Below are 72,089 nucleotides of genomic sequence, written 5' to 3' on the forward strand. Positions count from 1 at the left end.
AAAAATTTAAAGATAAAATATTTTTAAGCCAACGATAATTAAACGAGGTATTTTTCTTCCAACGAAAAAAGACGAGGTATTAAACGTCTAAATAAAAAATATATGAGGTATTTTTTGGCTTTTTTCCCCTTTTTGCTATAAAACCTGTAAAACCTTCTTGAAAACTAAAAATACTTGATAATAGACCTTTTATAACTGAAATATCATCAAAATCTTCCTAAATGCATACCAAAAACTATAGCTAATATGGGTAAAATAATAATGTTATCAACTCCCTCAGACTTAGACTTTGCTTATCCGCAAGCAAATAATCAAAATAAAGTCATGGAAAAGAGGTTTTGAAAATAATGGGAATTCACTTATATTTGGGGATATTGTCTTTGCACTTTTCTTCGCCTTGACATTAGGAACTTACATTTGTAATCCACCATGAGAATCATCAACGCTCCTTGATCCCACAATTCTTTGGAGTTTCCAGAATCTCCATTGTCATCTCTTTACATAAATTAAGCAATAATAAAAGGTGAAATCTTACCAAGGGAAAATCGATCAAAGACTTGTCGACTCTCTTCAAGCCAAGACTTTCTTCGTATGATTTCTTTCCTCTCCCTTTTCTCACTTCCAAAGAATCTATTTCTCCCTAATTTTCTAGGGTATCATTTTTTTTTATAGACCCCTTGCTCTTTTTTTTTCTATTGTTGGATAGGCTTCAATGAAATCCAAAGTATGCACGGGTTTATGCGACATCCCTTGACTCACTTCTTTGCTACCTATATCCTTATTCTTTTCTTCTCTCTTTTTTTCTGAGTTTTGTAGGGAAGAGAGAGGGGAACATACTTTTGAAGAAGTGCAATGTCTTGTGTGGCTTGAATGTAGAGATCTAGTCCAATGTATACAAAATCCCAGAGCTTGATAATTAAGTCCTATTTCGGTCCTTTAAAGTTAGAGACAACGTTAGATCATCTGAATATCCATCGAATAGGGAATTTGGGGATTGTTGAGTTGGCTCACAGTCTTTCCAAACTTCGGTTCTGTTGTCAAGCATAATCAAGAGTCATAAGAGTGTTAATCCAAATCAAATAAACCGTTAGAATAAGATCATAATCCCCTACTAGTTTTGACTCAATAAAAAAAAATGTGACTCGATAAAAACGTCAAAAATATTGATGTAAAAAGTGGAAAATGTCTCAAGTTAACAATATAGAAAGCATTAGTATAGGATGGAACATCCTTCCCCCAGACTTAAATCACACCGTCCTCGGTGGAAAAAAAAAGTTGAGGATTAAAAATCATAAGGAAAAGTGTAGGGTTTAAGAACAATGTCACCTTGATGGAATGATGTTTGTCGACTCTAGACGTTTATGGTTGCCCAAAAAATTGTCTAGAGTTTGACTGTGGAATGAAATTGTGGTGACTAACCGTTTGTAACTTCCTTTGGTTGCTGGACATCGAGTGTGAACTAGGCTAAGCTCATTGAATTGTTTGTTTTTATATATCTCTAAATGCACCCTCCTTGAAAACAAAACCTAAAACCATCAATAATGATGATAAAATAAAAATAATAAAAACATACCTAAGTGAAAGAATGGTGATGGTTGATGGTGAGGATGAAGTTGTCTCGCGGTACACGGATGAACGGTCACGGACATAGCACATGGTACGGTGGGGCGTGGTACGCGGTACATAGGATATGGTACATGGTACATAGGACACAGGGCATGGTACATGGTACGTCAAACATGGCATTGGCTACAGCTGGTGGGGACTCTCGGCATCGATCACTCAAGGATGGTGATGATCCGTCACTTTCGGCATGCTTCGGTCACATTGGAGGTGGCCGGTCAATAGGTGGTACTTGCCATTAGGCATAGTGTGTTGCCAATCCATTGACCTTCTTCTTCTCTTTTGTTTTTTTTTTTTGCTTTTCTATTTTCTATTTTTTATGTTTTTTTACAAAAACCTGAAACTAAAATGTAAAAATATTAAAAATAAAAGAAAACAAATCTTAAAAACAAAAGCTTACTAGACATGGGTTGCCTCCCAAGAAGCGTGCTTGTTTAACATCGTTGACTCGACGTTTGGTGCTCTTATTAGGCTTGGGGGCGTCGGTTAGGCTGATTGATGCACTCTCTTCCTTGCCAATTTCTGCTAGATAAGGCTTTAGATGCTGTCCGTTTACGGTAAACGGTTCACCTTTGTCGTTGAGAAGAACGACGGCTCCATATGGTTTAACTTCCTTAATTTTAAATGGTCGTGTCTACCGAGAATGTAACTTTCCTGGAAAAAGCTTAAGTCGAGAATTGAAAAGTAAAACCTGGTCATTTGGGGCTAATGATTTGGGTATGATCTTCTTATCGTGGTATGCTTTAGTTCTCTCCTTGTAAATCCTAGCATTCTCATAGGGGTTGTGGCGAAACTCGTCTAACTCGTTTAATTGAATCAAACGTCTCTCGGCTGCGCTTTTTTTGTCATAGTTCAACTCCTTTACTGCTTATGCTGCCTTGTACTCCAGTTCAACAGGTAGTTGGCAAGCTTTTCCATAGACAATATGAAAAGGTGTGGTACCTAACGGGGTCTTGAAAGCGGTTCTATAAGCCCATAGCGCATCATCCAATTTGGTGGACCAATCTTTCCTTGATTTTGATGTAGTCTTTTGTAACATAGACTTGATTTCTCTGTTCGATATTTTGACTTGGCCACTGGTTTGTAGATGATAAGGAGATGCTACTTTGTGGAGGACTGCATTTTTTCTGAAAAGGTTAGAAATGTTTCGGATGATGAAATGTTTACCTCCGTCACTTATCATCACTCTTGGTACTCCAAATCTTGGAAATATAATGGTTTTGAACATCTTGACCACCACACTTGAATCATTTGTAGCACTCGCTATTGCTTCCACCCATTTAGAAACATAATCAACAGCAACAATGATGTATTCATAGCCGTTAGATGTAGGGAAAGGTCCCATGAAATCAATTCCCCATACATCGAAGACTTCGACTTCAAGTATGAAATTATGGGGCATCTCATTCCTCTTACTTATATTGCCCATTCTCTGGCAAGCGTCACATCTTTTAATGAAAATTTGGGCGTGTTGAAACATGGTTGGCCACCAAAAACCTGCTTGCAAAATTTTAGAAATATTTTTAAAGGTTGCGAAATGACCTGCATAATAGGAGCCGTGGCATCCGAGTATAACTCCTTCGACTTCTTCCTCAGAGATGCATCGTCGAAATAAACCATCAGAACACTTCTTGTAAAGATAGGGTTCGTCCCAGTAGTATCTCTTTACTTCTCGCAAAAACTTCTTTTTTCTATAACCATAGAATTGTTGTGGCTCAACATTGGCTGCTAAGTAATTGGCATAGTGTCTATACCAAGGTGTATCATAAGTTTTCGAACGTAGTGCTTGCGGTGGTGCTGGTTTGTTAGTCATGGGGACAGCTTCAATGATGTAGACATTTTTTCGGGTAAACTATCATCTAGAGGCATCGGCTCCTCCACTCTCATTCGCGAAAGGTGGTCGGCGACCTCATTTTCTGATCCTTTTCTATCCCTAACTTCAATATCAAACTCTTGTAGTAAGAGGATCCACCTTATGAGACGCGGCTTGGCGTCTTTTTTAGACATTAGATATTTAATAGCTGCATGGTCCGTGTGAACAATTACATTCAAACCTACAAGGTATGATCGAAACTTTTCGAACGCAAACACAATAGCTAAAAGCTCCTTTCGTAGTTGTGTAGTTGCATTGTGCTTCATCCAAGGTTTGGCTTGCGTAATAAATAACATTTAGTTTTTTATCTTTTCTTTGTCCAAGTATGGCTCCAACTGCATAATCACTGGCATCACATATGATTTCAAAGGGTAACTTCCAATCTGGTGGTTGCACAACCGTGGCTGAAACTAGCGCGTCTTTAATCTTGTGGAATGCAGCAAGGCAGTCTTTATGAAACTGAAAATCCACATCTTTGCAAAGTAGGCGTGTAAGTGGTCTTGCGGTTTTGGAGATATCTTGAATAAAACATCTATAAAACCTGGCATGTCCAAGGAAACTTCTTATTCCTTTAACATTCTTCGGCGGTTGTAGATTCATCATGACTTCAATCTTTTCTTTATCAACTTCAATTCCCTTCTCAGACACTCTATGACCGAGAATTTTCCCTATCATACATAAAGTGGCATTTCTCCCAATTAAGAACTAGATGTTTTTCCTCACTGATGTTCATATATTTTACATTGTTTTCCCTTAGCATATTCACATCTTTTGCATCTTTTGCTATTTATTTTGGCCATTATTGTATAGCTTTAGAGTAGAGTTGCATTGTATTTGCATATTTTCTTGCATAAACAGGTGATTTGGAGCCTAAGGAGCATGTAAGCAATGCTGAAGAGGACTGAAGCTATCAAGAGGAGAAAACAAGGGAGCTAGAGCTGAAGAATCAAGGTCCGGAAGTCCACTCGACCGCCCTTCTATTTTGTCTTTTAGCATTTTTAGGGCTTCCACTCATTTTTCTATATAAAGCCTTGTACCCTGCAGCCACCAAGGAGAGACCTTTTAGAGTACAAAATCCTAGACCTAGTATTTACCCTTTTGGGAATTATTCATTTTTGCTTTTTATTGCTTAGATATCTTAGCCACTTTTGCATATTTTTAAGAAATCTTTGATACTTGCTTGTTCCATAACTCTAAAAGTATTAAGAATTCGAGTTTGATTCCTTCTTCAATATTGTAGATCTCTATCTTATCTTTCTAAGCATGCAAGTTTCATTGATTTTTGGGTTTATGACTTTGTTCATTATGTTTTGTGATTGTGAGTAGTGGCTTAGGATCTTAAGGATGGGTTAGGCTGGATAATGGTTGTGGTTGTTTAGATTGGTCAAGCTTGTTTGTTATAGATCTCTTCTAGGCTAGATGTGCTTTATACTATCCTTATATCTGAGAGGGTAAGGTTAGATCTTAAGTTTCTTAGCATCACACCAATGTCTAAGTTGTTAGATAAGGCTAGATCTAGAGATTATCATGAAGCATGCTAAGAGATTAGACGTTTTGTTTGATTTTTGACCATAATGATCTGTTGTTTAATGCCTGCTTTTATATGATCTTTGCTAGTGAGAGCTAGACTGGGAGTATCTTAGCTTGATTGTTATTGCCAAGAGATTGGATTAACTTGTACTAGGAGATCATTGTCTAGAGATAGCTCATGTTTGATTGAGGTTTGTTGACCAGTTTAGATAATCATAGCTTGAGTCCAGCCCATGAATCCATCCTTAGGACCTTCTTTATCTATTGATTTTTCTGTTTGAATCATGTTTAATCGCTTGTTGTTTGCTTTACTTTCGTTATGCTCTTTTTTGTTTAACGCTCTGTTTCTGTTATGGGATTTCAACCCACCCGACCTAGTACTCGATCGAACATCCGATCAAGTGCTTGCTTGAGCTCCTTCCAGTAGTTGTTGTTTATGTTCTGCATCTGTCCTGTTTCATTTCATGTTGCATTATAGTTTCATTCCTGTTGTATTCATTTAGTTTCTATTGATCCTGTTTTATCACTGTCTTGCATTACTGTAGTTTCTGTTTCTGTTTCATTACATTACTGCTTTGATCATTCTGTTCTCTTTGCATTTAGTATCTAGTCTTAGTAGCTTTTACTTTCTGCATTTTATATTCATCATTAGGTTGTTAGTGACAAACATCCTCCATAATTAGCTTAACTTAGACAAGTATTCACATCCTGATTGCTTGCATCACACTCATTTAGGATTGACATCTCTTATACTACAACAACATAAAGGTAATTGAAACTCCCTGCATTCCACCTGTTCAGCATCACATATCATCATCTCATTCATCATTCACCACCACATAAACCAAGTTTCAATCTGGCGCCGTTGCCCATTTGAGTGTTTGTTTGTGACATTTAGGATTTATACAAGTCTAAGATTAAGTTCCTTTCTTCCCTTGTTCACCACTAATCTCGATTCTTCATCTGCTTGTCTGTGTTGAGTTTCAGGTACCAACTCGACCACTACTCGACCCTGTGATGATCGATTACCTGATCGAGCCACGACCCGGATACAATTAGACGTCTCGTCTAAGTGAGTTCGACCTTCACTCGAGCCTGTGCTCGACCGAGTGTCTGTCCGAGTCAGTGATCGAGTCCGTTGATGCAAACAAGGTCCAAGGGTAATCAGAATCTTCAGAGGCTTCTTGACCACATCGACAGGCTACCAAGAGATTTGAGACAGCAGAGAACAAGAATCTTACAAGAGCAAGAGAATCAGTTGCTAATGGAGCAACAAAATAATGAAGTTCAAAGGCCAAGGCACATTGGTGCTGGAGATGCACCAAACACACATAACATAAGAGCTGGTATTGTGCCTCATGTAGTTGCCAACAACAACTATAAGATCAAGAGTGGATTGATCTCTATGATTGAAGCAAATAAGTTCCATGGTTTGCCAATGGAAGATCCCCTAGACCACCTTGATGAGTTTGACAGAATTTGTGGACTCACCAAGATCAATGGTGTTAGTGAAGATGGCTTCAAGCTTAGGCTGTTTCCTTTCTCACTTGGAGACAAAGCTCATCTATGGGAGAAGACACTTCCAACTGGAGCTATCACCACATGGGATGCTTGCAAGAAAGCCTTTCTAGCCAAGTTCTTCTCCAATGCAAGAACTGCAAGGTTGAGAAATGAAATTTCTGGTTTTGCATAAAGGAATAATGAAAGCTTTTGTGAGGCATGGGAGAGATTCAAAGGCTTCCAAACTAAGTGTCCTCACCTTGGATTCAGCAATGAGTCTTTGCTCAACACTTTATATAGAGGAGTTCTACCTAAGATAAGGATGCTTCTTGATACAGCCTCCAATGGTAACTTCCTCAACAAAAATGTGGAAGAAGGCTGGGAGTTGGTAGAGAATCTAGCTCAATCAGATGGAAATTATAATGAAGACTATGACGGAACAGTAAGGTTCACCTCCAATGATCAAGAGGAGATGTACAAGAAAGATTTGAAGATGGTAAATGAGAAGCTAGACAGGATTCTACTCAGCCAACAAAAGACCATTCATTTCATTGGTGAAGAAGAGGTTCCAGTTCAAGATGGAGACAGGGAGTTTGCTGAGTTGTGCTACATGCAGAACCAAGGAGGATTCAAAGGTTACAACCAAGGAGGATTCAAGAACAACAATCTCTCCTATAGAAGCAACAATGTAGCCAATCCTCAAGATCAAGTTTACCCACCTCAACAGCCTCAACAACAAAACAACTATGCACCCAAGCAGCAACATCAAGGGTTCCAGCCTCAATTGTGTCCCCCTCCAGGGTTTCAGACCTCCCAAGGCCAAGAACCAGACCTAAGAGCTATGATGCAACAAATGTTGATTGGGCAAGCCAATGGAAAGACTGAGGAGGCAAAATAGTTTGCTGAGTTGAACCAAAAGCTAACATCCCAGTATAAAGATCTCAACATGAAGTTTGAAGGTCTCAACTCTAGAGTGAAGTATATGGAGAGAAACCTTGCTTCTACTTCAGCTCCAAAGCCTAATCAACTCCCTGGAAAAGCAATTCAAAACCCAAGGGAGTTCACTGCTAAGGCCATTCATGTATATGAGGAAGCTGTCACTGAGGACAGTGAAGTTCAAGCTGGGGGGATTCATCATTTATTGAAGCCCAGAGTGAAGAATGTGCACAGCAAACTGAATCCGGCAATGCACTCGACCAGGTGCTCGAGCCAGTGCTCGACCAAGTGTCTGATCGAGTGGTTGATCGAGTTGAAGACTCTGAAGCTGTTAAGCCTGTTAAGTACATTCCTCCTGCTTACAAACCACCTCTGCCTTTCCCAGGACGTTTCAAGGCACAAAAGCTGAAGGAACTAAGGGAAATCATTGAGAAAAAAGAAATGATGGCTATACAACAAGAGGTTGTCATTGAGAAGATAGAGGAAGTGAAGGCTTTGAAGGAAGAGGTTGTCATTGCATTTAAGGAAGAAGAGAGAGGACCTGCCTTGGAACAGTATGCTCCATATCCTCTCTATCAGAATATGCTACTTGAGATGTCAAAGCAGAAAGCTCAAAATCAAGACAAGAAGGATCTTGAAGAGATTGAGGGATTTATCATCCCCACTAAACTTGAAGATCCAGGTCCATTCTATCTGCCTTGCTCATTTAGCTATCTTCACTACAACCAATGCCTATGTGACTTGGGAGCATCTATCAGTGTAATGCCTTACTCTATAGCACAAAATCTTGGGCACACTGAATTCAAGTCCACCAACCTTCACATATGTCTAGCTGATGGATCAAACAAGGATGTGGTTGGTAAGTTGGAAAACCTTCCAGTCAAGGTAGGAAAGGCAAGAATTCCTACAGACTTTGTGGTTATAGAGATGGATAAAGAGCTTGAAGACCCTATCATTCTAGGGAGGCCATTCTTAGCCACTGTTGGAGCTGTTAAAGATGTCAAGGAAGGTCTTGTAACCTTGAACATAGCTGAGGGTTTAACCATGAAGTTTGACATCTATAACCCAATCAACCTGCCTACCATTGATGATCAACCTTTTACTATCAAGGACAAATGTGGTCATGAAGTCTCAAGTGAAGTGGCAACTCCAAAGGCTAAGCTCTCATCTCAAGAGGAAGCAGTGGAAAGGCTCAAGTGTTCAGTTCAAGGGTTGACTGATCTGGTGAAGGATCTTCAAGTGCAACTCAACAAGAGGTCTTTGAAGAAGGCAAGACCAAGGCTCACGATTAAGAAGAAACAAGGGTTATGTGTTAAGGGTGAAGTGATCAAAGATCAGTTTCACATTAATCAAGTGGTACCAGGGAGGATTTCATCACCTCCTTGGTCTCTAAACCAAGCCTGAAAAGGCATCAAAACTCAAGCTTAGTGACTTTAAACAAGCTCACTAGGGAGGAAGTCCCTAAGGTATCACTGTACATATGCTTTAGTTTCCTTGTAGTTTTGATATTTTTGTTTTATGTTTGTGTTGGCCAGGCTGTTTAATGAGAGTGTAGATGGGTTTGGAGAGAATTGGACTTGGAAAAATGGATTTGCAAGCCCACTGGACCGGCCCACAAGAGGTACTCGATCGAGTGGAGGGAGAAGAGGAGTTCGAAATTCGAATTTTGGTCAAGCACTCGACCACGTGCAGTCGAGTGGCAGCAAAAAGTAAGTCAAAGATTCTCAATTCAAATTTGAATGGTATGGACGCTCCTCTCTTGTCTCCTTTTCCCCTTAGCTTCTTATATAGAGCTAAACTCGATCCTATGCTTCTCACACTCTCTCATTTGCTTAAAACAATAAAAATCTAGCTCATAATCTCTCTCAAGATCATCTTTTTGCTCAAAGCTTAGTCCTTTTGGTTTGGGTTACTAACCTATTAACTTTGAGCTTTGAGTTTATTCCTTTCAAGTTCTCTTCCAAAATGTCTTCAAGGTCTACAAGAATGTCTCCAAAAGTTGTTGATCGCTCCCTAGATCGTTGTGATGCACATCTTGCATCAAGGAAAGGAGCTGGCGGAAGCACTGGACCTACCATTCGAGCAGGCAAACGACTGAGTGCTGGCTTGAGTGGGCTTGCGAGTGAGAAGCATCAGTCAGTTGAGGAAGACCCTGAACGAACTGAGAGTGAAGAAGAGATGAAGTTCACTCTTAGGGAGCACATGAGGAGAAACAAGGCAAAGGGGAAGAGGCCAGAAGTTGAGGTTCAACAAGAGGAGGTTGAAAATGAGAGTGAAGAAGAAGAAGAAGAAGAAGAGGGAGAAGATGATGGAGAAGAAAAATCTTGTGGCTTAACTCCAAGACAGGTCTATGAAGCTTTCATGAGAATGAGCTTTCAAGGAACAGGTTATCCACACAAGGAGACCATGGAGAAGCTAGGAATTGCTGAAGATGTGGAGTTTCTTTTTGAGAAGTGCAACCTAAGCAAGTTCATGGGGCTTTGCATGGAAGGATATAGAGAAGAGAGCTGTGAATTCTTAGCCACCATCAAGATGCACTCCTACTTAAGGAAGGATAAAGAATTTGTACCCGGTCATTGTGAGTTCACCATCAAGGGAAGGAGATATGAGCTTTCACTCAAAAAGATAGCCAATATCTTTGGATTTGAAGTTGGTAGTGAGAGGAGCATGGTCATACCAAGAGAAGAGCTCTATGCTGTTTGGGAAACCATTGGAGATAACATCACCTACTCATCCTCCAAGACCAAGAGTTCCAAGATAAGAAGCCCAGTCTTGAGGTACTTCCACAAAGCCTTAGGAAACACTTTCTTTGCTAGAAAGGAAACTGGAAATCTCAATGAGGGAGAGCTCAAGATGATTGATATGGCTCTCAATGGCATCATCCTTCAAGCAAGAGATGGAACCATTATCCTTGGGAGTAGTGTGGAGACTGATCTTGCCATGGTTCTCATTGACCACATGATCTATTTGAGAAGCTGGGTGAGCAAGCTTTATAAGAAGGGCTCAATGGGAACTCTAACCATTGGAGGCATCATCACTCCAATGCTACTAGCTGCCAAGGTACCACTCAAAGGAGAGAAGGCTATGCCAAGATGGATTGACACCAACTACCTCACCTCCACTCTAATACTAGCGAAGGAGATGCATCAAGGGAATCAACTCTTCAAGTTTGAGCTTCCAACACTTGGGAAGACTCAGCTTGTTCTGCCCAACAAGGAACTTACCACCATAAGTGAAGGGCAAAACATTGATTTTTGGCCAGCTGCCGAGTTCTTGTTTGATGGGACAGCCCAAGTAAGAGTAGATGAAGTTGGAGACGTGGAAATGGCTGATGGGGAAGAGCAATTTTACTTTGAAGATTATGAGCCAAACCCAAGAGATAGTAGAGGAGTGAGAGAGACTAGCAAGCGGTTGACAATCCTACAAAAGTGGAACAAGTGGCATGGGAAGAACTTTGAGAAGCTGAAGAAGAAGATGGGAAAGATGACCAAGTCAATCAAGGGTTTAAAGAAGGAGATTGCTGAATTGAAGTGTGGAAATTCTTCACCAACACCATCTAGCCCTTTGAGGAGGAGTAGCTCAACAAGAGCTTTGTCTAGAGCTGAAACAACAGTGGAGCCAGCTAGAACTTCAATGCATGAGCCAATTCAGAGGAGGAGAGGTTCAAGTCGCCGAGAACAGCAGTTTCTGAGGCACTCGACCTGTTCACTCGAGCAACCACTCGACCGAGTACCTCCAATGCACTCGGCCGAGTACCTGCCTAGACCTCCCTATGGTTTCCCAGCTCCAGCAGGCTATCCAGGTTACCCTCCCTTCCCACCCCAGTACTTCATGGATCCAGCCCTCTTGCAGCAGTTCTACCAGCAGCAAGGTCAGCAATTCTTCCCTCCTACACCAACTCGACCAGTCCACTCGACCGAGCACTCGACCGAGTACCAGTCGATGGCCATAGTCGAGTTTCCTCCTTCTCCACCTCCAAGTCGACCACAAGACCCCCACTACACTTATGAGAGCATGAATGAGGATGTGGATAGCTTCTTCCACAATCTATGAGGTACCACTATCACCTTACCCTTGTAGATACCATTTCATATCATGTTGTGTTTTGTTTTTAATCTTGAATCCTCTTACAAATTTCTCTTACACAGAGGACTGTGTAATTTAAGTTTGGGGGAGGGTTTGAGATAGTATTTGATGTGGTGTTTTGTTTTCTTATTTCAAATTTTTAGCATTATCATGTTAAGTATTTACATTGCATCTAAGACACAGAAAAAACCTAAAAATTTGAAAAATTTTGCAAAAATCTTTATAAACAGAGTGTTCATATAGTTTGCATTGCATATTAGGATCTTGTTTAGCATGTTTCATGTAGGACTGTTTAATATTTGCATTAGGGATCTATGATGAGTTTTGTCTTGTTAGCTTGCTTAATTCACTAAACTAGGATCAATGCCCAAGTTAATAGTACTTTGATGCTAGTTGAGTAGTTAGAAGCATAAGATTGAACCAAGCCTTGAATTCCTGCATTGCATTTGGTCTAAATTAAAGCATGTTGTGATTTGATGCCATTTCCTATTTATAAGAACCTAATATTGATTTCTAATTATCAACTTGTGCATTGCTTTAAACTCATGGATACCATATACATATTTGGATCATCTTTTTCCTTTTTACCACTCTTGTTGATCCAAGTAGCTGATTTCCTCATTAAGAATCAGTTTCCCTACCCTTAACCTATCCTTCTTTCAAGCCATGTTTATTCTTGTGTGTGTGAGGCCTATTTTGGGATTGAGCTTGGTAGAAAGTGTTAGGTTTAAGCTGACAAGAGTAAAGCCTTGTGTAGTTCTAGTTTGCATTTTTCATGCTAGATAGGACTAGGTGGTTTAATTGTTGGGTTTGGGACTTGGTTATTTGAAAAAGAAAAGAAAAGAAAAGAGAAAAAGAGAAAGAAAAGGTTAAAGTTTTTCGGAGGGGAATGTGTTTAAGTAAAGCTCTAGTGAAAGAATGGGAAGTATAAGATTGTTTAAGATGGTTCTAGTCAAGAAAAGAAAGAAAGAAAAGAAGAGTATAGCAAAAAGCTTTTATGTCTTAAGAAATAAGAAGAAAAGAGAACCATAGCAATAAGAAAGAAACCCCCATTCCACTAGTTGATTCAAATAAGAAACCTCTCCTAAGGCTTAAAAACAAAAGAGAAAAGGGTATTTGAGAAAAGTTGAAGATAAAGGGTAGAACTAGGACAATTTGGAATTAGATTGATAGGATAAACACTTTGGGTACCTTTGGGTATACAAGGTTTTGTTCTTGTATGTGCCTAAGTGTTCTTACCTTTTAGCCTTCTTCTAAAGCTCAATCCATTTTTATAAGAGAACTGATATTGATAAGCCCCACTCTAAAAAGAGACCATCATTGTCTCTAAACCTTTATTACCAAGCCAAATGAGTTTAAGCATTGCATAAGGTTGATTCATGTTCTTGATTAATGAATGTTAAAGAAAATGGTTGATTTGAATGCATGTGGATATCTAAGGCTCAAATCAGTAAAGGTTGTGATAGGCTTGTCTAAAATCTTTAAGTACAGCTCATTCAACTTGCATCATAGTACTAGTAACTTGGACATTGATTCTAGCTAGTTTATTGGCAAGCTTTAGGAGCTGAGATCCCACTTTCAAACCTCATTTACCTTCTTATGTCTTGTTTATTTGCTTGAGGGCAAGCAAAGACTAAGTTTGGGGGTGTTGATGTTCATATATTTTACCTTGTTTTCCCTTAGCATATTCATATCTTTTGCATCTTTTGCTATCTATTTTGGCCATTATTGTATAGCTTTAGGACTGTTCATGCATTAGAGTAGAGTTGCATTGCATTTGCATATTTTCTTGCATAAACAGGTGATTTTGGAGCCTAAGGAGCATGAAAGGAATGCTGAAGAGGATTGAAGCTATCAAGAGGAGAAAACAAGGGAGCTAGAGCTGAAGAATCAAGGTCCGAAAGTCCACTCGACCGCCCACTCGACCAGACACTTGACCGTGTGCGGAGAAGGACTCGACCGGATGGAAGAAGCAGGAGAAGAGGTCACTCGACCATGCACTCGACCGAGCACATGGTCGAGTTGACCGAGCCACCCTTCTATTTTGTCTTTTAGCATTTTTAGGGCTTCCACACCTTTTTCTATATAAAACTTTGTACCCTGCAGTCACCAAGGAGAGACCTTTTAAAGTACAAAAACCTAGACCTAGTATTTACCTTTTTGGGAATTATTCCTTTTTGCTTTTTATTGCTTAGATCTCTTAGCCACTTTTGCATATTTTTAAGAAATCTTTGATACTTGCTTGTTCCATAACTCTCAAGGTATTAAGAATTCGAGTTTGATTCCTTCTTCAATATTGTAGATCTCTATCTTAGCTTTCTAATCATGCAAATTTCATTGATTTCTGGGTTTATGAGTTTGTTCATTATGTTTTGTGATTGTGAGTAGTGGCTTAGGATCTTAAGGATGGGTTATGCTGGATAATGGTTGTGGTTGTTTAGATTGGTCAAGCTTGTTTGTTATAGATCTCTTCTAGGCTATGTGCTCTATGCTATCCTTATATCTGAGAGGGTAAGGTTAGATCTTAAGCTTCTTAGCATCACACCAATGTCGAAGTTGTTAGATAAGGCTAGATCTAGAGATTATCATGAAGCATGCTAAGAGATTAGATGTTTTGTTTGATTTTTGACCATAATGATCTGTTGTTTAATGCCTGCTTTTATATGATCTTTGCTAGTGAGAGCTAGACTGGGAGAATCTTAGCTTGATTGTTATTGCCAAGTGATTGGATTAACTTTTATTAGGAGATCATTGTCTAGAGATAGCTCATGTTTGATTGAGGTTTATTGATTTTTCTGTTTGAATCCTGTTTAATCGCTTGTTGTTTGCTTTACTTTCGTTTTGCTCTTTTTTGTTTAATGCTCTGTTTCTGTTCTGGGATTTCAACCCACTTGACCTAGTACTCGATCGAGCATCCGATCGAGTGCTTGCTCGAGCTCCTTCCAGTATTTGTTGTTTATGTTCTACATCTGTCCTGTTGCATTATAGTTTCATTCCTATTGCATTCATTTAGTTTCTATTGATCCTGTTTTATCACTTGTCTTGCATTACTGTAGTTTCTGTTTCTGTTTCATTACATTACTGCTTTGATCATTCTGTTCTCTTTGCATTTAGTATCTAGTCTTAGTAGCTTTTACTTTCTGCATTTTATATTCATCATTAGGTTGTTAGTGACAAACATCCTCCATAATTGGCTTAACTTAGAAAAGTATTCACATCCTGATTGCTTGCATCACACTCATTTAGGATTGACATCTCTTATACTACAACAGCATAAGGGTAATTGAAACTCCTTGCATTCCACCTGTTCATCATCACATATCATCATCTCATTCATCATTCACCACCACATAAACCAAGTTTCACTCACATCTTTGCAGAACTTTTCCGAGATTGGCTAAACATGCTTTGAATGATGAACCATAAACTGAAAAGTCATCCATGAAGACTTCCATGAAATCTTCAATATATTATGTGAAGATAGACATCATACAGCGTTGGAAAGTGGTTGGGGCATTGCATAAACCAAAGAGCATTCTCCGATATGAAAACGTTCCGTAGGGGCAGGTAAAGATCGTATTTTCTTGATCATCCGGATGGATTGGAATCTGAAAGAAACCTGAATAACCATCTAGAAAACAATAATATTGGTGATTGGCTAACCTTTCTAGCATTTGATCGATGAATGGTAAGGGGAAATGATCCGTTCTTTTTGCAGCATTAAGCTTCCGGTAGTCGATACACATGCGGTGGCTGGTGATCGTCCTTGTTGCGATCAGCTCATCAGTCTCGGATTTAATGACGGTGACTCCTCCTTTCTTCGGTACCACGTGAACTGGACTGACCCATGCACTATCTGAAATAGAATATATAACTCCTGCATCTTAAAGCTTCATTATTTCTTTCTTGACAACTTCTTTAAGGTTTGGATTCAATCTCCTTTGATGCTCAATGGAATTTTTGGATCCCTCTTCCAAATGGATCCTATGCATACAAAGGTCGGGAGATATTCCTAGAATGTCCTCAAGTGAATACCCTAGTGCTTTTCTATGCTTTCTCAGTTCGGTGAGAAGCATGGCTATCTCAACATTATTCAAACCAGAGTTAATAATAACAGGGTAAGTAGAGTTAGGTCCAAGAAAGGCATACTTGAGACCAGTCGGGAGCTCCTTGATCTCGGTTTTGGGGGCTCGTAGTTCGCTCCATGGATCTGCTACAGCGGACGGTGTGTTTTTAGGAGGTGTAGGGGTGGTGTTCTCTTCATCGAGATCAAGATATGCAACAATCTTCTCATAGGTTTCAGCGGAGTCAAGAATCTTTGCGCAGTTTTCAACTTCTTCTTTTTGGAAGTTGTACTCCTCTTGAGCTCTAGTCAATACTATCTCCAGGGGGTCATCAAGGAATATATCCTCACTTACTCCACTAGTATCTACTTCTAGATCGTTGATTGTAAAAATTAGGTTATCTAAGTTCTCCAAAATCGGTAGCTTTAACGACTCATTCATGTCAAACTTCATAACATAGCCTCCTAGGTTTAGGTCGATCTTTTTGTTGTGAACATCGATGATGGCTCCAGCTGTGGAAAGGAAAGGACGAACACGTAGCAAAGGATCTTTAGGCTCCTTCTCAAGCTCTAAAATCATAGAATCTGTAGGGATTTGGCAATCCCCAATAACAATCGGCACATCAACTAGAATTCCGATAGGGTGTCCAATCGGCAATCCCCAATAACAATCGGCACATCAACTAGAATTCCGGTAGGGTGTCCAATCGACTATCTGCAAGGACCAATGGGATCTTTTTATGCTTGAAAAAATTGTATCGCAGGCGTTTGGCAACTGATTGTGGCATCATATTGATACTTGATCCCAAGTCGCAAAGAGAGCGTTTGAAAACTTCATCTTTAATTCTGCATGATAAAACAAAACTGCCTGGATCTCCTCGCTTTTGAGAGATGTTATTTTGTAGTATTGCACTGCACTCTTGCGTGATCACCATGACACCATCTTCTAGACTGATGTTATTTGTTAAAATGCTCTTCATGTACTTTCTTAGAGGGGGAATCATCGCAAAAGCTTCAACAAAAGGTAGCCTTACCGATAATTGCCCGACAAGCTCGTGGATTTTGGCTCTCTCTTTTTCTTTCTTAGAAACTTTAGTTGGAAATGGTACCTTGGGTTGATAAATGCGCGTCGGAGGTGGAACGCGAGGTGGAGTGTCCTTGGTGAGCTCCTTGTGGATAAGCTCTTCTCCTTCCTTCTTCCCCATGGTTCCTTCTTCTTCTCCGATGGAAATAACCTCTGGTGTTTGGTCTTTCTCCAAGTAACCTTCCGGATATTTTGGTTCTTTGTAGGCTGTTCTGCTCCTCAATGTCATAGCGTTTAAGTTTACATGGTTAGGCACTTGCTCATTGGTCTCCAAAGTAGGCTCCTCGGATTTCTCAACAACAAAAGCACTTTCCTTATTTTGCTTGTCGAGGTTACTGATTTTGATTGTAAGGGATGTTATCTTCTTCATTTAAATCCTTATACATATCGCTCATCTTCAAATTTATTTCTTCTGCAAATGCTTGCATGCTGGCCTCAATTTCAAGTATCAAATCTCTCAAGTCAGGACCTTGATCTGTTGTGGTTGGATAAGGGAATCCCCCTTTGAAAACCTTGAAAGTCGGTGAATGTAGCTCTTTGTCGGAAATTGCCTCAGTTGAATTCATGCCCTTGATCCTTGGAGTTTTGGTTGTAAAACCTCCCATGGTAGTTGCTCCTAGCTCCAATATAATTCAACTATTTTTCCTCATCACAAAATTCTTCCTCATCTTCGAATGTGTCGTTCCCTTTTTCAACAAGCTTAACGACCAAAGTCAATGTTTCTTGAAGTTGTCTAATATCCGAGGCCTGAATCGAATCTTTCTCAATGTCTGAAGGGGTCGAGCGGTAGTTGTTATCACTCTCAGCAAGATTTCAGATAAAAATCCGAGCATCCTCAATCGTTTTTGTAGCAAAATTACCATTACTTGCTACATCTAGAGATAGCTGGTTTTTAGGGTCAACTCCTTCATAAAATTTGTTCATCAAGCCGCCATCTGTAAAGTTGTGATGAGGGCAGTCCCTCTCATATGCTCTGAAGCGCTCCCAAGCTTCACAAAATGATCCAGTTTTTCGTTGTCTAAATCCTTGTATCTTAAACCTCAAGAGGTTGGAGCGAGATCTGGTGTAAAAGTGATTCAGAAAAGTGGCCTTACACTCCTCCCAAGTTGTAATCGATGCTTGAGGCAGGGTCTTCAACCATCTACTTGCCTTGTCTTCAAGAGAAAACGGGAAAAGTTTGCACATCAAGAATTCCTGAAACTCCTTGGATGTAGTAGTTATTCCACATATTTCTTCAAAAAGTTCAATGTGGTTTATCGGGTGCTCCGTGCTAAAACCATGGAATTGGTTTTGCTTTACCAAGGCAATGACTTGAGGGCTTATTTAAAAATGATTTTGTTGCAGTCTTGTAGGTTGAATCGCGGACCGGTCTAGAATGTGTTGATAAAGGGTATCATATTCAGCAATGGTTTGAGCGAATCGTTCAAGTTGACCCTGCTCACGAGTATCATCATGTTCTCGAAAGTGCTCTCCGTCATCCATAGCAGCTCCTTGATCGTTCCTCCCAGGTGGAGGATGATTAAGGTCTTCTAGATTGTGGTTCTGGTTCTCCATTGAGCTAACTCTAGAGTTCCTGAAAATTAAAAAGAAAATATCAAAGTAAAATGAAAAATAAATGCAAAACAAAAATATAAGTTCCTAGATGATAATCCTAGTCTCAAACTCAAAAGTGACTTAATAGGTCCCTGGCAACAGCGCCAAAAAGCTTGATGTGTGTGGAATTTCACTTCAATCTTTTACCTCAAAAGACCACACGAATACTGCAAGTGCACAGTTGATTGGTAGTAGTATTTAAGGATCGATCCCACATAGACGAATAAATCACGTTAAGAGTTTGCTTAGAGAGGAATATGGCTAAGATAATAATAAGATGGGGGGTTTTTGGTTGGGTTTGTCACTAAATAAAACAATAACTAAATGCGAATAAACTAAGAAAATATAAATGGACGGAATGTTGGGTTGTAAAGAATTCTCAGGGTTTCAAGCAACGGTCTAAGCCTAAAGGGAATAGGTATGGAAGTTCAATGGCTAAACGTTCATGGACTACGAAACACGAAAGAACGGGTGATAAGCTACACGCTAGTCCCTATCTAAAGTCTGTATACTCCGTTACTCAAGTTACGCAGGCAACGACGCATATATCCTAGCAATTAAAGGAAGTTCGATTTTAATCTATAAAGTTCTATAACTTAACTGACGCATGTTATAACACTATACTTGTCTAGGCTATTGCTAGCGAGTTTACAACACTTGTGATGTGTAAAACGCCTATGATCAATCACTAGTTAGCTAATCAAGCAATATGCATTAAGAATAAACCTAGAATAAATAACTAAGATAAACTAAACCAGATCTAAACATCCTTAAACAAACGATAACATGAATCCCCTTTGAAACCCTGTTGCCCAACAAGTAAACTACTCACACATACTGATAACTCTCTAATTTACATGTTTTAAGCATCATTTTTTGTCCATATTTTGCATTATATTTACCCTAACCTTAGCATTCTTAGGTCATTAACAGTAGGATTTTGCATTTAGGCCATTTAGGGTGTTGCATTCTTGCATTTGCACATTTTGGATGAAAACAGGTGCTTTAGAGCCTAAAATGGGGAGAAACAAGGTCAAATCCGAGCATGTACCCGAAGGAGCTATTGAGCAGGAAGAACAGTCCGAACCCCAACCCGATCAGGGAGGATTCAAGAGAAGGAAGAACAACCTGATGACCTACCCGAGGAGTAACCCGACCTCATCCTCGTGCACCTCATCGAGCAGACCCTCGGGCAGGACTGGGAAGTTAGGTTAAAGGGTTTTTCATATATAAACCCCCCTCTTCTTTCTCTCGCCCTAGCACGCCGCAGACACTCCACATAGAGAGCGAGAGCTTCTGAGAGAGATCTTGAGCGACTCAAACACTTTTTCTACTTTGTTAGGATTTATTTTACATTTCTTTGCTATCCTTTTAGATTTCTACTCTGTACTCCTCACTTCTATTTTATTTTTCAATACAATGCAATTTTCGTTTATCTATGCTTTTATGTTTTCTGCAATGAAATCTGAGTCGTGAAACAAAGTTTCTAGGGATGAGATAGACAATGATGTGTTCTTTATTGGTTAGGATGTCTTAGCTTGGTTGTTTATGTTTTATAAATTCATTTCTAGATTGGTGTTCTTAATGCTATCAATAGACCGAGACGTTGAGATTAGATCTAGGGTGTTTTACCATCGAGAGATGTGGATGAAATGCTTGAATCAATCAATGCTAGAGATTTACTCACTTAGCCTAAGAGATTAGATGTGTTAGGAATTTATTGACAATAATGAATCGGTTTGTATTGCCTGCTTGGTCATGTTTCTCCAACGAGAGTTGGGTAGGGGAGTGATCAAGGTTGATTGTTTCTATCACGAGAGTGTTTTAACAAGATTTTAGAGATTCATTGTCTAGGGAATATTTGCTTGAGGCATGTAGGACATCTTTACTGGTCAAGGACATTTAGGAGTCGATTACCCCATCCTTAGGAGCTTTCGCATCTTTATTGTTTACATTTTTATTCATAACTCGATCCCTTACCCAAACTGGTACTCGATCACCAGCTTCATGTACACCCTCGAGTTGTTCATACTCTTCTTGTTTACTCGATCACCCCACCCGATCCTGTACTCGAATGCTTGCATCGAGTGCTTAGGTCGTGTGGTCCTTGTTTATTTTATTTCTTTTAATTATTTTAGGACTGTTAGATCAAACCCGTTTATTGCTTGGCTTGACTTGCATAGTTCTGATCTTATCTCATCTGCTAGCATAATAACCATTTGGATCGATAACCCTTTGTACTACAACAGCATAGGGAATTGATATCCTGGGTGAAAATCCTGTTATCACATACTCATGCAAATCAAAACCATATGAATAAGATCTTGCATAAAAGATTAGAAGTATGAGAAAAGGGTTTGGAGATCTTCTCTGGGATACATATTAGATGATTCTTCTTCCTTAAGCAAGTAGAAAACCGAAATTAAAGAAAACTAGAAAGATGTTGTGGTGACTTCAAAGGCAACAGTGATGACTTCCAAGAGAGCTGTAGATAGACGAACTTTGACAGCAGAGTAGAGGTCTAGGGACGTCTCTAAGTCTGCTGCTGGAGGCGTAGGTGAATAACTAAGAGGCACGAAGGAGGCACCAAGGAAGCACTCCTTGAAACCCTAGGTTTTGAAGAGTATTTATAGGGTTTTGTCTTGGATTAGGGTTTGTAAGGGTAAAAGCATATTTTCTTCTTATGTGCAGGACAAAGAGCGGCGGAAGGGGCCTCTGGACCGTGGAGGAGGCTTGGACTGGGCCGCAATGATGGTCGCTAGTCAGGCCTTCAATAAAAGCCCATCGGCTGGATGCTTCTCTTCACGTCGGTTTATAACACGTCTCGATAAAATGGGCATATCTTCCGGATGGCTGAATGGATTAACTTGATTCCACTTCGAGGAGAAAGATGACTCTTCTATATTTCTATAGACATCAAGCTTGTCATAATGTGAGTTCTAGAATTCTTCAAAAGTGGCCCGTACTGAAGAGTTCTGAATCTGTCCTGAAAATGTTTTCTTTGTCTTTTGGTCCTTTTTGCCATAAAACTTTTAAAACCTTTAAAACCTTCTTGAAACCTAAAATACTTGATAATAGACCTTTAATACCTGAAATCTCATCAAACTATTCCTAAATGCATACTAAAAACTATAGCTAATATGGGTAAAATAATGATGTTATCAGGAACCAAAGCTAGATAGCCAGATGGTGCAAGGGACAACACGGTTTGTCGAGAATTCATGCAAGCACAAAGCATTTGAAAAAGTCACGGTCAACAGACTAACTGATGTTGATGAGGGTTCCAAGGCCGAGATTCCCGCTAGCACAGGAAGCAAAGGGTTGATCTGCATATCGGCAAGGAAGAGGGTGGTTATGGTTCTATGATCTGGTGGGATTTGCTTGAAGAGGTATCGGTAACCCCCACTCCATGGAGTTTGGATCATAATGCTGTTACTCTTTAAGCTTCGAATTGAGCTCTCCCTGAAAAAGAGTTTTCTCATGAACAGATTTGTTAGGCAGGGGAGATGGAGAGCGAAGGTTGAAGAAGCTTCGGTAATCGTCTTTCCATTGAGAGGGGATCATAATGCCAATCTTTCTTAACCTGAGCTTCATGCTTATTGGTGATTGATGGTAGGTACTGTCCTTAAAGATGCAAGTTAGTACTTGATTGGGTTTAGGGAGCAGGTGAGTCGAAGCAGGGCCATTAAAAAAGTTTTGGTAACCCCAACGTCTATGAGATGGGGTCATAATGCCGTTATTTTTGAAGCTAATCCAACCATGAGTAATAACCCTAGGTGAATCTAAAGGCAAGGTTCTCAGATAGCTTTTGTACCAACAAAGCAACAATGAGAGATCATGTTCTAGTTGCATTCTTCGGACAATTAGAATCATGACTCGACACAAAGAAGAGCTAATGAAGGAGCAAACCTGGGCTTTAGGAGAAATAACTTTGTATCACACCTTTTATAAGCCTGAATAGGATTTTAAGTAGGCCTAGATCCAGCTGGTGAGAGGAGGAGGTCAAACGTGGAACACCAATAGCGATTAGGTTTGTGCCACCATCAACCCTCATCTTTATCATCACCGGAGTAAGCATCGGTCGGGACCTCTTGGGCAATAAGCTTTCCGAGAACTCACAAACGAGTTTGGAGAGGTCTGATTGAAGCGCAATGAGAGGGGTGGGGACCAGAACCGGTGACAAGATCCAGAGAGGAAAGGCTTCAAGGAAGACCAAGAGGGAGCCAGTTTCTTTAGATCTGAGCACTACAAGAATATTGAGTTTTAATAGCAGTATAATATAGCGTTTGTGGCGATAATGCTATGGTTATAAGACCTGTTTATTTTAGATAGCGTTTGTATATTTGTAAACGCTATGATATATTGTTATTTTTGTTTCACGTGTTTTTTAGTTTGGATGGGTTAATTTTAATAGCAATACCTAATTACAAACGTTATGATAGTGTTAGGCGGTAAGCAAAAATTTTAGTACCGCCACACTTAGAAAAATTTAGGCTTTAAAACTTTTTTCCCAAAAGAAATCCCAATCCACAAAGATTTTGTGACAATAAAATCTCCGAACCCTAAAATTTCATTTTTCTTCCTCTCCCACACAAATCTCGATTTTCTTAATCTTTGCCGAATCTCACTCTCTCCCACATAAATCTCAATCACAATACCTAATCTCAGATCTAAAATTTTATGTTCCTTCAAACCAAAACACTGTAATCCATCTTCCCCTTTTGTTCGATTGTTGTAGATTCTTCCGGTAAATCGGTTGCTCTCTCTTTCTCCAAGCTTGGAATATTAAATGTTTTCTAGTCTTTTTGCATTCTTCCGATTCGCAGAAAGATAATGAATATTATGGTTAAGGAAGCTTCCTCATACAGTTGTCAAAAAAAAAAAAAGCTTCCTCATACAACCTTAAGGATCTTGTTGCTAAGTTCATACCCGCTCGAAGCTATTGGCAAGGAGAATGACAAGGCTAACTCAGAGCATCTACCCTCTTCATAAGGTTTTCATCCGTAAAGTTAAGATCCTCAAAGCACCCAAATTTGACCTTGGTAAGCTTTTGATTGGCTAACATGTAAATGTGAGGATCACAGTTTATTTTAATATTAACTGTTGATAAGATTAGATCCAACGGACACAAGTTTAATGTTTATTTTTATTTTATTTTCTCTTGTCTTACTCGCCTCCGCCGTCTTCTCTTCTCCATCTTCCTCTGATTCTCCCTCACGCAGTGTGTAGCTTCATCTTCCTCCTCTTCTTTTCCCTTTTATTCTTCAGTTCATCTCTTTCCTTCTCTTTCTCCCCGCCGCCATGGAATCGAGAATTTCATGTCGTTGCTTCTAGATCTGGTAAAGAAAGATTTTTCTTCTCTGCAATTTAGTTTTAACAACTTGAATCTCTTTCTTCCATGTAAATTTAGCTTAGATTTTAGTGAACTGTATGTATGTGTTAAGTAAATATGTTGTGTTCGTTGCAGATCCACTAAAACTATTTGCAGAAGATTTGACTTCTGTTATTTCGAGTAAAATTCAATCAATTGACTAATATTCTTTTTTTTTAAGCAGAATATATGAATCGATTTTTTTATTTAAGTGGGACTGTAAATTTATGTGGTTCAATGTGTTTGATTGTATTTGGCTAAGACTCTAATTTCTCTTGGTGGTTGATTATGCAGGAAAAACTATATTTTACAAGAGACATCTTACTGGGAAAGATTGGGAGATTCAGAAGAACTATGAAGTATGAACATCAAAGAGTGTGCAAAGGAGTCAAGATATGACAACATAAACTCAAAACAATCTTCGGAATCAGCTCGAGAAACTGAACGCTCAAATCATTTTTTGCTCATCTCCATTGTCTTTATTTTCTTTCACGTAGACTTTATTGTATTAGTTAATTAACTTAATTTCGACATCTATACAAAAATTGGTGCACTTGTAAATTTTTATAACTAACTAGAATTTGAACCCGCACACGCGCGTGATTTTAATTTAAAATATTTTTTTTATCAATATAAATTTTTGAGCTCAAATATATTTATTGAAACTTTTGAGTATAAATTTATATAAACACTAAACTTACTTTACTAAGTAACATACAACATATATATTATTGAAGATAATGTTTATTTGTTATATTTCTTTGCGAGGAGTTTTAATTTAAATATTTTTAGGAATAAGAATCATTAAATATAAATATAATTAATCATTTGAAGTTTAAAAGATAAATCCAAATAAAAGTCATACTTATTTTACTAATCTATATATAATATATATATTGTCTAGTGTCGCAATAATGTTTTTCTGGTAAATCAATAATATATCACGTAGTAACAAAAAATGAATTAAGAATCTCCCTCGAAGAATTCATTCCATATTTATATCCAATGAAAACATCATTTTAAAATTTATAACGCCAAAGGTCGATCATTGACCTAATTATAGAGATCATTTAAACATATCAATATTCCACATTAATTGCAAATATACAAAGTTTCACAACAACGGAGTTATCCAAGTGTATCACCTGTCATAATAGAATTTTCGACCAAGTCAAGAATGATTAAATGGTGAACTGATTAAACCCGACATCCGTTCACTAATCCAAGTTACATATATGTCTAAAACCCTCATATGTTATTTTAAGATGTTAATTTTGTGATGTAACCTTAGGTTCGTCTTTTAAAAAAATCATGGTGTACTTTAATAATATGTTATTTCTGGCAATTATTTTGGTTAAAAACATTTGATTATAAATTGATAAAATCTCAAGCCTGTTTTATATTTTATTTTTTTATCATGTTATAGAATTGTAGCTCCGGTTGATAATATGCATTCTGAGAAATACTATACATGTCACTTTTTTGTAACGACTTACATATAATTTTTTTATATTTTGTGACCATTGATTTTGTGTTTTTTTAGATGTATTAATTTTTCAAGATTCTTTTTCATAATTTTTTTCCAAAAAAAAAAATTGTGACCCTTACAATGTCTTCGTTTTAGATTAAAACTTTTAAGTTAGGTTGAGTAATTAATCTTTTATTTTTCTACAAGTGAAATTGTTCCTTAGAAACTAATGTTTCACTTCAATTTTATTTTTATGTTTAGAATTTTATAAATACAATTACATAAATTGTTTTTTTACTCCACCATGCATTAAAATCTTACTTATATTCTAAAACTTATTAACACATTCTAAATTTCGGAATATGATCATTTTTGGTTAAAATTTGAATAATAATATTATTACTAAAATAAATCAATAGTATTATTTTTACTATTTTAAAATGTTCATTTATTTAAAACATTTAGGTTTAATATGGGTTTTTAAACATTTAGCTAAATAGTGGATTAGTGTTTAGGATTAGGCCCAAATTAAAAAAGTGAGTTGCTGATGTGGCAGCATGAGGAGTGAGGAAAGGTAATTTTATATATATAGATAATATTCATTTTTTCTTGTAAATTAAAATTGGGCTTTTTGGAATGTATAATTATGTACTGGAATTAAATGAAAAATATAATAATATTAGAAAATAAGATTTTAAAAACTTTGTTAATAATATCAGTAATAACAAAACAAATATGCTATTAAAAAATATTTAATTACAGACCAAAAAACGCTATTGTATATGAAAATTCTATTGCGGAATAAAAAAACGCTATCTAAAGTGTCTGATCTACAATGACGGGCGCAGATATAGTGTTTGTTAAAACGTTATGGTATCGATAGATAGCGTTATTGAGACGCTATTAAAACTCAATTTTCTTGTAGTGGGGCAAAACGGGTAGATCTGCGTCAAGTTCAGAAGTTGAAACACAGCTGGTTAAAGGGGGTTCTCTTGGTTTCAAGGTCGACGAAGAAAAGATGGGCCGAGTTTGTAGCGAGGTAGAGTTCCTCGGAAAGCACCTCTCTCCTCTTGTTGAAGAAGTTAAGCCGCCGTCAAATCTAGGTATACAAGTGATGGGACGAAACGATTGAGAAAATGGCCAGAAACAAGAAGCTTTGGGAAACAGAGTAGAATAGAGAGGCAAGAGTCTCGACGCCGGCAAGCAAAGGCTTTGCCGATGGCAGAGAGGGTGATATGAGGAGGGGTCTCAATAGTCGGGAGAGAGAGAGAAGCAAAAAAAAACGGAAATTGCATTCTATAACCCAAAAAAATATTATAATTAACTGAGTAGCTATACTAACCATGAAAAGGTGATATCGTGTATATTTTATATAATAATTACAACATTAACCCTCTATTATTATCCTCCACCACCACCGCTGGCCACACCTCCGGCCACCTTCCGGACACACCTCCGGCCATCTTCCGGCCATCACCGCCGGCCACCAACTCCGGCCACCTCCGGCTAACTCCAGCGGCCACCACCTCCGGCGGCCACTACCTCCGGCCACCTTCCTCCACTACCTCCGGCCACCTTCCTCCACCATCTCTGGCCAGCCTCCACCACCACTTCCACCAAAATATCAACATCTCAATTGGTAATTTTCATTACCCCTTATGTCATTCACTTAATTTTTTGAATTAGTATACTATATCCTTAAACATATTATCAACTTTGGCTACTGCCCTAATTCACCCAAAAAAAATCTAGTATTCTACCTAAAATATACATGATGTCTAACCAAAGATGTCGGTATACCTAATAAAATACTAGGTACTAACCCGCGGAAAACCGAGGGCTGAACTTTTTTGGATAAAAATTTGTAATGGTTTGTGATTAAAAATTTGGTTTGTGATTAAAAATTTGGTTTACTTCTATTAAAATTTGTGTATTTTTAAAAATGTTTATTGAAAACCTGTCAATAAAATATTTGCATGTAATGAATAAAATTGTTTAACCATTGTCAATTAAACGCAATATAACTTACATGTAAAAATAGCAACTAAATATAGCTAGTAAAGATTCTGAAAAACTTTTTTGAAAACAACATTCATTGTTTTTTTCTTTGGCTTCCGTTTCTTTGTAATAAGCACCTTCAAGCATTGAATATATATAAATCTCAACTTAGTTTTATTTTTCTAAAGAACAGTGGCTAAAAGAAAAATATAACTTTTTAAAATAGATAAGATACTATATGTATATCTTTCATTTTTTTATTTATTAATTTTCAAAATCTGAGCCGTTAAAAGGAACTGTTATATACTCCCTCCATTTCAAAATATAGGATGTTTTAGTGAAAACACGCATATTAAGAAATAGTTACTTTTAAAAAATTTAATCAATCATAAACAAGTCTGCATAATATTAAATATAAATTTAATCTAAAAGTTGCATAGAAAGTTGGAAACATCCTATATTATGAAACAAAAATACTGATCTAAACATCCTATATTATCAAACGGAGGGAGTATTTTATTCGTTTAGATTTTTGATAAAAAATTTAACCCATGCTGGAAAAGTTTTTGATAAAATTTGTGGTTATATAGATTTTATTCGATTAGATTTTTAAAATTTTAGCTGTTAATATTTTTTTTTAAAGTACGAATTAGTTTTGATTCTAATAGAGTTTTTTTTTTAACTTTTCTACAACTTATTTTATTTTATGTATGCCCAATTTTCGTTTTCAATTAATTATATTTATTTAATTAGTTAATCTTAATTAAGTTTTATAATGGCAACTAAATGTAATTTTTTACATATTTTAAAGTTAGTTTCATATTTGTACTAAATTAATATAGTAGGATTTTTCTATAATAAATCTATAAAATAATTTAAGTTTTGTTGTTGTTGTATATTTCTTTGTTGATAATAATGCGTTTGCATTATCTCTCTAACGGCATAACCCTTAACAACGTTCCATTTCCTTTGCTGATTATTTCCGTTCATTGTTATTATTTCCCTTAAGTGTATAACATTTAATGTTTTATTTGGTCAAAATATCCTACTTAATTCGATGAGTATCCATGTAACCCACGATTTTCTGATTAGTTAGATTATTAAATAATTATTAATTATTAATTATCATTAATACTTTCAATGATTTTAGCCTCTATTTAACTATTTCTAATGGCATTTAAATGTAAATTTTTACACTTTTTCAGGTTAGTTTCTTTTTTGTACTTCTCAATTAATATAGTAGGATTAGTTTCAACATCTATAAATACGGAACACACTTCTTCTTTCTAGACTGTAGAAACTTTGGATTCATCTGCGTGAGCAATAACATTGTACTGTATTCACATTCCAAAAATGAAACATGCTAGAATAATAATTAGAACTCTAAAATTAGTTGTATAAAATGCGTAAAATATAATCTTTTTGTAATAAAATTTGTTTCACATAGGGAGTTTAATAAAATGCGTACTATATACACTACATCCTTTTGACAATTATTTTAATGAAATCTTTCATGTGGTTCATTACAATGTTTGTTTCTTTGCAAGGTTCACTTCACAAAGCTGAGTGATTAATTTTTTGAATAAAAAGAATTTGGCGGAGGGGTTTAAATTTTAAACTTTAACTAGGTAAAACATCATGCTACAGTACGAGATAATATATTTTGTTAGTTATTTTTTTTTTGTAATTTGTATTTTTGTAATATAGATTTTTATTTTAACTTATTTTCATTGTTTATGTTTATTTGTATATTTGGGGTTATACAGTAAATTGGAAATCCTAATAGAGTAAGTAGTTTGTAAAATATACGGAAACAGACACACCGCAATATTGGACAGTAGTTTTGTAAGAAAATAGACACTCCGCAATATCGGATAGTAGTTTTTTTTTTTTTTTTCAACCAAACATTAATGAAATTAAAAGATAACTCCCAGATTGGTCGCCCAAACCGGAGGAAAAGAGTTTACAAATGAAATTTCAGAAGGTAATAATCTTGAAGAACGGGCAAGACAATCTGCCCTTACATTAAGCTCGCGGGTGATCCTGGTCAGGGTGAGGAAGGAAAAGAAGATCTGAGCGAGAATAACTCCTCCAGCAGGTTCGAGAAAACGGGCCAATCCTCAGGCGTTTGCACCATCGCCACTAATTCTGCACAGTCCGTCTCAAAGTTCTGACAATCGACCCCCGCCGCCAACAAAGACTCCATGGCCCAGATCAAAGCTTGTATCTCTGCATGTAAGGAAGTATGACCTCGTCTATGGCTCCGAGCACCTAAGAGAAGTGTCGAATCATCACCATTACAGTACCACCAGCCCAAACCTTGTAGAGGGTCGGAACTTTTCCAAGAACCATCAATCTGACACCAAGGAAATGAACCCCTGTCCTCCACCAATGGCGAAGGATGCGAATTACTCCCCGAGATAGACTGTGCCTCCTCCCACAACAATTTATCATTATTTGCCTGGTTTAAGATATCCATAGGTTCAGCCTGTAAACCCTGGAAAACTTTTTTATTCCTATCTTTCCAAAGTGACCAAATGATCCAGGGGAGGGTTGAAGCTATATCAGGATCCCTCGATTGGGAAGCCGTCCGCCAAAAAAAAATCTAGATTTGCATAGATTGAATCAAAAGAGAAACCGTCCGGAATTAACAATATCGGGGACATGGCCCAAACATCTCGCGAACGAGGGCACTCAAAAAGAGCATGATTAATTGTTTCTATTGCAGACACACATCGGTTGCACGTATTATCACACCGGACACCCCTATACCATAACCGTTCTAGCACCAGGAGAGTACCCGAGCCAATCTGCCAAAAGAAATGTTGAACCTTCGGGGGGAGCGTTAAGTTTCCATGAATGGGCCCGGAGGGCCATACATGTCGGGCCGACTTCAACCTCCGCCGTTAAATCTCGGGCTAATCGGTATCCGGATTTCACCGTATACTTCCCCGACTTTGTAAAGTGCCAGACTAATCTATCTGGTTTCTGCACTTTACTGACCTCCTGTAACAACCCGTCTCGTGGACCCCGCTAGCCTCACTGCTAGCCCGCTAGCCTCACTGCTAGCCGCCCAAACGGACCCCAAGCTGGCCCTGCAGGGCATCGATCCTAACCCATCACTGTGGAAATCCACATCCACCAGTAGGTTATTGGTGCGCCAGGCGTTCCTCGAACCCTGGTCCTCACCCTTTAACAACCTTCCCACAGGACAAGCTGTCACCAATTGAGGTCAATTGGTGACAGCTTGTCCTGTGGGAAGGTTGTTAAAGGGTGAGGACCAGGGTTCGAGGAACGCCTGGCGCACCAATAACCTACTGGTGGATTATGTGAGTTACTCCACAGTGATGGGTTAGGATCGATGCCCTGCAGGACCAGACTGTGGGGGCAACTAGCAGTGAGGCTAGTGGGGTCCACGGACGGGTTGTTACACCTCCATGCTCCGAATAATCGGGATATCCTCTGGATCCAAGAACTCCTCCAGGGTAGGCAAATGCCAATCCTTCGTAGCCGGATTAATTAAGTGATGCACCATTAAACTCGGTAACCAGCGTCTTCCCCGCCCATTTGCCGGTCGTGGTCGAATATCTGGTATCCATGAGTCCCGCCAAACCGAAATAGAGCAACCCGAGCCTACCGCCCACCGTGCTCCATGTTCAACCAATTCCTTTGTTGAAAAAATATTCCTCCATGCGAAGGAGGGATTATATGGTTTCTTGGCCATAAGAGGGTGCTTATTCCTAACATAACGCCCTCGCAACACCCGAGCCATTAAGGACGTTGGATGATGAATTAGCCGCCAAAACTGTTTCGCTAACATTGCGTCATTAAATTGTTCCAGAGCTCTGAAACCTAATCCTCCTTCACACTTATCTTTGCACAATTTATCCCAAGCCACCCAATATAGACCTTTAGCCCTATCATTGGACTTCCACCAAAAGGTAGAAATGGCACTCATTAATTTAGTTGTCAACTCCTGTGGCAGTTTATAGCATGACATTACATGAGTCGGCAGTGCCAGCGCCACCGATTTAATCATAATCTCCTTACCACCCTTCGATAGAAGCTTGGCATTCCAACCGTTGACTCGATCATCCATCCTATCCTTTACATAGCTAAAAACTTTCGTTTTCGAACGTTGGAGACTTTCAGGAATACCCAAATAAGAGCCCATCCCGCCCTCTTTAAATATACCAATAACCGACTTCAAAAGATCCCTTTTCTCAGAAGGAACCTTCTTGCCAAACATTATTGAAGATTTGTCTAGATTAACCTCCTGCCATGAGGCTTTGCCGTAATTGCTGATAATTTCCATGACCGTCTAGCATTCCGTTACTTCTGTCTTACAAAAGAACAGACTATCATCGGCAAACAATAAATGCGAAACCGTAGGACTACCAGAAGCGATTTTAATACCCGTTAATCGCTCCTCTCGTTCTGCCTTTTTAATATTTGCTATCAACACCTCAGTGCAAAGTATGAATAAATACGGTGACAGAGGATCTCCTTGACGTAAACCCCTCTGTGGTATAATAGAACCCCGAGGCTGTCCATTTATAAGAACTTGATAGGATACTGAAGACACACACCACATAATCCATGAAATCCATTTCCTATCAAAACCCAATTTGACTAGTACCGCTTCCAAAAAATCCCATTCGACCCGATCATAGGCCTTACTCATATCCGTTTTGAAAGCCAGAAACTCCGAATTACATCGACGGTTGGTGTTGAGCCCATGGAATATCTCTTGCGCCACCAGAATATTATCTGTAATTAAACGACCAGACACAAAGGCCGCTTGGGTTTCCGAAACCAGAAGAGGCAAGAAGCGTTTTAGCCGAAAACATAGTACCTTGGAGATTATTTTGTAACTCACATTACAGAGACTAATGGGCCGAAACTCTGCCATACGCTGCGGCCTATCTACTTTAGGAATGAGGCAAATATTTGTCTCATTTAAACGAGGATCAAAACCACCTGTTCGAAAGAACTCTCTAATCAGAGCCACCAAATCCCCTTTCAAAGAAGACCAGAACCGTTGGAAAAACAAGGCTGTCATTCCGTCCGGACCTGGAGATTTCTCCGGATGCATGGCAAACAAAGCCGTACGGACTTCTGCTTCAGAAATGTCCCTGGTTAGGTCCCTATTCATATTGTCCATGATGATTGGAGAAATTTCCTGCAGCATCTCAGAAATACCTCTACTATCCGAATGCTTGAAAAGATCCTCGAAATATTTTGTAGCAATAAGCTCCAGGCCTGTGGGTGATTCATTCCAAACATTATCCTTATCAAATAAACCAACTATCCTATTCCGCACCCTCCTCTGCTTAGTAGAGGCGTGGAAATACTTAGTGTTTTTGTCCCCAACCCTCAGCCAGAATTTCCTGCTTTTCTGTTGCCAATAAATTTCCTCATCCCGATACGTCTCCTTTAATTTCTTTTCAATATCCCGAATCTCTTCCTGGGAAATCGAGTCATCCATCTTCGCCTCCTGTAAAGCTGCCCTCAACGAAGAGATACGCGAGGGACCGGAGCTTACATTATTTTTCCTCTACCAAGATAATGAGTTCCTACAATTCCTTATTTTATCCACAAAACCCGGAACCCGAAAGTTGTTAGTACGATTCCACCCTGACTCAACTGCATCACCAATACCCTCCTTACCCAACCAGCATTTGTCAAACCGGAACTGACGGAGTCGTCTCCCCGCTCTCGTCAGACAAGTTGCTAAAATTGGACAATGGTCAGAGCCAATCATCTCTAGATAATCTACCCTCGATTTAGGATAAAAGCTATGCCAATCCTCATTTCCCAAAGCACGGTCCAAACGACAGCGAACCACCTGATTATTGCATCGATTTCCTCGCCAAGAAAGTTGTTCACCATAGCATGGAAATTCAAGCATTCCACAATGGCGAAGCATTGAAGTAAAAGGTACAAAGGATGAAGCTGAGCGCAAAGCACCTCCGTGCTTTTCATGATTACCCACTAATTCGTTAAAGTCACCAATTAAAAACCAATGATCAACACGGAAAGAGCCAATATTCATTAATTTATCCCAAACTTTTCCTCGATTTTGGGGTACCGGATCACCATATACAAAAGACATACAAACCAATTGTTGACCAATAAACGCTTGTGTATCTATAATACGATCACTATCAAATAAAATTGAAAGTTTTATTTCATCCATAAAAAATAAAGCCAGACCACCGCTTGTCCCACGGGGTTCAACAGTACACAACTTATTACAACCAAACTTATTCTGAAATTTTTGTAAATAAGAAAAACATTTTTTTGTTTCTGATAAAAATAAAATGTCAGGTTTATGTTTTCTCCATAAATCGCCCAAATAATTTTCTGTCAGGTCCGCCCCAATGCCCTGACAGTTCCAGCTTAGTATTTTCACGTTTGAGCCGGAGGTTTCGGAAGAGCCCCCATTCCTCTGTTAAGATGACGACGTCCTCCTCCCATTGGAATGCCGTCTTTGGCCTTTTGGCCTTGCTTACCCACTGTTGCCTGTTTAGTGACCTTTCCTGCAGGTTTCAAAGATAAGGCTTTAGCTAAGAGTCTTTTCCCGGGTGAAGCCAGAGGCAAAACAACCTTCTTTGAACTATGCATTCCTTTTCTAGCCTGCGAGCTACCCACTCTATCTTTAAAGCTAACCGTACTCCCCAAATTAATAGATCCCATGGCAGAATTCAAATTCTTCAAGCCCAATTTTAAAGAATCAGCGACAGGATTACCTTGGATATTAGTATCCTCCGCAGCTAAACCCGCTTCAGTACCAGCATCAATAGACAGCGCCTCCTCTGTCCTTAAATCTTCTGGATTATTCACATCCTCAAATTCTCTATCTTCCAACAGATCATCGGTGTTTACATTAAAGGTCGTATCCTCCACATCCTCATCCCCTTCACCGAGACTCTGATCCATAGGTACCTCCCTCGATTGATCCTCGATCATAGCAGAAGGCTCCTCTAACTGAGCTCGACCATGACCCTTTTTCTCGCCAGAAGTCTGCTTAACTTGATACATTGGTTTCGGCCATACTGGTCGGAGTCCTTTTCGTTGTGGTGGTAAGTCAGAGAAAGAGTCCATCAGGTCTCCTCCACCCCATTGTAAACCAGAAGGAGCATAACCCAGATTACTCCCCGATCCACTGCTTTGATACCTCGACTTTTGTCCCCAGTCAGTACCCTGGTCCCGCGCTTGAAGAGGGAAACCTGAAGAACTACTCTCACCACCCCGAAACTGAGCCTGACGCCTCTCATTAGACTGTTCAGGTTGGAAATCCAATGCCCTCTTCACATATTACCTTGGTTTCTCCCAACCCCCATCGTGCTGAACAGAACCCTGGTTCCCTTTGACCTGCTGCCTTTGAGCACCTCTCTTATCCACATGGTCTACCATCCCACGATTAGTCTGAGCCTTCTTCAACTCTGGGCAGACCAAAATGTCATGAGTTAACCTGTGACAGTGCTTGCAATAACCAGACAACTTCTCATACTCAATGGAGACAACCACCTCATCACTTGTGTCGAAAGGGACCACCAAGTTGAAAAGCAGAGGGTTGAATCCATTGACCGTAACACAAACGCTCCCTGATTCCTCATCAAGCTCCTTGATCCTACCAACCTTCTTCCCTATAGCCTCCAAAGTCGCTACTTCCCACAAGTGCATGGGAATGCCTCCCACCTTCACCCAGAAACTGATGGCTGAGGGGTAAGAATCAGCAACAATTGGTTCCCAATGTACCAGCGATATCATCCACCCATCAAAATGGTAAGGACCATTGAACAATACTTCCAGAAGATCCGCTTCTTCTACAAAGTTGAATTGGAACGTTCCCTGACCCAAATCCGCCCCTGTGACTCTTGCTTCCAACTTCCAGATCTTGGGGAGATTAGCCAGTAAAGAATCCATCCGTTGGACTGCAGGGTTCATCAACCTTCCGATTAGAGTGAGGGAAAATTGTTGAATCCGCTGAGCCAAGACTGAGTTTGAAATCTTCACGACCTCCGTACGGACCAAAGAAGCCTTTCCTCTATTAAGCGCTAGCTGAGCCATAGCAAACCACAGATGCAAACAGCAAAGAAGACTCTGACAAAACGAAGATAGTACTTCTACCACAATATACCAGAATGAAGGAATATGCAGATTGATATCGTGAAGACTGAAACCTCGCAGCCAGCTAAATATACCAACCGAGACCAAAAAGATCATCCCAATAAAGATCAGAGATCGAATCAGCCTGTCTTCCAAAACATCCTCACCGAATAAATGACTGAATATACGATTGCCAAACAAAAACCCAGGAGAAGAAACTAAGATCAAACTGCCAATATCAACCCAAATCATATCAAAATTAACAGAGATCGCCTGAAGCCTCGAAATCAATGCGCGATACGAACCAATCCTTGAATCCACAAATGGAAATCGTGAATCTATCTGATTTAAACTGCAGATCCTCGCACCACCACTAGATACACTATGGACCCAGATATTAAAACACAATCGAAATCCCTGAACCCGTACCCACGGGATCAAGGAGACCAAAGATCCCCACATGGGGCCGGATCTGGATAGACCTGACCTCGCCTTGCGAGGAATAGGAAGCGAAACACGCCCCACCAGTGAACTCGACTATCCCCTAGAGCAAACGAGAAACCCTCTCTCATTCCTCTCCCCTCACCGTCATCTACAAACATCTCAAACCGAAACGTAAGAAATCGCCATCGAAATCGCCTTCTCCATCGAAACTGATTTTTTAGTTTTGATGAAGATCTGATATATCGGATAGTAGTTTTGTAAGAGGATAGATACACCATAATATCGGATAGTGATTTTCTAAGAGAATGAGTTTTTCTTTATTTTGGTTTGTCGTCAAAAGAAAAGAAGTTGTTTGTTAAATTTTAGTGTGAGATATTTCAATGGTTAGGAAACCATTGTATATATTGTGAGAATAAGTATATTTAGGTTATCATTTGATAAAAATACTTGTTTTAACGGGTTTAACTCAAACTTTTTTATATTTTAAAATTTTTAAGAGTAAAAATATTAATATTACTTAATATTTTATAGACTTAAATATATTATAATATTTTAAACTTTCAATGGAGTTCAAATATTTATAATAATTTAAACATTCTATAAAATTTTAAATATTTATAATCTCTTAAAAATTTTTAAAAACGTAAATATATGATAATATGTTTACTTTTTAAAAGTTTAAATATGCTCAAATATAGAACCAAATTAAAATGTGAAATTTGGATACATGATAAATCAAGCTTCCTGCTCATTTGTACTCAAAACATATTAGTCATATATTTATAGTGATTATGAACCATATTCCAAAATATTTAGTCGATGTGGGATATACAATACACATTTTCTGTAAATTAGTTTACAACTTTACATATATATAATTTCTATTTTTTTTATTCTTTCCATATATACTAATCATAATTAATTACTATAATTTCATTAAGTAAATATTGAAAAATCTAAACTAAATGATGATTTGTTTTTATTTAATTGTATTAAGTTGATTTTTTGCTTCCGTCAATATCTCACAATATAAAAGCAAATCAAATAAGTTTACATATATATATATATATAAACAATTTTGTATTTAATCTATTGATTATTTTGGAAACAACAAAGTCACAATTTGTAAGTATTAAAGATTTCTCATTATTATTAATATTCATAATAATTATAGGAATTAAGTATGGTAGTAGTTAATATTTGATATTACTGAAGTCATTAAATACTCAGATATCAGTTTCCTTATTTATAGGGATTATACCTCTGTTTGGAGACATGAATAATTATTCTTGAACCAAAGAACATACAGGATCCAAATATTATATACCTGGAGTACAAACAGATCCGCGAGTTTTATTTCTTCTATTTCCGGGTTAAGGAGGATCCGCGTCCCGACCCGGTCGTAATTAAGTGGTCGAGCAAGGGGTATAATGGTCATTTAGATAAATCGTAACTATAGGTTAATTTAATTAAATTAAGTGATTCTCTAATCATTTTTAATGAAAAACGTACCAAAACAAAGTTATGGTCCAACTTGAGTCTAGTAAGTACTTCTGCTTTAATAGAATAGAAGTATTGAGTGATTATTCAAATTGTCAATATGAAATTGAAATTAATTTAGGAAAGAAAATGTATGTGCATGACTTCGATGCTTCGACTGATAAGATTAATAAACTAGAGAGATATCTCTTTTGATCTCATGCCAGCTTCTTTTCTTAATTGTTTTATCTCTAATAGAAATAAAATCTATATATCAAAATATCATCATCTATACAAGTATTTTTGCACCAGTTTTTGCTCAAAAATATGTTTATAGAAACATTTACCATTGAATGTCATTTAATGCTTATATTCATATCCAAACAAGTTTAGTTAATTCTCTCTACTATCCTTATAACCAAACAGAATTAAAATATTTTAAATATTCATATATATAATATTCTATAATTAATATAGATATTTAGAAGATTTATTCCATATTAAAAAAAATTATTCTCCTATCATCTTTTTTTTTTATTTAACAATTTAAATGTAGTGAATCATCATATAATACAAACTAAATAAAAATGTGTATTTTTCCTGCATATATTGCGATTTAAAATTTTTAAAACAAACATATATTATTCAATAAATATAAAAATGTGTATTCAACATATATATATAGTAAATTTACCGTATATAGTAAATTATAGAATTTTTAAAAAATTATAATTTATAACTGATATATCTAAATTTAATAAAAAAATTTAAAATTATGAATATTTAAACATATTAAATTATCAAACTAACACAAACGAGTTATATTACATGACGGGTTATATGACATTATATGATTGAATTGATAATACTAAAATATAAAATATCATTAATATGATACTTCAATATAGGTTAAATCCTTATTTTACTATTTTAAAAACACTAATATAAAATATGTTGAATCAAACTGAATTAATTAAGATTGTATAAAACAAAAATTGTTGTGCGGTACACCACTAATTATATACTAAATCACTGAAATTAACAAAAAAGGTACATTAGCAAAATTAGTATTAAAATAGTACATTAACAAAAAAATAAAAATAAAAACTTGCCTCGCGGTGTAACTGAAATTAACAAAAATGTACATTAGTAAAATTAGTATTCAAATAGTACATTAACAAAAAAATCAAAAACACTTGTCCCGCGGTGTACCGCGAGTTATAATATAGTTTTCTCTTAAAATATTAGAAAGAGTAATCAAAGAACTGGTTATATAAACCTTTGTGATAACATAACTTCACAAATTTTTTCTCTCTTTCCTTACCAATCATAACATTCTAGAGCAAAACCTTAGAAAGAAAATAAAAAACCCTTACACATCACACTAGAACACCCTATATTTAACACAATGTCACTCATTAACAACCATGACAATGAGCCTATTTACATCTCTAACCCAAATTCTTCAGAAGATCTCTCTTCACCTGAGACTTGCGGATTAGACGGAGAAACTTCATCTTCAAGCAATAGCACCATAAATTCGGATCATCAACATAATCAACGGTTTGTTTTTTATCCTTCCGATGAAACCATTGAGGATCATAATTATTTGATGGATTTCAACACTTCGTCATTCTTTAGCTTTGACCATCACCGAAGCTTTCTCCCTCCCATCTCTATTCTCACCTCTAAAATAGAGATTGCTATATTTTCTTATATATACAGTAGAACCTCTATAAATTAATACTCGAAAAATTAATAATTTCTATAAATTAATAAATTTCTCCAGTCCCAAGTTGCGACTAGTGTAATTTTGGACACAATTCGATAATATAATAAGATAATAACTTTTTGAAAATCCTTTATAAATATATGGTCCCATCAATAGTATAAATTAATAATTATAGAAAATTATCTAAATATATGTATATATATACATTAATTTTTATTAGATTTCATTTAAGTTTTTTTTTTAACAATATAAACATCTTTGAGCATTATCTTCAAAACATGATAATTGTTATTTTCTTTGTAATTACTTTTATAAAAATATTATTTACAACAATTAAATCTAATTTTACATTCTTTTTTACCAAATTAGGAAAGTCTCTCTATAAATTAATAATTACTAATTTATAGAGATACTTTCCTAATTTGGTAAAAAAATTAAAAATAAGAAAATTAATCGTTATAACTAATATTTTTGTAAAATCAATTACAATGAAAATAACAATTATCATGTTTTGAAGATAGCACTTAAAGATTGTTATATAGTAAAAATATTAAAAATGAACTCTAATAAAAATTAATGGCTAGATATATAGATATATTTAGATAATTTTTTATAATTATTAATTTATATTATTGATGGGACCATGTATTTACAAAGGATATTCAAAAAAAAATTATCTTTTTGTATTATTGAATAGTGTCTAAAATTATACTAGTCCAAACTTGGGACCCAAGAAATTTATTAATTTATAGAGATTATTAATTTATCGAGTATTAATTTATAGAGGTTCTACTGTAGAGGAAATAGAGAAAAAAATAGAGTTCCTTTATATATAGAAGAAAAAATAGTAATCTCTATGTTAGAAATGAGAATAAAGGTGGGTTGGAGTAAAACTCACCTCTATTGTAAAATTTCTCTACTATAGAGAGAACCATTGGAGATGATGGTCATAATTGAAGTATGTTATATAGTCTTGAAGGGAAGAATAAATACTAGTTAGCTAGAGTGGATAAAACGCGCTATGCGCTTGCTACGCGGTGAACAAACGCTTTGCGCATAGCTGTATATGTGGGTCCCTAAGCGGGGTTTAGGTGGATTATATATTTTAGATATATAAATATATATTTATATAAAAATAAGATTATTTTAGATATATAAATATATATTTGTATAAAAATAAGATTTACATATACAAATATATAGGATGAAGACACTATACACTCTAATTTTAGAAAAAAAACAAAAGAAAAATATAGTATCAAATATTAAATTTGATAAATTCTTATCTATTAAAAATAGTTTAGAATATATAATCACATTTTAAACAAAAAAAAACATTATCCATTCAAAAACTTGTAAAATTAAATACTTACTTAAGTTTAGAATTTGAGGCTAATTATATTATTTATTTGAAACAAAAAATAGTATTTTAAAATATATTTAATTAAAGTATATTTTTACCATTTTGGTCAACATACTGCCTAGAATCCGTACAGGCGTCCGCCTAGACCGCATAATGCCCGCCTAAACGCTATTAGGCGTCCATATTATTTAAAAGCGTCTAAACTACCACATAGTTAAAATTCGAGACTCTTGGTCACCGCATAGCGTATAACCGCCGCTTAGGCACCCGCGTAGGCCGCATTTTAGAACACTGGATAGAACTCAACACTACTTATGTTTCTCTTAACTTCAACACTTAATTTATTTCGTTATCTATTAAATATATGATACAAGAATATAAACTTTTGATTATTAGCCAACATTATCTAAAGTATCAATAAGCCAAAAAGAGCAATAAACAACAACTTTGGTTAACTCATTGGAAGACATACTTAAGATCTCGATGATCATCCCAAGGTCAAATCGTTAGGGATACGAGCTCGATATATTATAATTTATGAATAATTTCATTCTTTAACATATACTACTATAAGTGAAACGACCGCACCCGGATTCCCAATCCTTCCACCGGACACACGGGAAATAATCTCACCGGAATCTCATAATTCCAACAAGACAACCGCTTCTGGCAAAAGTTCCACAAATACTATCTAGATCAAACTATCTCATACTCTGCAGCTAATCATACAAATCTACTTCAGCTTCATAAGCATTTTACATTTATAGACTCTGATTACTCCTCCAACTAGCCACTTCATGATCCACCAAAGCAAGCCACTTAAACATTTATCCCAAACACCACCTCATCTAGTTACTGAGTCGCACAACCAACCACCCCTAGCGACCGAGTAACAAGAGAGGTGGGCTGGAATACTTCATTCCATCCAGCCACGGAAACATTTCTCCGACTAATCCATCAATTCATCGTCTTAGCTTTAAGCCGACATTCTTGAGATCTAACTTGGTTCTACAACCACCCCGGCCTTGCTCCATAAGCTTAAAGAGGTTCTAGCTCAAACCGAGCTTGTTGGTTCAAGCAACAACACAACTTAACACAATTCAATCCATACAAAAGCTTATATAAACACTCGAATAATTCATAAACTAACTGTTGAAATCGAATTTCCACCATTGGATATGAAGCCCGTACTATCACGAGTCTCTCTACCAAATTTCGTCTCGATCAGACAAGTTTTTAACCCCCAAACGCCGCCTAGAAAGAGCCTTCTCGGAACAGTTTCTAGGGTTCACACTTAGCCAGATTTCACAGTTTCAGCGAATTTCTTGTCCAGGAAGCAACAAACATAACTCCTATAGATCAACTCTGAATGAAGCTATTTCAGATGCTATGGATTCTTGGATTGATGGAAAACACTCGAGTATAATCAGATTTCCCAAACAATATAGGTTCCGGCGCCGGCGAGCCTCTAAAGTTGGCTCCTCCACACTGCCTTTATATCCAACCTTCTTTCACTTTCTTTGTCCTCTTCAGCTCTGTTCACTTTTCTCTGTTCTACCACCACTAGAGAAGCTTTCCACAGCCATAACATGACTATCCAGACCCAAAAGAGGCTTCCCCACCTCCGCCGCATCTCTCTCTCATCTCCGTCATGACTCCAAAATTATCATCTCCTTCACGTCCTCGTGCTTCTCTCCTTCTCTCCGTTTTACTCAAACAGTTAAACCACTTATCTCACTTCCTTACACAACTTTGACCACCGCCATCACTTTTCCCTCTCACACCACCACCGAAACTCAGCCCTCTTCTCACGGTTTGGAATTCGTCACGGGAACGAGAACACATCACACTACCTAAAAGTCGGTTTGATCTCCTTAAGAATCAAAGTCCCCATTCATATCAAACTCACAATTCTACATATACTTCCAAAACCATCTTCCCAAAACCCGTTTAGATTTTACGTTCCCCTTTTTCCTCTCACGCCAACACCACCTCGACCCGTACTCCTCTCACGACCCCTCTCCCCTTTCATCTCTATCGTCACCACAACCCTACACGGAATCACAACAACACGTTGACCACATATCACTCTCTCAACCTCTATCTCTTTCTCTTTCGACGTCCACTAGGGTATACTCCCTCGTCCGTGACCGCCCCCAAGCTCGTCGCTCCCTTTTTTATTAAAAGAGTAAATTAGGGCTTTTGGTTTAGGCTGGTTTAGTTTCCGGTTTAATAAACAAAACTCAATTAAACCATATAATCACATATATAATTGAGCTTGGTTTAATTAACAACTCCTCCTAAATCAACCAGACTAAACCGATTCAACTTACATAAATTTAAATCATTAATATATTAATTTTTTTGGGGACACGGGCGTTACAATAAGTATTTATTCAAAAAAAGAAAAAACATATACTACTATAAGTTGCGCAAAAAAAAAAAATATTACAATTTATGTTAAGTAACCCACATGATAGCTACATTGACATTCCCAATTTAGCGCTGTACTTGTAATTGTGTACTTGCATTAGTTATGTACTTGTATAACTTATCCTACTATATTAATTGAGAAGTACAAATATGAAACTAACCTTAAAATGTGTTAAAAATTACACTAAATTGCCATTAGAAAAAATCTATTAAGCTTAATTAACTAATTTAAATATATATAATTAATTAAAAATAAAAAAAAACACTCACAGATCAAATATTAAAAAATTTAAAAAAATCTTAAAAAAATATTTTCTCTCTCTAATAAATTATGGACGAAATTACTAATTAATTTTTTTAAAAATATATAAACCAATCAGAATTTTAAAAACTAATATTTTATATCCAAGTATACAATACAATTATTTTTAATAACTAAATTCGAAGATTTTGTTAAGACTTCAAATTATGATTCTCCTATCATCTTTATTTTATTTTATTTACAAATTGTTTAGAATTTTCATATAATATTTATAATAAATAAATTACATATTTTTTTGTATATGTTGTGATTTGAATTTTCTAAAACGAAAATATATTACTCAATGTATAAAAATGTGTGTTTTAATTTCCACATTGGCGGGTTGGTAAAACTAAATTTATATAGATGATAAATTAATAATTTTTATTTGCTCACAATTATAATATTAAAATTACTATTTTATATTTCACAAAATAATGATGCAAATATAACATATAAACAATATAAAACTGCAATAATACGTCAAAAATAAAATACTATAATATTCTAAAATAATTAGTATTTAAATAGACTAATAGATTTACATAACAATTAAAAGTAAATATTACCTCAAACAAAATATTAAAAAAATAATAATTATTATTTTATTATTATATTATAATTTTTTTTTAGATGTTAACCCGTGCTTTAAGCACGGGATATATCCTAGTCTATATATATAAAGTTAGTTTTTCTCACTCCTAGTGATGCCACGTCAGCTACTTTTTCTTTAATTTTGTGGGCCTTACAGATTTTAGTAAGCCCTTTAAACAATCATACAAATGACAAAATTGATCAACTAAATTTCATCAAAAATCTGTAGGCCCAACACTATTTCATTCAAAGTCTCTAGACCCATCACTATTTTTAAATCCTATGAACTCAATTTTTTTATTTTAAAATAAATTTAAAATATTCATTTAGTGGATATTCATGTTAATCATAAGTAACGAAAGTTTAAATAAAAAATAATTATGTAAAATAAATTAAATGTTAAAATAAGAAAACAATACTAATTTTTTATTAGTGGTAATAATATAGTTAAAATTTTCTATTCAACTGATCATAATTTAAAATTTCAAATATCAAAACAAGGCAACCCAAGCAACACTTTCAAAGAATCAAGGAAACACAACTAGAAATCAATTAAAATTATTTGGCAGCACTTCACAAATCCATCACCAAAAACAAAGACACAAAGAGATAAACACACATTTAATAAACTAAAAAGATTCAGATATATGAATGCCACAATCAGATAACCGTAACATAAAATTATATGAAAAAGACAACGACCAAAAAACCAAAAAAACAAACAGACTTTATAAAATTACAGCAAGATAAACAAGAAAATTAATTTTTCCCAAAACACAACTCACATCGAATCGAAAAAATCGTTCACAGGACAAACGGGAAAAAAAATTACAACCAAGAACACAAAACAACTCACAACTTAATTAGGAAACCTAAAGAAGCCAATATAGTTTTATATAAACAAATTTGCAACCCAATTGACATTCACCTTTAACGAAATCAACAGGGGATAACCAAATATCCCCAACAGATGCGAATCGAGCAAGGAATCAACCAAATACGCAAACCCAAAAAAAAAAACTTAAGGGAAAACGATTACGACATGAATGACTGAAAAAATGATTATGAGCGTCAAAGATATAAGTTCAATCTTCAAAAAGATCTCTAGATCGAAAAATTGCTCTTCTCCTATCCGTTCACGAGAACATCGGATTTTGAAAAAGAACAAATCAATTTTAACTCAATAACATACAAATAATGGCCCAATAAACCCACAAATTATAAGCCTTACAGAGAAATTGGGCCCGAATGAAGCAAACAAAAATAGTCCAGAAAAGAGGAATGTAAGTTATTGATTTTATTTATTTTTCTTAATAAAATCCACAATCTTTTTCACTCCAAACACTAAAACATTGACAAAAAAATTACTCCAACAGTTTACAAAATACATATGAAAATATTAAACAATAATCCAACCACAAAATAGAAAAATAATAATAAATTAATGACAACTAACAATTACGGCAAAACAACAAATTCAACTAAACAATGTTAATTTCTAATAATAATTTTTTTTAAAATCATTATAAACACACAAGATGATCTCAATTTTTCCTTTAAAAACAGCAAACTAAATTATACTTACTGCAAAACATATTTTTATCACAATATCCAACAAAACAACATAAGCAACCAAAATTAAATACAAAAATAAACATAAAAAGAATTTACAAAAACCAAAAAAAATATACACAACAAAATTTGGAATACACTTTAATCTAACTACCGCGCGTAGCGCGGATCGATTGCTAGTATTAAGTAAATAAGACGAAAGAAGTTCTTGGATAATTAATTAATCCACAGATCTTTAAAGTAAATCATTACAAACAAAACTTCAACAATTCAATATACTAAAATTTTCGATGGAATCTAATTATACGTCAAAACTTAATTAATTAGTTTTGTGGATATTCCTTCGAAAGTTCTCTTGTTAACTAGTTGATAAAACTTTTAATTTTTTTGTATCTCTCCGTGATAAGGGACACTATTTGAAACGACCGATCTTTTTTTTTAATAATAAATAATAAATAATAATATATATAAATAAACTACAACTAGTGGTCCCATATCCACTAGGCATCTAACCACAATCACAATCAACAGCGGAAATAATAATACCAATAACAATATCCAATAACATTCCAATATCATAGCATAAGCAATATCCAAATACCAAACAACAAGAAACATAAAACCGGCAACCTAGCAATGTTTCTAATGACTCAACTCTAGCAACCTAGCAATGCCAGACAACATCCAATCGAGTCCCTAGAACATCCTCCTCTTCATTGCCTTGATTCCACGATCACACTTTGCCTTTACCTGCACACCACAAACTACAATTGAGATGCGTAAGTATTATCACAAATACTTAGTGAGGCAATCCTCCCATCTACTATCTATACACACAAGAAACATTGATTCCAAAGTTCCAAAACAAGCAACAAACAAACACACAAACCAGGAAATCAAACATCGTCTCGCTGGAAGGGAGGTGTCGACCGACACCAGCCTAGTGTCGATCGACACTGGCTCAATGGTGTCGACCGACACTACCCCACAGTGTCGATCGATGCCTGACTTGCTGGTGTCGACCGACACCAAGTGGTGTCGATCGACACTCCCTCTGCAACTGCGATCCGCGCGAAGTCGAGAGTCGAATCTTGCTCCCAATCTCCTCTAAATCGTCCAATACTCAAAACTCAAGCCTTATACCTCCGTAAGAACCTGTATCAACCAATCCCAGCAAGAAAAACACACAAACAAGCAACAAAAACCAAGAACAAGGGAATCAAAGGCTTAGATTAGCCATGGTCATGCACTCACCTCTTTGAAGGAAGATTTAGACCAAAAGAAATGAATCCAACACTCCCAGTAACCTTCCAACACGTTCCTAGCCTTGGATCTTCAATCCCACAGCAAGATCTCACCAAAAACGCCTTGAAATCTCACAAACTCTCTCAAGAACCTTAGGAACTGTTTTTCTCCTTTTTTTTTCTCTCAAACGGTGCAAGACAACCAAAAACACGACCCTAGGTCATTTTCTTTCTTTTAAACCTCGGTCCAATGGTTTCCTTAAACCAAACCGAACCAAATCGATCAAAAATCCAATCTAGTCGAACCGGAAATAAGTGGTGTCGACGGACACCACTTTGGTGTCCATCGACACCCATCCCCAAAAACCAATTTTTGGTTCGCGAATGTTCCAATTCTCCCCCACCAATCTAGATTCGTCCTCGAATCTCGAACAACCATCAGCCAAGGACTCCTATGCAGCCGTCTCCACGGCCCGCACTCCTCCGACCGATCTACATGCCACAAGGGCCGCCACAAAGGCCAAACAAAAATGTCCTAAAGAGGACCGCCACCAAGGCCAAACAAAATGTCCTAAAGAGGACCGCCACCAAGGCCAAACAAATGTCCTAAAGAGGACCGCCACCAAGGCCAAACAAATGTCCTAAAGAGGACCACCACCAAGGCCAAACAAATGTCCTAAAGAGGACCGCCACCAAGGCACTCTGGCTAAAAAGCCCGTCACAAAGACCATCTGTCCCGAAGGACCGTCACAAAGACCATATGTCCCGAAGGACCGACACAAAAACACTCTGGCTAAACAGCCCGCCACAAAGGCCAAACAAATGTCCTAAAGAGGACCGCCACCAAGGCCAAACAAATATCCTAAAGAAGACCGTCACAAGGACACTCTGGCTAAAAAGCCCGTCACAAAGACCACACAATGTCTAAAAAGACCGCCACACACTGGCACACTGACTCAAAAGTCCGCCACCAAGGCCACACACAAGCCCCTCCATGGCTCCCTACCGCTAAAAATGGACAAATTCTAACTCCCGAAAAACTTTCCATATTTAGCACTTTCCATTTCTGGATACTTTCCACTTTTGGAAACTTCTATTTCAGAAAACTTTCCTCCAGAAACCCCGCCTCACGGAAACTTTGTACCCCAAACACCACCTCATCTTGTTACTGAGTCCCACAACCAACCACCCCAAGCGACCGAGTAACAAGAGAGATGGGCTGGAATACTCCATTCCCGCTCCAGCCACGGATTACAGATGGGACCAGGCTAAACCAGCTCAAGTTGCGGCTTGCTTCTCATACCACTTCTTGAACCTTGCCTTCATCTTTGCCTCAGGCTCCCAAGTCTGCTCCTCAACACCATCACAGTCCCACAGGACTCTCATCAAAGGAATCTTCTTCTTCCGAAGTTCCTTGATCCTCCTCTCGAGAACCCTCACTGGTCTCACCTCCAAAGTCATGTTAGACTGAAGATCCTCAGGAATCTTAGCCAACACCTGCTCACCCTCACGGTGACACTTCCGCAACATAGACACATGGAAAACCTTATGGAATGCACGCATAACCTCGGGTAACTCTAGTCTATATGCCACAGGTCCAACACGCTCGATCACTCTGAATGGACTCATATACCTCGGACTCAACTTAGTCTCTGACAATGACCTGTTCGGACCCCGCAACATGGCCATCTTAAGGTACACTCTGTCTCTCACCTGAAACTCAAGATCTCTCCTCCTCCTATCAACATAACTCCTCTGCCTATCCTGAGCCTCCTTCATGTTCAGCTCAAGAACCCGAATCTTCTCTGAGGTCTCCTGAACAAAGCTAGCACCAAACATGCTCCTCTCCCCCACCTGAGTCCAGCATAATGGTGTACGACATGGTCTCCCATACAAAGCCTCATAAGGAGCCATCTTAATACTCGCCTGATAACTGTTGTTGTAAGCAAACTCTACCAGGTTCAGGTGATCTGCCCAATGGCCACCCCAATCCAACACACACATCCTCAGCAAATCCTCCAGCATCTGGATCGTCCTCTCTGACTGTCCATCAGTCTGGAGATGATAAGCTGTACTCATATGCACCTTAGTGCCCATCTCTGCCTGAAATGCCTTCCAGAACACCGAAGTGAACTTAGAATCTCTGTCAGACACAATGCTCGCTGGCACCCCATGCAATCTGACTATCTCTCTCACATACTTCTTAGCCAAGACCGCTGCTCCATCAGTCTTCTTAATGGCCAGAAAATGTGCTGACTTAGTCAACCGGTCCACAATGACCCAAATTGCATCAAAGGTCCGTGACACTGGCAATCCTACCACAAAGTCCATAGTGATCATATCCCACTTCCACTCAGGAATGGGTAAACTCTTCAGTAACCCGCCAGGAACCTGATGCTCAGCCTTCACTAGCTGACACACATCACACCTCGAAACCCAACCCGCAACATCCTTCTTCATCCCGACCCAATGATAATACCTCTTGAGGTCACGGTACCATCTTAGTCGCTCCTGGATGAATAGACAACTTGCTCGCATGAGCCTCTCTCAGAATCTCCTGCCTCAACTCCTCATCCTTGGGCACACACACACGACCGTGCACCAAGATAGTCCATTATCTGAGACCTGATACTCTGAATCCACATCCTTAGAGGCATTCACCAGCCCCAAATCCTTCTCCTGAGCCAACCGCACTCTACTCAGAAGATCTGCTCTATCTACTGCTTCCAAATCCAACGGTTCCTGTGAAACAGCACATAAGCTCAAAGCACTGATCTCCCCTACCTGAGACTCCATCTCATGCTCCTGAGCCGAAGCTACCCTCTTCCGACTCAGAGCATCTGCAACCGTGTTAGCCTTACCAGGATGATAGGCTATCTCCAAATCATAATCCGCCACAAGCTCCATCCACCGTCTCTGTCTCAAATTCAACTCAGGCTGAGTGAATATATAGTTCAGGCTCTTATGATCTGTGAACACCTATACCTTTGCACCATAAATATAAGATCTCCAAATCTTCAGGGCAAAAACTACAACACCCATCTCCAAATCATGAGTAGGATAGTTGCATTCATGCACCCGCAACTGCCGTGAAGCATAGGCAATCACCTTCCCATGCTGCATCAAAACACACCCCAAACCAACTCTAGATGCATCTGTATAAACCACATAGGGTTCTCCCTGCTCAGGCAAAGCCAACATTGGCGCAGTAGTCAACATCTCCTTCAGGCTTGCAAAGCCTTCCTCACACTCTTCTGACCAGACAAAAGGAACATTCTTCCCTGTCAACTTAGTCATAGGACGTGCTCTGCTTGCAAACCCCTGCACAAATCTCCTGTAGTAACCTGCCAATCCAAGGAAACTCCTGATCTCTGTGTCATTCTGCGGTCTAGGCCAATCTCTGATAGCCTGAATCTTCTCTGGATCTACAGAAACCCCCTCTGCAGAAACAATGTGACCCAGAAAGCCCATCTCACGCTGCCAAAAACTACACTTGCTCAACTTGGCAAACAACTTCTGCTCCCGCAGCTTCTCCATAACTGCCCTCAAATGCACTGCATGCTCCTCAGGACTCTTAGAATAAACCAGGATATCGTCGATGAAAATGATGACAGATACATGCAGAAACTCCTGAAATACACTGTTCATCAATCTCATAAATGCTGTTGGCGCGTTAGTCAATCCAAAAGGCATCACCACAAACTCATAGTGCCCATACCTCGTCCTGAAAGCAGTCTTCCTCACATCTGCCTCATCTATCGGTATCTGATGATAACCCGATGTCAGATCTACCTTGGAGAACCAAGTAGCACCCCTCAACTGATCCAACAACTCATCGATCCTAGGAAGAGGGTACTTGTTCTTCACAGTGACCCGGTTCAAACCCCGATAATCAATGCACAACCTGAAACTCCCATCCTTCTTCTTCACAAACAACACCGGCGCTCCCCACGGTGATACACTAGGACGGATGAATCCCTTACTCAACAGATCCTCTAGCTGCTTCTTCAGCTCTGCCATCTCTGCTGGAGCAATTCTATAAGGAGCCTTGGATAACGGTGTCGTCCCCGGTTCCAGTTCAATGGTAAAAGGATCCGACCGAGATGGTGGTAATCCCTGCAAAGACTGAAACACATCCTCAAACTCCTCCACTACCGGAATACCGCTAACCGTAGACTTCTCCACTGACTCTGGCATAGATATAGTAACCAGATAAGCCTCACGGCCCTTCTCGATCATCTTCCTAGCATGAATGGCTGAGATCACGAGACTCCCCGAAGTCGGTCTAATACCCCGAAAACCAACTTCCCTCCTGAACGCTCAAACTCCACTCTACCCTAGCAATCCAAATGCATTCTATGCCGATGCAACCAATCCATCCCGAGAATAACATCATACAGCTCCACTGGACTGATAAGCAAATCTGCTGGCCACGACTCTCCTGCGATCTGAATATCAATTCCTCTAGCCCGTCCAATCACTCTCAGGAACTCACCTCCCGCAACCCTGACAACTCCTGCACGCTCTCCAGGATCCCCACTGATCCCCGCACACTCTGCACACTCCGGAGTAATGAAGCTATGAGAAGCTCCAGAATCAAACATAACGTGGGACTTAAACCCGCCCACCAACAAGGTCCCTACACAAACCTCATGTGTTGAGAACCTAACACTTTATTAGAGGAAAACATAAAATCTGACCCTACTAAATTCACAAAGATTAAGTACCAGAAATTATACATGTGATCGCCCCGGCATTGGTTCCACCAGTCTCTACTGTCGTGTAAACCCGTGGCCCCTGCTCCATCCGTACCACCTGCTGACCTCCAAGCTGCACCTGCTGCAACGCTGCCACTGCTGCCGGCTGCAACTTGGGACAAAAAGGTCTGATGTGCCCTGTCTCCCTACAATGATAACATACCCGAGGTCCTGTTGTCGGAACACTCCTCTTGGGACAACTAGCAACCCTGTGATACTTGCTCCCACAACCGAAGCAACCCGCACCACTCGTCTTCTGCGTAGCCTCCCACTTCCTCTTGGTTCCCTGAGCAGGCCTACCGCCCCTGCTAGAACCACCCTGCTGCTGAGCCTTACTAGGCTGAACTGCTGGAGCTACCGCCACTGACTGTGCCCGGATATCCTCCTCAATCTCTGCTGCAGTCTCAACCAGCTCTGCACGCGTAGCATAACTCCTCCCTCTACAATGAACTCTCAAGTCATCACGAAGAGCCCTCAAGAACCTTCTGATCTGAGCCTGCTCAGGCTCCATAGCCCGACCCCTATAACAACAAAGTCGACTGAACTCCAAGTCCAGCTCCCGCACTGACCGCGTCCCCTGTGATAACTGAAGGAACTGCACCTCCAACCGGTCCAATGCCTTTCTAGGAAAATACTTGCGGTTGAACTCCAAGACGAAGTCAGCCCAAGTCATCTCCCTCTGCACCCTCCTAGCAACCACTGATCTCCACCACAACTCAGCATCACCACCAAATAGTAGACCCCTATGTCCACGCAAAACTCCTCAGGACATCTCAGAGTATGGAAGTTATCCACACTCGTCCTCCATGCATCCGCAGCAGTAGGATCTGTACCACCCAAAAACCTCTCAGTGAACAGACCCTTCATCTCCTTGAGCATAGCCAAATAACGTCCATGCTCTCCCACATCCGCAACCACTGGCTGCCGCTCCTCCGCCACCACTGGTGGCACTACCTGAGCCTGGGCCGGTACCACTGGTGGTAACCGCTCTAACACCTATGCTAGCATAGCCGCAAAGTCAGTACCAGGGACCCCACCCGCTGGGACTCCCACACCCGGAACCCGAGCATCACTGGCCACTGGAGCATCAACACCGCCCCTCCTGCCACACTCACGGAATCCCCTGGAACACCCTGCGACTCGCCAACACCCTCAGCTGTCACACTCTGGTCCTCGGTCTCACTAATCACTGGGACTCTGCCCCTACCCCGACCACGTCCGTGTCCACGACCACGTCCGCGTTCACGACCTCGACCAGCCACAGCCTCCTCTCTAACCATCTGCACTACCATGAACAGAAGGCTAAGCAAATAATTCCTAATATCACATAGAAACATAAACTCACCGTGAAATCACACACTCGGCTCGAAGAGGATGTTCTAGGACTCCATGACACACACAATTGACTAACTCACATAATCAATCAAAGCATGCAAATCCCAAACATCTACAGCACAAAGCCTAGTGAACCCAAACCTAGAACCGTAAGGGCTCTGATGCCAAAATGAAACGACCGACCTTTTTTTTTTAATAATAAATAATAAGTAATAATATATATAAATAAACTACAACTAGTGGTCCCATATCCACTAGCCACCTAACCACAATCACAATCAACAGCGGAAATAACAATACCAATAACAAATCCAATAACATTCCAATATCATAGCATAAGCAATATCCAAATACCAAACAACAGGAAACTTGAAACCGGCAACCTAGCAATGTTTCTAATGACTCAACTCTAGCAATCTAGCAATGCCAGACAACATCCAATCGAGTCCCTAGAACATCCTCCTCTTCATTGCCTTGATTCCACGATCACACTTTGCCTTTACCTGCACACCACAAACAACAATTGAGATGCGTAAGTATTATCACAAATACTTAGTGAGGCAATCCTCCCATCTACTATCTATACACACAAGAAACATTGATTCCAAAGTTCCAAAACAAGCAACAAACAAACACACAAACCAGGAAATCAAACATCGTCTCACTGGAAGGGAGGTGTCGACCGACACCAGCCTAGTGTCGATCGACACTGGCTCAATGGTGTCGACCGACACTACCCCACAGTGTCGATCGATGCCTGACTTGCTGGTGTCGACAGACACCAAATGGTATTGACCGACACCAAATGGTGTCGATCGATACTCCCTCTGCAACTGCGATCCGCGCGAAGTCGAGATTCGAATCTTGCTCCCAATCTCCTCCAAATCGTCCAATACTCAAAACCCAAGCCTTATACCTCCGTAGGAACCTGTATCAACCAATCCCAGCAAGAAAAACACACAAACAAGCAACAACAAGCAAGAACAAGGGAATCAAAGGCTTAGATTAGCCATGGTCATGCACTCACCTCTTTGAAGGAAGATTTAGACATAAAGAAACGAATCCAACACTCCCAGTAACCTTCCAACACGTTCTTAGCCTTGGATCTTCAATCCCACAGCAAGATCTCACCAAAAACACCTTGAAATCTCAAAAACTCTCTCAAGAACCTTAGGAACTGTTTTTCTCCTTTCTTTTTCTCTCAAACGGCGCAAGACAACCAAAAACACGATCCTAGGTCGTTTTCTTTCTTTTAAACCTCGGTCCAATGGTTTCCTTAAAGCAAACCGAACCAAATCGATCAAAAATCCAATCTGGTCGAACCGGAAATAAGTGGTGTCGACGGACACCACCTTGGTGTCCATCGACACCCATCCCCAAAAACCAATTTTTGATTCGCGGATGCTACACTATTAAAAAAAAGTAAAAAAATATAATAATAATGGACGTGTGATATTCTTCTATACATACGCCAGATCACTTCATGCATAAACTATTTGTAAATTACATATATAATTTTCCTAACAATTGTTTTACGTACCAATGATGAAGGGCCTGACAGGTTTCAACGCTGCAGTTGTGGTTACAGTTGCGAAAAATTACGAAAGCGGGCAATTGCGGTTTCAGGCGTTATTAAGTGTTTTGAATGACTAGTTTAAAGGTTTAAAATTGGTGCGTTTGTGGGATGTTTACGACTGGTTGACCAGCGGGTGCAATAGCGGTTGGAACATAATAAATGTGATATGTAATATATAAATGTTTAAAACACCAAAATTTTTATTAAACTTGATTTATAATTAAAATTAATTAAAACAATACTAAAATAATTATTCAAAAAACAAATAAATTTCATTTTGAAATACTTATTCTTTTATGCATTTGGCTTTTCACCAAAAATTTAGTCAAGTAATTTGATAAATGACAAAACATATGCTTTAGATCGTAGATCTTTTTTCTTTTTTTCTTAGATCGTGGGTCAGTAGTTGCATCGGTAGGAATGGTCAAGTGAGAGTTGAGAAGAGTCACTGGTGATTTGTTTTAATATTTTTCACAAATAATCTTATTTTCTTAAATTTCTGATGAAATATTATATTTATTTATAATTTTTTGAATTTATGTGTGATGTGCCATTAAATTTACATAAAGTTTTCTGGGTTATTGTTAATTGGAATATTATTTTCTTCTAATTGTTTATTTTATAATCTCTGCAATTGTATCCGTATTTCATTTTCTCTCATCCTTAATGAGTAAAATGGTTAGATAGAAGATATTAAAGAAATTATCATTGATTTCTTTTAAGCTTTTTTACAAAAGAAAAAAAAAAAAAAAATCCAACAGCAATCGCCCGCAACCGTAAACGCTTGCGGGAAGCAGCTTTTGGAATTCATTGGTTTGAAGCGGTTGAGAGCGATTAGGAGCGATTGGGAGCAATTTGTGTGATTGATTCCAATCGCTATCAACCGCTACCACTTGCAAACGCAGCATTTACAGAAGATAGCGGGAGAACCAGTCAACATCTAAGTAATCAAGATATGAATTCTTGAATTGGTTTTGGCAAGTATGACAAAGCCATCGTTTTGACAGTTTTCTCGCGCATTATTTTGCTAGGAAGATAGATAAGGTTTGCCGTAAAGTTGACTTAGAGAAAAGTCTTGTGTTGTTTGTATCGAAAAGTTTATCTATATGAAAAAAAATATGATGACACCACAATCTCATAAAAACTGCAATTTTGATACTCATTCACATAACATGATTTCTCAAAATTAACCTTGTTGGAAGAAAAGAGGGTTCACTGTTTTTATCTTCTTTATAGCTCTTTGAATTTCAATGGATTATTGAATTAAGAAGTGGAAGTGACTTTGTTTTATACATAGAATCGAAGATGATAAATGTCAACGAAGAAAAATGATCACATATATTCAATACCAAATAATAGATTTGTTTTTATGTTTCGGATACGTACTCTTTAAAATTTATAACATCCTGCTGACACTCATGTTTACTATAATTTGCACTCATGTTTAAAAGTGGTTTTGTTTCTTCTACTTTTGTTGATAAATTTCTATTAACAGGTCTACGTAGCTAGGGGAATAATAACTCCTATAAATCTGCAACTCAAAGCTAAACTCCTTTAATTAGCCTTTTTGCCTCTTTCACCCATCTCCACTTAACGCTAAGTCTGATCCTACTTTTCATCTGTTACATCCAATCACAGCTCTCATTATTCCAACTCGTTAGATTTAATTCATTCCTTTTGTGATTGGTTCAAATAATATTTCACATAAATAAATAAATAAATTACTCTCCAAATTTTCTAACCACTAAAATTGTCATTTTCGTTTTTATCTCAAATAATAATCTCTCTACTCAACTTTTTTTCTTTCAAAAAAAGTGTATCTCTAAGAATATTCCATCAGAAAATTATCCATAAAAATGACTTCCCATAGTGATGAAATCGAAGAAGAACAAATATCAAGGATTGAGAAAGGCAAAGGCAAAGATTGCCATGCAGGAATCGAGACGGTCATATGTACTTCTCCCAGCATTGTCTGCCTTACCCAAAAGGTTGAAAAAAACCTAAACTTATTTGTTTTATCGCATAGATATAATGATAATAAGTATTTTTGCGCAAATTGATTTGTTTTTTTCTTTTGAAATTGATTACAGTTGATAGCGGAGATGATTGGGACGTATTTTATAGTATTCTCTGGTTGTGGAGTGGTGGTAGTGAATGTGTTGTATGGTGGAACAGTAACGTTTCCAGGAGTTTGTGTAACTTGGGGTCTCATTGTTATGGTCATGATTTACTCTACCGGTCACATCTCCGGTGCACATTTTAATCCTGCCGTTACTGTCACTTTCGCCATTTTCCGGCGGTTCCCTTGGTATCAGGTCATTACACTCTCTAATTCTCTATCTCGACTTTGAATAAAATCTACGATTTTTTCAGAAACAAGAATTACTTCGTGGTGTATATCCGAATGTGAAGAAAATGAGTTATCAAAAATAAAAAAGTGAATTGACAAAAAAGAAAAAGGAAAAAACATTTGCATTCTTTTATATAATATAAACGCAAACTTGTAGCTATTCCAAAATTAAAAGCAAACTGGTAGCAGATCTGTCTGTAGAGATCGGATCATCGACATATGCTAAAGACATAGCATGGCTTAATAGTAGCAATTTCGTAGTTACTTTTTGCAATATTTTCGAACAATGTGTGATGTAGTTTAAATAATATGAGTTAATAAAGTGCAAAAAAAAAAAAAACAGTGAATCTAATTGTATAATGTTCTGAGCAGGTACCATTGTATATAGGTGCACAATTTGCGGGATCGTTACTAGCGAGTTTGACACTAAGACTAATGTTCAAAGTCACACCCGAAGCTTTCTTTGGAACCACTCCGGCTGATTCACCTGCACGAGCACTCGTCGCAGAAATTATTATCTCATTCCTCCTCATGTTTGTTATCTCTGGCGTAGCCACTGATAATCGCGCCGTAAGTAAATTATCTATATTAACATTTTTAAAATACATTTTGTGTTATGTCCTTTTAATTTTGTTTATTTAAAAAGTTATTTATAACATTAACCCGCAAAATTTCTCCAAAACTAACATTACTACAGATTTTGTTTCATAAATATTTTACATTTCATTCCAACTAAATTAATAACAACAATCGATATGGAAATAGAAACTATCATATATTTACCCACACATTCTGTTGTGTTTTCAAGATATTCTATATCTGAATCCTTCACAAACAAAGAAAACAAAAAATTTGATTCCCATTTTGTTTTCCAAAACCTGTGAGCTTTGATTCTTTACGTAAGAAAAACTTCGATTGACATTTATTTAAATATTATAATTAACATATATAAACTTAATAAAATTTTTAATTATTACGAATATGTAAAATTAAAAAAGTTTAAAATACAATATAATGTGGTTAGGTAATAGATGAGTTATAAAGAGGACATGTTGGAATTAATAAAATATTATTAAATTTATGTTAACACGGGTTAAATCCTCATTTAATTATATATCAACATTACTAATATTAGAATATTTGACATAAAATCAAGTTAATTTAACTAAGATTGTGTAAAATAATTAAATCATTAGGAAAAATACGACTTAATCACAGCCTATAAATTACTTATTATGTTATTTAGATCCCTTATTTTTTGTTTTAATAACTAAAAATCAAAATAGAATCTCAAACGCTAAACAAAATAAACTAAATATAACAAACAAATTGTCATGAAGTGTATTGCGGGTTAAAAACAAAACATAAACATTTATCTGCACAACAATCAGAAAATTTAGTTATGTCTCTATTTACAAAACATCAAATATTTAACAAATAGATACAACATAAATATAAATTATAACAAAAATTCTATGCCCGTGGTGTACCGCGAGTTAAAATCTAGTTCATATTGGTAAATTATTATAACCAAAAATAGACACAAAAATTATTTATGACATAATTTTAAGAAAAAAATTCAACAGTTGGAATCGCTTGCTATTCAATATTGATATTCTCTAATAACCTCTGATCAGTATATATATATATATATTATTTTGGGCAAGGTAATTACATTAGGTTATAATTTTAGTCATACTTTGTTTTGAAATATTTTTAAGATCGTGGTATATATAAAACTTATAGGGAAATACTAGTAAGGCAAGAAATATTTTATTTTGTACTTAATATGCTTGTTGGATTGTTCATAATATGCTTTTAACAGGTCGGAGAATTAGCTGGAATTGCAGTTGGGATGACTATAATGTTGAACGTCTTTGTGGCCGGGTAAAAATACTCATTTTCTATATTTAGACAACCAACGTAATTCATAAGATTCGTGGTTTCCAAATTTTCATTTTTATACACAATATTATTAAAAATAAAGCTTCATATAGTATAACATGAATGCTCATGATTTTACATGCTTTCGGTTTTGGTTTTTATTTCTGATTAAAATTTTGGTTTATCTTATATCATATGTTAAAAAATGACAGACCAGTGTCGGGAGCATCAATGAATCCAGCGCGAAGTCTAGGACCAGCGTTAGTGATGGGAGTATATAAACACATATGGGTTTACATTGTTGGTCCTGTCCTCGGAGTCATGTCCGGAGGTTTTGTTTATAACCTTATCAGATTTACCGATAAGCCACTCCGAGAACTCACTAAGAGCGCTTCTTTCCTCCGTAGCATTTCCCCAAGCCACAAAGCTTCTAGTTCCAAGAGCTAATCTTTATTCTCTCAGTGTTATCTTATTGTGTTACTCTTTTTCTTTTGAATATTTGTATTCTTCTGTTAACTTAACTTTAGTTTAATCTAACATAAACTCAGTTATTCAAACAAAACACGTAAATGAAATAAGCCTAAAAACAAATATAACTTATTACTACTAATAAAAGGGACAATTTGAGCTCTTCAACACCATCCACATCAGATTTCTAAATCTTGATTCTGAAGTTGCCACGTCAGCTTATATTTCTAAATTACTCCCAAGTTTACACGTTAGAAATCAGTCAAACATTATCGAGACTTTTTAACATCAGGAATTAGGGGTTCAACCAATTTAAAAGTGCGATTTCCCAAGAATTCTAATTTTTTCAGCTTTCTTTCATTTCCTGGTTACTCTTTTATAAGTTCATCGTGTTAGGATCTCATAAGCAAGACTCTCTCCACATCTCCGGTAAGTATCATTACAATATTTCTCCCCATCCTCAACATAATCAGTTTTGGCTTTAAATAGAAATCAAATCCCGCAAAAGCAAACAACAACGAAACACAAAATCAGGTAGTGCTTTTCTTAGAATCTCATCTTTCTCACCGAATGATGGAAGTTGATCGGTTATTTCCGACAGATACCAAAATTTTGTCAATATTTATATTCGTCAGTTTTCTGTCAGTTATTTCTGACGGATTACTGACGGATTTAAGATTAAAACTCTTAATTTCATAATTTTATTGACAAATATGCATATAATTTGTATTATATACTAACCATGAAATTATTTGTGAAAATAAAAATCTATATGATTAAATTAGAGAAAAAAATAATTTCAAAGACAAATGGCAAATACTTACCCATAATATGTAATACCATACCATAAGTCTTTTTAGTAAACAACCTATTTTCTATAAAAACACAAATTTTGAAGAATGTTGTTTAAAAGAAGATTAGTTAGGCATTGAAAACTCATCTTTTATACATTGCTTATAAAATAATGCATTATGGAGCTAAGTTAGGAAGATTTTACACTATCTTATTATATAAAGTTTGATGTCAAAATTACTCATTAACAAGATTGTGACATGTGTCAAATATATTGATTAGATGTTGACATGTGTCAAAAAAAAATTCTTTTTTTTATAAACGTAGTAGGGCACCTAATTATATTTACAGAATTTTACATTTCTATATTTTAAAAAATTATTTTTCTAAATCAAAAAGGAAAATAAACAAAATCAATATATTTTCTATTGTATGATAATATTATTTCTTTCATAAAACTTCAACCAAAAATAAAATATACTACATAGTTCAAATAGTCATAAATTGTTATATTAATAAAATTTGTACATAGAAATTTGAGAAAATATTATAAAATAGAGCAAAAAAAACCTTTAAAATATTACATAATGAAACTGAGAGAGTATTAGGATGAAATATAAGAAATCCATATTCAATATTAAAATGTTACAATATAAAATCTAAAAACATGTATATTACTACTTAATTATTATCAATAATTTTTTTTAATTTTTATCCGCGTAATAACGCGGATCTTATCTAGTCCACATATAAACCATCAGTTATCCGTCGGTTATTACTGACGGATTACCGAAGGATCGAAAAAAAATACCAAATTTTGACACACTCGACGAAAAGTTAATATCTGTCAGTTTTCCGTCGGTTATTTCTGACAGATTACCGACAGATCAATAATTACCGACCAAAATTTGACACACGCGAAGAAAATTATATATCCGTAGTAATCCGTCAGAAAAACTAACGGAGTACCGACGAATTTTGTCCGTCAGTAAATTTCTGACGAACAACCGACAAACTAATCTTCTGTCAGATATTCATCGGTAATTACCGATGGATTAGTGCCGTCAGTAATTCCGTCTGTTATCGCCTTGTTTTCTTGTAGTGGTAGCGCCCTCTGGCGGACAATATAGAGAAAGTTTCACCGGCCGTTCAGTCACTTTCATCTTCTATTGAAGTATTTATTAGCGGCTGTTAGACGACGGAGCATGCAACTGATAAGCAAAACTGTGCCGATGTTAGGATTACGATTCAGAAATCAAACATATTTCATGTGCTTGAAGAACCATCGAATGGTATGACTACTGTTCCTTCAATTATATCTCTAATATGGTGAATTATGATCGTCTTGCATTTTGTCATCAGTCAATCGATCTTTCAGATCGATATATGCAAAGTAGATCTCCGATGATTCCGGAGGGTGATCGTATGTTTTGATGGCGCGGTGGTTGTTAAGAGTTGATAGGAACATAAACCATGGAAAGAGTAAAAGGTAGTTTCATATTTTTATCGATGTACCTACGGGAGTCAACTTCTGACGATGAACTTTCCTCAGAGATGTGGAGAGTCTCGCTTATAAGAGTTATTGAAGGAATGGTAGAAAGCTGAAACGTTTAGACTTAATGAGAATCTCCATTTTTCTTTGTTGAAACCTTGCAATGTTGCAACGTTGTTTGTTTTCCATATTTATTTGGACGATTTTGATTTATCATTTCTTGAAAAATAAACGATAACATAGTGAAATAATTCATCATTTCTTTGGTCATATGCTTGAGTGCAATGATTTCAAGCGATAATATGTCTCTTGATGTCAGGAACAAGTTTTCGGAGGGAGTCCTAGATAAAAGGTTTGAAGTACAAAAAACTGACATCTCATATTTGCTGTTTTGTTTCTCCTGTTTCAATCCAGTACTAACACACATTTTTGAATACGATAAACAACCTGTTACTTTTAGAAACTAACAATGATGTATAAAAATTAGAAAGTGCAACAGACCAACAGGCTCTCTTCTCTCTCCTCATCTCAGTTCGCCCTAGCCGCCATTCTCCAGCCGACGAAAGAGCTTCCGCTCTCCGGCGCTGGTGTAGCTATGGCTCACCGGCGTCGGACCCTGACGATGTTTTGCTGCCTAGTCTCTCTCCCGGAAAATCCAACTTTTTATCGTCTCTTGTTCTCTTCTAGACCGCGCATCCGGTTTTCTTGTTGGCGCTACTTCCGCCGTTCTCTGTCTTCTCCGTTCGTGTATGGAGTTTGTCTTACCGGGGTCTCCGGAGCCGAGTTGTGTACCGGTCTCCTCTCCGGCGTTTGCTCAGATGAAGCGGCGTCTCTTCTCAGATCTGGATCTGGATCTGGCTGCCCCTCAATGTGTTTTGGGACTGCTCGTCTCTCTGTTTCCACTCTCCATATTTCCTCCTTTGGTTCCGCTCCCGCCGTATCAGTCACTCCAAGGTACCAGTTTCTGTTGGTGTCTTTTAGTATGTCCTTTGCTCTTCCCCTTCTCCGCTGCCGCCGTGATGGTGTCTCGACCGTGGTAGGTCCTGTGCACAGGCCCCTGAAGTTGTTTTCTTGGTGGGCCTGGTCCAATACTTCTTGGATCTTTGTTGAAGCCTTTCGAGCTTGTCTTGATTGTGCATGTCTGCTCAGTGTTTGGCCGTTCGGGGTTTGTCTACGTCTGCGGAAGACACCGGTTTGGTTAGGAGTCGCCGGTGATAGAAGATCTTTGTGGTTTGGATACACTTCTATCCATTACCCTGAATGGACTGGATATACTTCTATCCTCCATCTTGCTTCTGCTTCTTTTTCCAGGTTTGTGGAGAAGAGCACTCAACCGCCATATTTGCTTCTGTGGTGCTTCATCGGCTGCTATTGTTGTGAGCGGCCAGCACCTGTTATTGAGGGGTGTTTCCCAGAGACTTCTTTCTCTGATGGTTTCGTTAGCTCGTCAGTGTGGTGCCCTGTCACATTTGTCGCTGCAGCCCAATTGTGGATTGTTTTATCTGCCCATGTGCTAGTTTCAATCTCGTGCAACATCTCATCTCATGGGTGTGGTGCTGTCCAAGGTGTCTTCTCACGTTTCTGCTTTATTGTTATCAAGGATCAAGATCAAGGATTCAACGATTTCAATTATTGTCGATGTGTTAGGATTACTTTATTCTATCAATCTATCTGCTTTTATTCGGTTATTGATCTTGTTTTTGATCAGGGAGTTTTAGCTTTGGTTCCTCCCTTTGTATCTTTTCCTCCGTTGAGGTTGATTTAGTATGATATAAAATCTTTGGTGCACAAAAAAAAAAAAAAAAAATGATGTATACATGATTTCAGCTCGGAGAAGAGAGAGGGATAACTTTCCAATACGGGTATAGACACCATCATAATTAGTTTCCAGCATCCGCCAAAAAAAAAACATCTGAAAGGTAATTAATCAGTGCTCACACGGGGATAGAGTTGACATAAAAATGAGGAAAATCAAAACATAGTCATATTATAAAATCTATAATATCTTGCTTTATGCTTATGAAAAAAAAAGTTTAATAAAAAAAGTCTACAATATCTTCCTTGCATCTATGTAACTATTCTATCGCATCGCAACATATAATTTCGTCGTAACACTATCGGAATTTTAATGTCCTTTTTCGCATAAATGAGGTAAACCCAGAGCCGTGCCTCAGTGTAAACAAAAGAAACTTTGGCCTACGGCCTCAAAATTTTGAAAAAAGTTGAAGACCTTTATTTTTACTTTGGACTATGTTTAGTTACTACGGCCATGTAGTTTCAAATAGTATATTTATCTTAGACCTTTAGTTTTCAATTGTTAAACCCACATAATTGCCACTAGGCCTGGGCACTAATATCCGTTACCCGTACTCGACCCGTTACTCGGCTCGTACCCGTCCCGAAAAAAAGGGTACCCGCAGCTTTAGGGTCGAGTAAAGGGTATTATAATTATATTACCCGTGAGTAAGGGACGAGTATAGGGTATTAGTTTAGTTTTCAATACCCGTCCCGTTACTCGGCTTTTTACCCGTTTTGCTACCCGACCCGTAAATACCCGTTAATATTTTGTATTATTATTATTATTATTTATTATTATTTTATAGAGTTAGAGTTAAAACCTAAGTTCAACTTAGCCTAACTGAATTAATATATTATTTTTATTTTCAAAATTCGTAATTTTATAACTTTTGGAACTATATATTGCATAAATTTATGAATTTTTCATTTTTTGGATTTCAAAAGATAAAATTATTATTGCGATTATTAACATTTTTTTATCGGGTACTTGTTTTCCGGGTAATAATAAAGGGTCGGGACGAGTAAAGGGTCAACTATTTTTTACCGGGTACTTGTTTCTCCGGGTACCCGTTATTTAAGGGTCGAGTATGAGTAAATTTTTTCTGTTACCCGTTAGGGTCGGGACGAGTAAAGGGTCGAAGAAAATTCAAGGGTACCCGTCCCGTGCCCAGCCCTAATTGCCACGTTCGATTTAAAGAATAAGTTATAAAATTACGGCAAACATTCATTTTCTACAGTTTTCTATGTATGCACACGAGACAAAAGAATTTACGTCTCTCGTTTTCTCACTTTATTTTAATTGATGTTACTAATTCTACACTTGAACATTTAGTCTACAGAAGCACCGGTTATTGTCATTATTAAAGTAAATGTCTAGCGAAAGGAAATTGTTTAGAAAAGTTGATTTTGAACGTTTAGTTAATGATATTTTACGGAAGAAAATTTCAGTTATATTTTTTTAATTAATTGTTTACTTTGTTAGATGACTGGTATTTACCATTCTTGACATTATTTTTTCTATGCATTGAAAAGTTTTTTTTACCGCCTCTGGCCACAGTTTATGTCCGCACGGCTCTGGGTGAACCACAAGCGCAGATTCTTCTTGCAGAAGTAGAAGCAAAGAAAATACTACATATTTACTCTGTAATTGGTTTCATATCTTTGTTTTTTCCATGAATAATTTCCTTACAGAAAGAGTAACTCCAGATCCCTTATACCATCAATATAGTACTTTGAAGCATGTGTTTATACTACTTTTCAGTGAGATATTATATGCCTAGCGTTTGTTAATCACACCAACTTGGACAAGAGCAATGCCATTTCACCTCCTCAATTGTGATGCATAATTGACCTTAGCAATGACATCTCATCTCTTCAGTTGTGGTGCATAATTGACCTTTAATAGTAAATAGAATATATATAGGATGCTTTGTTTCGTCTCTTATTTTGGGCATATATAGAGAGTAGTATGGTTTCTAACTCTGGATCGAATTTTAGATTTTAACGAACTCTAATCCACTTATCAATGATATTTGTTATATACTTTGTTGATTGATTCTTTTAAATATATGACATCCTAGCTTTGTCTTCCCGGTCCCTTGATAAAATGAGACATGCACATAAACAGAACTGAACATGCAATTGTGGGAGTCTAGGACCACAGCAAGTGACAGCGAGAGACGCACCATGTCTTAAGTACCGTTTAACGACATGAAAAAATATCTAACATTGATAAGTCTTACTACCTATTTCAGAATTAGCATATCCTGATATTCATATTGTAAGTATAGATGGAAAAACAGAACTTTTTTAAAAAAACAGTAGGTTAAAAATCTTTGTTCATAAAATTAGTTTACAATCCGCGCGTAGCGCGGATTAACTACTAGTTTAATTAAATAACAGTAAATTATTAACTAGTAAAACCGAACAAAAAAAAAAAAAAACGAACACAACTAAGATAATAAGATTGGTTCGGTTCGGCCAAAATTAGGCTATCCAATGCATTTATAAATTTTCTTTAACAGGTGAACGTAGTAAATTTTCTTTTTTTGGGCAGATAGGGTCAACATAGTAATTGAAGAAAGATAATAACGCATACAAACAAACATCGAAGTCCCTATTTGGCTCCTTAACTGTTACAAATCGTTGCCACTCTTTTTGACCCATTTTAACATAACATTCAAAGCCTGATCCTATTTTTTCATATATTACATCTAATTACAGCTCTACTGTTCCAACTCGCATTAGATATAATTATCCAATCATTAATTTCAACTAATTTCTGTTTCACATGTATAAAAACTCTTTAATCTCCAAGTTCTCTAACAACAAAAACATATATTTTCAATTTTCCCCTGAAAGAAAAATCTCCACCTTTTTCTTTTATCAAAATATAAATTTATCCAGAAAAAATGACTTCGCATTGTCAAGAAATCGAAGAAGAGCAAATGTCAAGGATTGAGAAAGGCGACGGCAAAGATTGCCATGGAGGTATCGAGACGGTCATATGCACTTCTCCCGGCATTGTTTGCCTTACCCAAAAGGTAACAGAACAATAACACTATATGTTCTATTATTTGTTTTATTGCATATCTAAAAAATGATAATAAATATGTTTATGCTTTTTTTTTTTCTTATTATTAAAAAATTGATTACAGTTGATAGCAGAGATAATTGGGACGTATTTCATAATATTCTCTGGATGTGGAGTGGTGGTAGTGAATGTTTTGTACGATGGGATAGTAACGTTTCCGGGTATCTGTGTGACTTGGGGTCTCATTGTTATGGTCATGATTTACTCTACCGGTCACATTTCCGGTGCACATTTTAACCCGGCCGTCACTGTTACTTTTGCCGTTTTCCGGCGGTTTCCTTGGTATCAGGTCAATACTCTTATCTACCCCCTTTTTTCAGTATGATCTAAATTGTTTCAAACGTAACGTTCAGTTCCAAGTTAAAATCTAAATGTATATATGATTTGATATTTGATAATTGAATAACGTATATATGATTGTATAATGTTTTGGGCAGGTACCATTGTATATAGGTGCACAACTTACGGGATCGTTACTAGCGAGTTTGACACTGAAACTAATGTTCACATTGACACCCAAAGCTTTCTTCGGAACAACTCCGAGTGATTCATCGGGACAAGCACTTGTTGCAGAGATCATTATTTCATTCCTCCTCATGTTTGTTATTTCTGGCGTTGCCACCGATAGTCGTGCGGTTAGTGTTTTCTATATCATCATCATTTGTTTGTTTCAACTGGTGCATATGTTTTACAATATTCATAAGTGGAAGCTTTTACGTTATTGAACTGTTCTTAAAAATTTTTGACAGACCGGAGAACTAGCTGGGATTGCCGTGGGGATGACTATAATTTTGAACGTCTTTGTTGCCGGGTAAAAACCAAATTACTATTTAACAGATTCTTCATTTAACAATTATTTCATATACTATAGGAAATATTAATTAATTTGGGTGTTGTTTATATTAGACCTATATCGGGAGCATCTATGAATCCAGCAAGAAGTCTAGGACCAGCAATTGTGTTGGGAAGGTATAAAGGAATTTGGGTTTACATTGTTGGTCCCTTCGTCGGAATTTTAGCTGGAGGTTTTGTTTACAACTTTATGAGATTCACGAATAAGCCACTTCGGGAACTCACTAAGAGTGCTTCTTTTCTTCGTAGCGTTGCTCCAAAAGACAATGATTCTAACTCTACTAAGAGCTAATCTTTGGTCTCTTTGTATCTTACTGTTACTTTTTTCTCCTCTTGAATATTTGTATAGATTCGTAAATTCTTTAATTAAGTTGATTTTTAGTTGAGTCAAATCTTTGCACCAAACAAAATAAAAAGTTGAGTCAAATCTATAAAAAAATCACGTCGTACTGTCACAACAAACATGTCAAGAGTTAAAAAAAGAATACGTTTGGGGATGGTGTTTTCCGACGGCTGTGATGCTCGGGAAAATAGCCATTTTATACCCGTACACCCTCAAAAAGTGCGAACTCCTTTCTGTACAAACAAGCAGGGCTAATTTAGACCTATACTCCAATAAATTTCAAATTTCATTATTATAAAATTGAGCCAATTTCAAAATACACGTTAACGGATTATTAGAGATGCTGACTCAAAATCCATGTGTGTTTTGACGTGCCATCGAAATCGCAAAACAGCGTCGTTTTGTTATGTTTTCTTCCAAAAAGTTTGTCAAAAATCCAATCCACACTCCAGTGGTTTGAACACGCGATCTGACACTTGATTAGCATAGGATGTAACCATTTAATCCCACAACAATACTCGATAGTATCATACAAATTTATTCTTATAAACCAAACGTGCCATCGAAATCGTAAAAAGTTGTTGAAAATCCACACTCCGGTGGGTCAAACCCGTGTTCTTAGACATTATCAACGTAGGACTTAACCAGTTGATCCCACAGCAATACTCGATAGTATCATACAAATTTATTGTTATAAACCTAAAAAAAAATACAAGTCCCAATTAAATGAAATGTCGTCGTTTTGAATTGGGGGAAAATTTGAAATCATAGGGTTTTTCTTCTTCTTCTTCTCTCAAATCGAGATTTGTGGTTTATTTGGGTTTTTTTCCTTCTTCTTCACTGGAATTGGGTTCGATAAACATAAATAAAATTCTTCTTCTTCTTCTCTAATACCGAATTACAGTGATTGAGAATGGGTGAGGGATTTCCTAAGAAGTGTCGTTGTGGAGAAAGTGCAGTAATGAAGACGTCCAACACGGTTAGAAACTCTGGAAGACTGTTTCATGCTTCTCCATTTGGAGAACATATAAGTGTGTTTTTTTCAATTTTGGATATTGTTTTGGTTTTGTCATTTTCGGATGTTGTGGTTTTGTCAATTTCGGATATGGTTGTGGTTATGTCTATAAGCTTTAGATAAATGTTACAAGACAATAGGGGTCATGTGCTCATAAGAATAAATTTGTATGACAATAGGATTTTCGACAATTTTTTGCGATTTCGATGGCACGTTTGGTTTATAAGAATAAATTTGTATAATACTATCGAGTATTGTTATAGGATCAACTGGTTACATCCTATGCTAAACAAGTGTGAGGTTGCGGGTTCGAACCGCCAGAGTGTGGATTTTTGACAAATTTTTCGGAAGAAAACATAACAAAACGACGCCATTTTGCGATTTCGATGGTACGTCAATACACATGTGGATTTTGAGTCAGCATCTCTAACGGTTGACTTAAATCTGTTAACGTGGACTTTGAAATTGGCTCAATTTTGTAAGTACCAGAATGAAATTTGAAATTTATTGGGGTACAGGTCGAAATTAGCACTGCTTATTTGTACAGAAAGGAATTCACACTCTTGGAGGATATACGGGTATGAAATGACTCTTTTCCTTGTGATGCTCAAGTCGGAAACATAATATAATGAAAAAGGGACCACAAATTAAGACGACTAGAGAAATGAAGGAATGTCTCGAAAAACGGGTGAAGAGAATGGTGAAGTTCACACCAGACAGAATCGTCAAAAAAAGATGGTTCGGGGCAGAGCCGTCACAGAGAATTATGAGGCCACAAGCCCAAAATGGCCTAAAAAATTTTTTTAATGAAAACACAAATAAGTCGGTGTTTTGAGGCTCAAACTCATGACATCTTAGACTCTCTTCCACTGCTTATACCACTAGACCAAACAAAATTTCTGTGAAATATGACCGATTATAGACTTATATAATTTGCAGTCACAAGCTGATGCTTCATCAGCTTGTGTCTTGGGCCGGCTTTGGTTCAGGGTGTAATCGATGATATAGGAGATACTTTGAGGTTAAGTGAACGAAAAGGAACATGTTTAGGTAACATGCATGGATGACCTAGAAACGGTTTTTGGGTGTGACAAGAATATGATTGTAAGTATGAACGAAAAATAGATGAGCAATCTCTAAAGAGTAGAGGAAGGGTGTTTGCTCTCTCTAGGGTGAGTGACTCATGCTAGAAGTAAAAATGAGTAAAAGTTCTGATCCCTCCCTTGTTGAAGAGAGTGTAATATTAATATCCCTACTATATCCGATAAAAAGTGGGGGTTTGGAACGGATCCGGGTCTATGTATAGGTTTGAACAGATACAATGCGCTCGAGTGTTTTTCACTTACCACTTTTGTTTTCTTGTGTCTGTAAACAAACAAACGGATCCTAAGATTTGTAGGTGACGTAGTAATACACCCAAATATATCTATATTATTTGATATAAAAAAGAGAAAGTTACTAGATTAACCCAATTTAAGGGAATAATTGCTAAATTAACTCTTAAAATATTAAGGTTAATTGGGTTATTTTCATGTCTAAACTACCCTTCAGTGCTTTGTTAGGAAAAAAAATACCATAATACCCTTATAATTTTTCCAGCAATGATGAGAGGGAAAATTACAAAATCTATGGTATGTGGTGACAGATTTATTTGACTGTTACAAGTTTTTTTTTTAAATGGCAGATTTACTTTGGCAGATTTATTTTCGTCGACAGACTTATAAAAAACAGTTGTTGACAGTTTTTTATTTACGGCTGATTTTTTTCCAACAACACAACAGACTTGTTATTATTTCTACCGGTTTGTTATAATTTGTGGCCGACTTTTTGTTTTAGTTGTTACAGTTTTTTTTGTCAAACTAAATATCTGTTGTAACGTGGCAGATTTTTTGAGAAAAAAAATTACTAGTTTGATGTTTATTGATAACAGATTTACTTTTAGTTACAACATATTTTAATAATTTACCAATAATCTGCCGATAGATAGCAGATTTTTAATCAAAATTTAAAATTGCTAGTTTGACCTACACTTTGTAGCATGTTATGGCAGATTTATTTTATGTTATGGCAGGTTTTTTTTGTTTCCAAAAATCTGTCATTTGTTAACAGATTTATTTAAGGAAAATAAAAATTTCTAAAATGACCTTACAAATTTGTTTAATGTTGTGACAGTTTTTTTATTTGTTCGATACATTTTTTTGTTATGACAGTTTTTAATTTTTATATAGTGACAACATTTTTTTTTGAACTATATAATGACAGACTTGTTTCATTGTTCCAGATTCATAGTTTCAGATTTTTTTTGAACTAAACATTGACAGACTTATTGTAGATGTGGCAGACTTTTTATTTTAGTTTCCATATATATCACGTAAACATTTATTTTTTAGGGTTTTCCATAAGCGGTTTCCTATTTTTTCTCCACCTTTTGCACGTCGGCGCCCCTATACTCCATTGAACATTGTTTTTTCCCTTTTGGGTTCACAGTCAATTATATCTCTCCTTTTTCGATCTTCTAAACGAGTTTTCTTTTTTTGGGTTTGGCATGGATCACGTGATTGTGGTCTCTGGCAAATGGATCTATGATGAAGTCAAGTGGTTGTTTGTTGTTGATAATAAGAGAGGGGGTCGAATTCTAGACCGTAACAACCAAATGAGTTACGATGATTGTATCCAATTGGTGTATGAAGATTACGGTTTGGATGAGAAAGTATATGATATTGGGTTGAGCTACAAGATTTCGAAGGTGTTATTACGAAAGTTACTGAGCGATACACCACCAGTATTTATCACCAATTCTCAAAAGTTTCATGGTTTTCTAAAGCAATTGAAGAGCGACACACTTCGACTTTGTGTTGAAGTGACGGCTAAAGTTAGGAGTGGATCGAGAAAAAGAGCCAGAGATGATAATTTGTTGGTTTAAGTAGATACTGAATTGGCTGACGGAGACATTACTAATGAAGATTCAGAAGTGGACGATGAAGAAATGAGATTTGATTACTGTGATGATTCTGATGGAATAGATTCTAATGATGAAAATTTTAGCTTGTATGGGATTCCACCAGAAGAAGAAGAAGAAAAACCTACTGCTATTTCACCAAATAAGAAGACAAGTTCATGTATATTCATTGAAGAACAGAAGGAAGATGATAATTATGCGAAGTTAGACTTGTCTTCTCTTAAGTTGGATGTTGGTCAATGTTATGAAACAAAGAAGCATTTGGAGACACGATTGCAAATACTAACCGTAGTAGAGATGTTCGATTACTACAAATATAAATCGAACCCAAGGTTGCTAATTGTCAAGTGCTGGGTAAAATGTTGTAAGTGGAGGGTGAGAGCTACAACATTAAAAGACTATCCAAAGTTTCATGTGCGTGTGTTTATTTCACAACATACATGTTCAGTGACAGAGCGTTCTTCACGTACCCGACAAGCAACTCATGAGATTCTAGGAGAGTTGTACAAGGATTTCGTTGGTGGAGTTGGGCCGAAGGTATTGCCAATGTATGTTGCAGAAGCGTTAAACAAACGCTTTCAGATCAAGGTACATTGCTTGGTTTAAGATTCAATATTTTTAACACAGTTTTAGTTTGTATAACGTTATCGTTAATAATTCGTTTTGCACAGATGGGATACTGGAAGGCGTATCGGACACTACGACATGCTCGTGAATTGGTCAGGGGTAGTCCAGAGAGTGGTTATATGCAGCTAAATACTTACTTGTACATGTTAAAGAGGGCAAATCCAGGAACATATATGCAGCTTGAACTTGATGATGCTGATAGATTTAAGTACTTGTTTCTAGCATATGGTGCAAGCTTGAATGGATTTCCTTTCATGAGGAAAGTGTTGGTTGTTGATGGTACTTTTTTACAAGGAAAATACAAAGGGACACTTCTGATGGTCACAGCTCAAGATGGCAATTTTCA

At 37.2% G+C, this 72,089-nt stretch overlaps 4 protein-coding genes, 1 non-coding gene and 2 pseudogenes across 5 annotated transcripts; 4 read left to right on the top strand and 3 right to left on the bottom strand.

The window, feature by feature from the left end:
- Window positions 1–6,686: 6,686 nt before the first annotated feature.
- Window positions 6,687–6,793, bottom strand: LOC147932881 (small nucleolar RNA R71). The gene has a single exon (XR_015576823.1). It is a non-coding gene; the product is annotated as a small nucleolar RNA R71 (small nucleolar RNA).
- Window positions 6,794–17,635: 10,842 nt separating this feature from the next.
- Window positions 17,636–17,736, top strand: LOC147932882 (small nucleolar RNA R71; annotated as a pseudogene).
- Window positions 17,737–29,172: 11,436 nt separating this feature from the next.
- LOC147932883 (uncharacterized) lies at window positions 29,173–29,604 on the bottom strand. Its single transcript, XM_087477212.1, has one exon. It carries the CDS (start codon window positions 29,602–29,604, stop codon window positions 29,173–29,175), a length of 432 nt encoding a protein of 143 aa, XP_087333338.1.
- A 3,078-nt stretch (window positions 29,605–32,682) lies between these two features.
- LOC109126369 (uncharacterized) lies at window positions 32,683–33,180 on the bottom strand. The gene has a single exon (XM_019229875.2). The coding sequence runs from the start codon at window positions 33,178–33,180 to the stop codon at window positions 32,683–32,685; it is 498 nt and encodes a 165-aa protein (XP_019085420.2).
- Window positions 33,181–55,749: 22,569 nt separating this feature from the next.
- Window positions 55,750–58,866, top strand: LOC109125272 (putative aquaporin NIP4-1). Its single transcript, XM_019233886.2, has 5 exons — window positions 55,750–56,058; window positions 56,161–56,385; window positions 56,793–56,990; window positions 58,246–58,307; window positions 58,517–58,866. Exons 1-5 carry the CDS (start codon window positions 55,927–55,929, stop codon window positions 58,749–58,751), a joined length of 852 nt encoding a protein of 283 aa, XP_019089431.2. The 5' UTR covers window positions 55,750–55,926; the 3' UTR covers window positions 58,752–58,866.
- Window positions 58,867–65,680: 6,814 nt separating this feature from the next.
- LOC104733894 (putative aquaporin NIP4-2) lies at window positions 65,681–67,191 on the top strand. Its single transcript, XM_010453419.3, has 5 exons — window positions 65,681–65,897; window positions 66,012–66,236; window positions 66,385–66,582; window positions 66,697–66,758; window positions 66,854–67,191. The coding sequence occupies exons 1-5, from the start codon at window positions 65,766–65,768 to the stop codon at window positions 67,089–67,091; spliced, it is 855 nt and encodes a 284-aa protein (XP_010451721.1). The 5' UTR covers window positions 65,681–65,765; the 3' UTR covers window positions 67,092–67,191.
- A 3,501-nt stretch (window positions 67,192–70,692) lies between these two features.
- Window positions 70,693–72,089, top strand: part of LOC147932884 (uncharacterized) — a 2,514-nt pseudogene continuing 1,117 nt past the window's right edge.

This window comes from Camelina sativa, chromosome 12 (assembly GCF_030686135.1).
Source record: "Camelina sativa cultivar CO46 ecotype springtype chromosome 12, ASM3068613v1".
NCBI classification, from domain to species: domain Eukaryota; kingdom Viridiplantae; phylum Streptophyta; class Magnoliopsida; order Brassicales; family Brassicaceae; genus Camelina; species Camelina sativa.

Bases quoted from the DNA above. Each gene is read 5' to 3' on its own strand.
- LOC147932883 (XM_087477212.1), bottom strand. From the start codon at position 29,604: ATGGATATCTTAAACCAGGCAAATAATGATAAATTGTTGTGGGAGGAG.
- LOC109126369 (XM_019229875.2), bottom strand. From the start codon at position 33,180: ATGAATATTGGCTCTTTCCGTGTTGATCATTGGTTTTTAATTGGTGAC.
- LOC109125272 (XM_019233886.2), top strand. From the start codon at position 55,927: ATGACTTCCCATAGTGATGAAATCGAAGAAGAACAAATATCAAGGATT. The intron at 56,991-58,245 runs GTAAGTAAATTA...TGCTTTTAACAG, and splicing joins TAGCCACTGATAATCGCGCC to GTCGGAGAATTAGCTGGAAT. The intron at 58,308-58,516 runs GTAAAAATACTC...AAAAAATGACAG, and splicing joins TTGAACGTCTTTGTGGCCGG to ACCAGTGTCGGGAGCATCAA.
- LOC104733894 (XM_010453419.3), top strand. From the start codon at position 65,766: ATGACTTCGCATTGTCAAGAAATCGAAGAAGAGCAAATGTCAAGGATT. The intron at 66,237-66,384 runs GTCAATACTCTT...TGTTTTGGGCAG, and splicing joins GGCGGTTTCCTTGGTATCAG to GTACCATTGTATATAGGTGC. The intron at 66,759-66,853 runs GTAAAAACCAAA...TGTTTATATTAG, and splicing joins TTGAACGTCTTTGTTGCCGG to ACCTATATCGGGAGCATCTA.